Source organism: Scleropages formosus, chromosome 4 (genome assembly GCF_900964775.1).
Source record: "Scleropages formosus chromosome 4, fSclFor1.1, whole genome shotgun sequence".
In the NCBI taxonomy this organism is placed as follows: domain Eukaryota; kingdom Metazoa; phylum Chordata; class Actinopteri; order Osteoglossiformes; family Osteoglossidae; genus Scleropages; species Scleropages formosus.
In genome coordinates, this window is record NC_041809.1 from 27,300,757 (window position 1) to 27,370,596 (window position 69,840).

The 69,840-nt window shown below is 42.4% G+C and overlaps 5 protein-coding genes, 2 non-coding genes and 1 pseudogene across 9 annotated transcripts; 7 read left to right on the forward strand and 1 right to left on the reverse strand.

The window, feature by feature from the left end:
• Window positions 1-1,992: 1,992 nt before the first annotated feature.
• LOC108921231 (beta-crystallin A1-like) lies at window positions 1,993-5,340 on the reverse strand. Its single transcript, XM_018730582.2, has 6 exons — window positions 5,296-5,340; window positions 4,164-4,241; window positions 3,856-3,974; window positions 3,171-3,312; window positions 2,741-2,883; window positions 1,993-2,140 (listed from the first exon to the last, which is right to left on the reverse strand). The coding sequence occupies exons 2-6, from the start codon at window positions 4,215-4,217 to the stop codon at window positions 1,993-1,995; spliced, it is 606 nt and encodes a 201-aa protein (XP_018586098.1). The 5' UTR covers window positions 4,218-4,241; window positions 5,296-5,340.
• A 2,839-nt stretch (window positions 5,341-8,179) lies between these two features.
• LOC108921219 (beta-crystallin B1-like) lies at window positions 8,180-12,726 on the forward strand. Its single transcript, XM_018730569.2, has 5 exons — window positions 8,180-8,248; window positions 8,749-8,867; window positions 10,148-10,280; window positions 10,991-11,133; window positions 11,505-12,726. Exons 1-5 carry the CDS (start codon window positions 8,180-8,182, stop codon window positions 11,671-11,673), a joined length of 633 nt encoding a protein of 210 aa, XP_018586085.1. The 3' UTR covers window positions 11,674-12,726.
• A 1,720-nt stretch (window positions 12,727-14,446) lies between these two features.
• LOC108921162 (protein unc-119 homolog A-like) lies at window positions 14,447-30,871 on the forward strand. Its single transcript, XM_018730495.2, has 5 exons — window positions 14,447-15,257; window positions 26,446-26,559; window positions 26,962-27,061; window positions 27,649-27,821; window positions 28,209-30,871. The coding sequence occupies exons 1-5, from the start codon at window positions 14,948-14,950 to the stop codon at window positions 28,319-28,321; spliced, it is 810 nt and encodes a 269-aa protein (XP_018586011.2). The 5' UTR covers window positions 14,447-14,947; the 3' UTR covers window positions 28,322-30,871.
• trnas-uga (transfer RNA serine (anticodon UGA)) lies at window positions 26,680-26,761 on the forward strand. Its single transcript has one exon. It is a non-coding gene; the product is annotated as a tRNA-Ser (tRNA).
• Window positions 30,872-36,710: 5,839 nt separating the features above from the next.
• LOC108921180 (vitronectin-like) lies at window positions 36,711-41,986 on the forward strand. The gene is made up of 8 exons (XM_018730530.2): window positions 36,711-36,912; window positions 38,213-38,332; window positions 38,708-38,893; window positions 39,160-39,299; window positions 40,025-40,181; window positions 40,732-40,884; window positions 41,045-41,359; window positions 41,509-41,986. Exons 1-8 carry the CDS (start codon window positions 36,849-36,851, stop codon window positions 41,628-41,630), a joined length of 1,257 nt encoding a protein of 418 aa, XP_018586046.2. The 5' UTR covers window positions 36,711-36,848; the 3' UTR covers window positions 41,631-41,986.
• A 3,809-nt stretch (window positions 41,987-45,795) lies between these two features.
• On the forward strand, window positions 45,796-45,877 carry trnas-uga (transfer RNA serine (anticodon UGA)). Its single transcript has one exon. It is a non-coding gene; the product is annotated as a tRNA-Ser (tRNA).
• A 1,878-nt stretch (window positions 45,878-47,755) lies between these two features.
• On the forward strand, window positions 47,756-66,182 carry LOC108921163 (serine/threonine-protein kinase ULK2-like). Of its 3 annotated transcripts, none has more exons than XM_018730496.2 (24): window positions 47,756-48,871; window positions 49,350-49,442; window positions 49,621-49,662; window positions 51,846-51,878; window positions 52,659-52,695; window positions 53,068-53,241; window positions 53,369-53,442; window positions 53,876-53,977; window positions 54,109-54,167; window positions 54,284-54,366; window positions 54,579-54,629; window positions 54,909-54,985; window positions 56,060-56,201; window positions 56,634-56,814; window positions 58,103-58,248; window positions 58,535-58,758; window positions 58,885-59,039; window positions 59,201-59,310; window positions 60,036-60,172; window positions 60,506-60,663; window positions 61,663-61,781; window positions 62,259-62,416; window positions 65,617-65,752; window positions 65,940-66,182. In XM_018730496.2, exons 1-24 carry the CDS (start codon window positions 48,749-48,751, stop codon window positions 65,978-65,980), a joined length of 2,655 nt encoding a protein of 884 aa, XP_018586012.2. In that variant the 5' UTR covers window positions 47,756-48,748; the 3' UTR covers window positions 65,981-66,182. The 3 variants fall into 3 exon arrangements, with proteins under 3 accessions (XP_018586012.2, XP_018586013.2, XP_018586014.1); XM_018730497.2 differs by having other exon boundaries at window positions 60,509-60,663; XM_018730498.2 differs by lacking the exons at window positions 62,259-62,416; window positions 65,617-65,752; window positions 65,940-66,182 and having other exon boundaries at window positions 61,667-61,766.
• Window positions 66,183-69,529: 3,347 nt separating this feature from the next.
• Window positions 69,530-69,840, forward strand: part of LOC114910409 (uncharacterized) — a 23,390-nt pseudogene continuing 23,079 nt past the window's right edge.

Genomic DNA, 69,840 nt, shown 5'->3' on the forward strand with positions numbered 1-69,840 from the left:
CCCATAGTGTGTGAGTGACAGAGAGTGTGTTCCACTGATGTATGGATGAGTGACCTATTCAATATTGTGAGTAGTGTTTCTAGCAGTGTAAGTCACCACAGTGAATAAGGTGTGTGGGCTGATAACACTATAGAGCTCATTGGAAGTTGCTTTGCAGAAAAGTATCTGCTAAATGAAGTAATGTAAATATGTAATTAGACTCCATATACTGTATATGAATAATGTGTAGCTTGTGAACTGGTGTGTAGAATAGGTGAGAATGAAGCTACAGTGCTGCTTGAAAGTATGTGAACCCTATAGGGATGACTATTATTCTTGTCTGAAATGTTAAAATAAACATAGAATTAATAAATGATTGTGATTTACACAGCTGATTCTACTTACCTGCTTGGTTTAACCAACAGAACCTGGGGTTTCCTTATTTTTGCGCCGGCACTATTTCAGTTTTTCGACTAAACACGTGATTTCCTCTAAAGCAACATATGAAATTGGTCATTACACACCTGTCGTGTAAGATTAGAAAGACTGCTTCTCATTAAATAACAATTTTGTGTTAAAACTAAGGGACTAGGGAAAAGGAGGAGAGATGGAGGCTGTCAGTCTGAACTCCAAGTCTCCCAGTAGTGGCAGAAGCAGTTTTTGCCTTTCTTTAGACAGCTACCATGCTGAAAGTTGTGCTTTATTCAGACGAAAAGTGTCCAGTGTGGTGAACCATACCATCCATGATAAAGCAGCCCTTCTGAGTTGTCACTGGGTTCAAGGGCTGCCCTGATGACACTAACATCTCTCTTTGTGCACCTTTGCATTTTACCCTGTATACATTTTTCTCTCTGTGTGTTTACACAACATTTTTTACATATAAGCTCCAAACATATTTAATACCAGCCACTCTACCATGCATTATTTTGGTACTCTTTTGATCAGATATTTTCTCACTGGTTATCTTGACTGGTTGCCACGGAGATAACAAGCTTGCAGGCAATAGACAGTATTGCAAAATAACATTTCACTCTCTGAAATATTGCACTTGCCGAAATACCCGTGCTAATGTATAATCATTTACTCGTGTGAAAATCTACTACAGTACACAATACATATTATATTCTGGGGATATACATTCTTGTTAAAATTAGCACTTAGTCTTCAGTCTAACATTTCTGAGTTAGTTTTTTCTCTTTTGTGGGGAAAAAATTTCTAAATTATCTGACATTTCTCTTGAACATATAGAAGTTGATGTAGTAAATCAAATATCCATGAGCACATGGCCATCTGATCCAATGAAGTTTTAATCTCATGTTTAATTTCTTAAAATAGCTGCAGACTATGTGGCTTAATGAGTGATAATCAAACAGGAAGATTTCATTTTAGGAGGGGCTGTTATTCACTGAAACCTTTCTGCAAGCTCAGACTGTTACAATTAAACAGCAGAAACCTAGTTAACGTATTTGTTATGAATCATGAAGCAGTCATATGGAATACTCAGTCACACCAAGCAGTAATTACCCTAAACTCTTTGGCTTTCTGACAGCGACACAAAGTGAAATTGAAAAGGCCACTTGTGAACGAAACACTGGAAATGACTGCCCTTCCACCGTCACTTGCACTTCATTTGCTCAATAGGCCGCTGCACAAAACATTTAGGTGTAAAATTATGAGCTATGAAAATTGCTGCCATTGCCTTTGACTAACAAAGTTTTTTGTGGTCATCAGTGAAACTCACCTAATGTGGCAGATCTGGCAATCTTTAAAATGGACACAAACAGGCTCAAGTTATAATTGTTCTTTTTATTTTTGAGCTCGTTACTATTCATCATTCATACAAATGGTTTGTAATGCTGGTGGTGAGGAGTAGAGTCTTAGCCGTCTCACTTTCCCTGGTGATGTGGAGCCACCAGACTTTCAGCCACTGGCGATTAGAGCAGACCAGTGGAATGGGTTGGGGGAAGGATGGAGGAACAAAAGGTGGAGGGAGAGAGAGAGATGTTGGTCAGCTCACTGCTGGATCCTGCGGATGGACTGGATCTGGCAGGTTTGGGAATGGGAGCCAAACTCCCTGTAGTGCTTGTACTCTCCACCATGACGATCACACTCCATGATGTACTGGTATCCGCGGTAGCCAGGGTATTGATAGCACACCCAGCTGTTGAGAGAGACAACACAACAGAGAATCAATCACACTCGCAACCAGTCTTATTCTCACTCAATGACTTGAGTGAACTGTTTGCCCTTGTCAGGGTTGCAGCAGTCTGGAGCTTCGCTGAAGCACTGGGCACTAGGCAAGGAGGGGTACCCCCTCGACAGGATGCACACATTCACACTCTATGGGCAATTTCGAGTCACCAGTTAACCTGAAACAGACGTCCTTGGACTGTGGGAGGAGGCCGGAGTACCCAAAGGAAACACATACAGACATGGGGAGAAAAAGGAAACTCCACGCAGACTGAGCTGTAATCGAACCCGTGTCTGAACAACCCAGGTGCTATAAGGCAGCAGCAGTATTTGCTGAGCCGCCATGCTGCCCTCCAGTCTTTTACATCACATAATTTTTCATCCGCTAAACTACATAATAAGGCTGTGTTTAAGGTGAGGGTTTTTTTATCAGCAACTCTACTGCCAATTTATAAAGGCTGACATAGGTGACAAGAGTGATCCAGAAGTTATCACACGGTTTTTAACAAACTTTCATGAGCCACTCTCAGTACAACTACTTTTCTTTTCACATGTGAAGGCAGCTACTTACGCTCCACTCTGGACCTGCATGGAACCGATTTCATTGTTGCACCAGCCCATGGCCTGCAGAGAGGGGTAGTCATCGCATATCTCAAACTGGCGTCCAATGAAGTTCTCCCTCTCAAAGAGAATGATTCTGCAGTCCTTGTGATTCTGCTCCAAAAATGGGGAAGAAAAGACACCAGTTGTCAAAATTCAACTGTCATGCATGACCAGCAGCACTAAAGATTTTTCCACAGTACATCTCATTACAATGAAACTGCAATAAAACTCATCCATATTGGTCCAAAGTGATCTGATTTAATTAAATCTGATGTGAATGAAGAATGTTTGAGTGACAAGTCTGCTGAGTCTGCTTTCTTCTGGGGTGGATTCATGGAAATCAGGCAACTCTCTTGCAACGACACATGACAAAAACAAGCTGGGTAGGGGATCCTCACAGCAGAGCAGATGGGCCTGAAGGACATCATCCTCTCAATGTGGTAGGCGTTGCTGCCACTCCAGGAGTCCCACCTTGGGTACTCACCCCTCTCCAGCACAAATTGCTGCCCACAGAAGCTGGTGTGCTCATAGCCCACCCAACTGTGGAGAGAGACAGGTAGTCCATTGAGATGGCTGTCGCATTCAGGCACAGCCAAACAATTTCCATTGGCAATGTCAAAGAAGTTGAGTGTGATTTGTAGTTAAAAAATCACATCCTTGACACACACACATTGTCTGAAACCGCTTGTCCCATGCAGGGTTGCGGGGAGCCGGAGCCTAACCCGGCAACACAGGGAGCAAGGCTGGAGGGGGAGGGGACACACCCAGGATGGGACACCAGTCCGTCACAAGGCACCCCAAGCGGGACTCGAACCCCAGACCCACCAGAGAACAGGACCTGGTCAAACCCACTTGCACCACCGTGCCTCCCCCCTCACAGCCTCCAGCAATTGGAAAATTTGAAAGTGAGTTTTTTATATACTGTACATCTACATGCTGTGCAGTTCTCAAAATATATACAAAAAACATAGGAGCTGCTCTGATTACAATATAGTGTTGCATTATTTAGCTGATACCTTCGTCCAAGTTAGCAAGTTAGGTTCTCACGTAAATGTGCCCATCATAAAGTTTTGGTGTACTTACGCTCCACACTCGACCTTGACGGAACGGATGTTGTCCATGCCACATTCCATGATGTTCTGGCAGGCAGCGGTGAACTCCATGCGCCTGCCCTGGAAGTGCTCCTGATCATAGACGGTGATCTAGAGCAGCACACAAGAGAAAAGGACCATAAAGGCCAGTCAGAGTCAGACGCACCTTTAATGTGTATAAGGGAGGGGGCGTGTTCCCACATGTGTATTTTATTAGAGACTGTCTGTGCGAGTGTCTTGTGCACATAGAGTGTAGGCACTATGAGAGACAGGCTTATGCATGGTGTAGGGATGGCTCACCTTAAATGGCCCCATAGGCATGGGGTTCATGGTTGTGGGGTTGGTCTGAGCCATATTGTTGAATATTTGTTGATTGACCTGCGCACAACATCAGAAGAGGGGTAGATAGGGTTACAAATACACACACACACACACACACACACACACACACACACACACACACACACACACACATTCTCTGAACCGCTTGTCCCATACGGGGTCGCGGGGAACCGGAGTCTAACCCGGCAACTCAGGGCGTAAGGCTGGAGGGGGAGGGGACACACCCAGGACGGGACGCCAGTCCGTCGCAAGGCACCCCAAGCGGGACTCAAACCCCAGACCCACCGAAGAGCAGGACCTGGTCGAACCCACTGCACCACCGCACCCCCTTTGTGTTACAAATACACTATAACTGAAATCTGATTTCCACTTTTTGGTATGTGAATACATCACAGAATAAATTTCACATTCCACATAATTTTACTGGCAATGCTTTTATTAATATCCCTCAGCTTTGCATCCAGGCTGAACTGTCAGCCACTGTTTGTTTGTGTTTGTGCTTCTCTAATTTTGGCTCCAAGAAGTCAGACCACATGGTGTCTTGCTCGTGTCTCATCGCCCTGTTTACAAACACACATAGAGCCACGTGACCTTTCCTGACCTTGTAAAAATAGCAGGGAATAAGCCATACCCCTTTGAAGGTGCTTCTTAGACACAGGCTGTGACAGGCAGCTAAAGCACCGAAAGGCTATTAACCTCCAGCTGTTTGAACTATGGGATGTGGCCGGATTCGGCAGTAGCGACTACCACACAGCGGCCAATGCCCCACCACAGGTCAGAGCACAACACTGGAGATACACTGCACTCCATATCAAAGCACTACTCTCCATGGAGTATGCCAGTGGGTATATATATTTTCCTTTCTGCGTCATTGATTGAACATATATATTATACATATACATTTGCTTCATCCAGACTATGCTTACTTCTCCTTTTCTTCCTGAGCTGCCATAGTGTTAATTACACCGAGGTTGCTGAGTACCTGAGTGGCTGCTGCAGCGGAAACCTCAATCACATTCTTGCTATTGAAGCTCCCACTAGAAACAGAAGTAGGCAAAGGGGAAATGTGAAGTGAAGCCGCAGGGCTTACCTGACCTACCCAAAAAAACTGTGCGCGTCGAGGAGTTCCACGAAGCGGTCTCCAGCACGAGGGACTGCAGGCCTATTTATAGTGGGCCCAGGCCTGCCTGGCTGGAGTCAGCACATTGCTGCAGGTCCATTGTTCCTCTGAGCCTCAGGCTTTACAGTAGGCCCCCTGCGCAAGAGAAAGGGACCCACAGGACACCGTCACAGAGACATGAGAGTGGGGATGTGTAATATAATGGGGACACAGTGTATGTTTCAGGTGTATCAGCTTCTGGATAGATGAGATTTATGTTTTTTATGTACTGTTTCACGTACTTACAAGTTAGGGATGTACGACTTGTGGCATATTTTGTAAACAAAAGGGACACTATTATGTCAGTAATCAGATTACATTACAGAAAAAAATGTTACAAGTTTGCAAGAACAAGTATGTATTTTCAAAATTTATTGACATATTGCACATACACATACGCACTGATTCTCATTTCAAAACAGTACATAAAGATGTGTTGACATGAACCTCTCTACTGTGATATCTGCCTCGTGTTTCTCAACACAATAAGTAAGCTGTTATGCTTTCAGTGACATCATATTAATTGCAAACAAAGAACATTGTTCGTTTTTTCCTCTTTAGAAAAACGTGACGAGTTCTGATCAATGACCAGGAGGCACAAAATTCAGGGCGGCAGGAAGTGTATCACTGGAAAGTAGTTCTTCGGTCAAACATGACAGTCAACGTGGATCGGGTGGATGCTAAAAAAAAAAGGAGGGTGTTTATTGCATGAAAAAGGGGTGTATTCCCCGACTTTCTGTCCATGTTCTGTAACCTTTAATGATCTCAACATATAATCACGTTTTGGTTTAAATGTCAAGAAAGTTGTTCTGGGAATGTATTCTTGAGCAAGGCATTTCATCTAAATTGATTCTACCTAGCGGCTAAATATCAAATACATTCTGTAAACGTAGGATGACTTCTCGCCCATTTTTCTATGCGTTGCCTACTTGGTACCACTGTGATCAGACTAAGTCTGGTCTTGTCCTGCCAACAGGTATTTCAGCTATCTTCATTACAGTAGTGTCCATCATTCCAACATCTGTCCAGTCTCCAGCTATTGCAGAACTTAAGCCAAATTATACATATTCTAGTTAGCTTCTCCCTGGGGGGTGTGGTGGTGCAGCAGGCTTGGCCAGGTCCTGCTGTCTAGTGGGTCGGGGGTTTGAGTCCTGCATGGGGTGCCTTGTGACGGACTGGCATCTTGTCCTGGGTCCCCCTTCCCCTTCCAGCCCTGCGCCCTGTGTTGCCAGATTAGGCTCCGGTTCGCCGCAACCCTGCTCGGGTCAAACGGTTTCAGACTCTGTGTGTGTTGCTGTGTAGCTCGGTAGTAGTTAATATCTTCCAGTACTAAACTTGGCATTCAATTACTTCAGACATTTAATTTCAGGACAGATGTTAGGAGTATAGGTGCAGAGAGAAGTAGCGAAAAGAATTGTAGAATTCTATAAAAATGTTACGAAATGGACTGGGGCTCTATCCAGCGTGTATCCTTGACAAGTGGTTACAGAGAGTGTGTGAGACTGAGTATAAAATTGGTAGCGCTAGGGAGATTGTAAAACATTGTTTGGCGCACGCTCCAGTGAAGGGAAGTACAACACTGAGACAGCACTCGTGCAAGAGAATGCATTTTAAAATGTTTAACTTCCATCTTTTCCACACTAACCTATACTCACTTGAGCCAATTCAGGATACACACATATCTTAAAAGAAGATGAACCAGATGCCATCAGTTCTGGGAAATGAATCATAAACCTACTGATCACAAGCTGAGTACATTACTAGGTAGACGGAACACGGAGTCTAATGTGAAAGGTCATACATAGTCCTCTTTGTGGGGAGATCGCACTGTGAGAGGATTTTCGCTGCTCAGTCACCGAGACACTTACTGCATAGGAGCTGCTGCCACTGACATACAGTGCTTGTTGATACTGGTCGTTCTGTGTAATATTATGAAGAAGCGCCACATGGCATCGTGGTTAAGACCTGATGAAATGGAGGCAAGCTGTAAGATTTACGGAGTATACTGTAGTGTTTTAAAGTGTAGACCTCTGGAGCAATCCTACTGAAGGACCAGGGCTTTAAACAACTGCAAAACAGGACCGCAAACCAGAGACCAGACACATGTGTGGGTTAATGCGCAGCCACAATGCATCCCAGCTCACACAACAGGTCCACAATGAGTGCACTCACACAATGAATGTGCCGAGGACCGCTCCTGAGCTCAGCACATTGCACAAGGGGTCTGTAGGTCTGCCCTGCCGGGTGGAACAGGGGGCTTTCTGCTGATCTGGGTGGCAGCTCACCGGAGGTCAACAACAAAGAGATGCACAGAGTCAGCGAGCCTGTGAGACAGGCACCCTCATTCCCTCCCATCTCCACCACCCCTCACAAAAAAGTTCTCACTACTACCCAATGATGATGTGGATGGACTGCAGGTCAGGGGGTGGGTTATATATGTATATATATGGCCAAACCAAGGTGGGATTCTGTACTCCTTTTGGACCCTCCCACCCCTTCCTTCTGCACCTCTTACACTTATTGGAGAATTCCCCAAGGTAAGAGTGGGAGGTTGAAAGGGGATGGGGGGGGGGGGTCAAGGGTACAGTTGTATAGGTGGATGAACTAATTGAATAATCTGATGTATTATCTATATCTAGTTTGTGAGGCCATGACAGTCTGAACCAGCATACGTCCCTTCTCTGTAGAGTCTTTGCCTGCTGAAAACGAGACAAAAACACAGAAGGGAAGGCAAACAACAGTAAATGGAACAGTGCTTCAAAAAAAAAGCATACATGTTCCTAAAAAGTATGACTTGCTTTGTCTTACAGAGACCATGGCTCACTCCGGAGCTCAAGGGAGCATAGGAAGCCACCCTCCCCCCACGTACATGCGCAACTACAAAGTAGGTCTGGACACAGCTGCACTGCGTTGTCAAAGCAAAGCTTTTCCACATAGCAATGTCACACCTGTCTGCTCAGACATAACACAGAAAAATGACCAAATATGACCAAATATATAGTAAATAAATACAAATTTATCACTCTGGAGCAGATTTTAACCTGCTGGATTATTCACCATTGATATGGCGAATGGCCTACATAAATATATTCCTTCAAATATGTGGAATATAGTCATGTTGCAACGTATATCACATTTTATATTGAATAATTACGGAGATACGCAGGAGGTATAACAAGCCGTATTTGCACTGTATTCTTTTGGTTCCCAATGTATCTCCTCGCTTGTTATCTCCAACCGATCCATGTACTTGTTCTCGTCTACCACCAGTACACCTGATAGAGCTCATTCAGAAATTATCAGTGGGTTACCTTTTGTCCCTCACATGTCCTCTAAACGTTTGCGTTAATGATCTTTGTCCCCCCCGTCTCTGTGCTGGTCAAGATCTGCTTCTTTGAGTATGAGAACTTCCAGGGCCGCTGCATAGAGCTGAACGGAGAGTGTCGGAACCTCGGCGAGCGTGGGCTGGACAGGGTGCGCTCCATCCGTGTGGAATGTGGAGTGTAAGTTATTGTAACTTCTATATTTCCCAAACAAATAACAGCAAAACGTGACACACTTAACTGTGGTCATGCATTTTAGACATCTTTACAGGGATGTTGCCACATCTGCGCTCCACTGCCTCCTGTGGTCTGTGTTTTCATTATTGAGGAGTCTGATGAATACACCCCATTCTCATTGGCAGCTGAGCCACACAGCTGCACACAAAGCAGGTTAACTTTTAATCAATGCCGAATAAATAAATATTTTATTAATAACAATAAAGCAGCTAGAGCACCGACGTATATGTTGCGCTGAAAGGTGCATCACAATGTCTTTCTGTATGAGCAGGGAGCTGCTCTCTCATTTTGAAAGTTACAATTATTTTTCAGGAAGTTATGAAAACAGAGTATGCTGCAGATACTTATATTATCTTGGTATTGCAACATAGCTAAAAAAAAGGAGAATTTTGTCCTTATTTTGTCCCATTTGCAACTGCATGATTCTTTTATCTCTGGTGGAAATCTATGAAATGCTGACAAGGACCAAAGTAAAATTCTTGAATCTCAACTTTGTTGCTTCTCAACAAAGTTAAGGATCTGTGGTATGAGTTCATACTAACAGTGCTTGCCTGAGGGACTGTGAGATTGAGAAATGGTTTGCGGCACAGCGATTGTGACATTTCGGCCACTTCAAAACATCTGTCTGCTGGCTATGAGTTACACTTCAGGTGATGTCTCCACCTACAGGATCCTTATGATTTACAGTGATCTGAGATGTGTTTTTTATTTAACAAATTTAAATTTAACATTTAATATTCAAATTTACACAAGGTAACTGCATAAAATGCAGAAACGATAGTCAATTAGATTACATTATTTACCTTTATTTTTCCAGATAAAGATTTTAAACATTCAATACCAAAGTTTAAAAGTGAACATTAAAATTAATCCACAACAACCATGAAATTTATATGAATAATAAAACACATGAAAGATTTGAAAATTAATACAGATATTGTTTAAAATATTTTGTATATCTAGCCATGTTGTTCAAACATACTAGAAATTTACAGAAATATTTCTTTTCTAGTTTCAGAAATTGTTGTACACTTGTATACTTTTTGTTATGGCCATGAAGTTTGACTCTGATTAACCTTTGAGCAGTAGCAACTGGCCAGTGGCATGTTTTACACAGCAGAGGATGGGTATGTAGAATTTCTTGTTAGATACTGTTGTTTTATGCATCCAGAAGTGTGTGGATTTTGATTGTTGGTGAAGGGTTGATGCTCTGTTTTGTGCAGCTGGATGGGCTACGAATTCCAGAATATGAAGGGGGAGATGTTCATGCTGGAAAAGGGCGAGTACCCCCGATGGGACTGTTGGTCCAACAGCTACCGGAGTGACTGTTTCATGTCTGTCAGGCCTGTGCGAATGGTGAGTTCTGACAAAGTGAGCTGCTCTACATTACCTTTGCTTTAGCATTTGCCGAAAGTCCCTTAAAGTGAAGATCCACTGCCTGTTAAACTGTTTATTTGTTAAAATTTTATCAAAATTGATAACTAACTATTTACAAATTATTATACTATATTTTGTTTAGGTGTGGCTAAATTATAGGCACAGGTGGCGCAGTGGGTTGGACTAGGTCCTGCTCTCCAGTGGGTCTGGGGTTCGAGTCCCGCTTGGGGTGGCTTGCAACAGACTGGTGTCCTGTGCTGGGTGTATCCCTCCCCTTCCAGCCTTACACCCTGTGTTGCCGGGTTAGGCTCCGGCTCCCTGCAACCCTGAATAGGACAAGTGGTTCAGACAATGTGTGTGTAAATTATGGGCTACAATTACAAGAGACCCAGAAACACCTAAAGTGGGAACAAACAAAGGCTACATTTTAAATAAACTGGGGACAGCTGGTAGCATAGTGGTTAGAGCTGCTGCTGCCTATGGACCCAATGGTTACAGGTTCAAATCTCACCTCTCACTGTAGTACCCTTGAGCAAGGTACTTACCCTTAATTGCTCCAGTAAAAAACACATAAAAAATTATTATAGGTAGATTAACAGTGTAAGTTACCTTGGAGAAAAGCATCAGGTAAATAAACAAAAACTAAGCAGAGAACTTAAAACAGACCCTTTCCCTGCCATCAAAAACAGGACCCCCATGATCACAGAATCTGCCTGTTTGAAGGCATGAATTTTGATGGCCGAAAGATGGAGGTCTGTGATGAGGACATACCTAGCCTGTGGTCCTATGGATTCCATGACCGGGTAGCTAGCATCCAGGTCACCGGAGGAACGTAAGTACTGTCCAGCATGACCACAGAGTCCTCCCACTGGCTAGTGATATGCCTTTCAGAGAAGGCTCAGGGGAATAACAACAAATTACCATCTGTAAATTTAAATGAAACATGCAGAAACTTCAAACAAATGAACTGAGACTTTTTTGCAAAAGGAAACTTATAAACATGTTAAAGTGAAAACATTATACATTTTGTAATATATGCAGTATTTTGGGAGATATATAGTTTTTTTCTTACTATAAATTTATACTATGATATACTCTAAATTGGATACATTGGGCTTCAGGGCACTGATTACAAGTTTCAGTACTTGATGCAGCAGAGGATGTCTCTCATACTACTCCTCTCTCTACTTACCTTGTCTCTAGGTGGGTAGGGTACCAGTATCCAGGTTACCGTGGATACCAGTATGTATTTGAATGTGGAGCTTACAAACACTGGAATGAGTGGGGTGCTCAACACCCCCAGATCCAGTCCATCCGCCGTGTGAGAGACATGATGACACACCGTCGTGGCTGCTTTGAGTTTACTGCATAGAAGACAACAAGATTCCCACCTGGAATGGAGGCCAACATTTCCATGGACCTCCAAGGCACCAGCTGCTGAACCGTGCTGATGGTGAGGCTACCTGTGGATGACTGGCTGTAGCCCCAGCAGAAAAAATAATTTGTATTTATTATTCATTTAGACACACTTTTTGAGTCAGGGAATGTATTTGCTCCTAGGCATACCATATTTAAAATGTGAAATGTGTTCATTTTATAGTTTTTTTTAGTTTTTGCCTGCGTATATGCACCATTTTTTAAACAATAAGCAGCATCACTCAAAGGGGCATATTCATTTAGATACTTTTTCCTGCAGTTTTAACAAACACTAATGAAAAAATAACATAGATTTCCAAACAATCAATAAAAAACACAGCTTCATCTGTTCCCATGACAGCCCCATAGTGTGCACAATCCTCCACAGAGGGCACTGTTTCCTGAACACACTTTCAAGGGAAATCACTTCAGACACAAACTGTGTACAATCAAGGGTCATGTGAGGCCTCCTTGGCCTCCCCGAGGCCTGCCTGCCTGTCAGTCCAGTCCACACACCATGGTGACTGAAATGAAGAGGACAAAAAGGAGGGATGGTCCAGGGTGTTCGGTAACCAAGAGCCTCATGGCTGCTGTGTCCTTGCTAAGTTCCTACATGTAAAAACTTTGGGAAGTAGCATTTACCTTTGTGACTGGCTGTTCACAAAGAGCCCTGTTTCACTGTAACTTTCTCAGGGATCCTAATATCTAGAAAGCAAACGGGTGTAAAGTTTAATCTTTTTATTAATTTAGTAAAAGTACAAATAAACATGAAAAAACAACTGTGATGGTAGGTAGAAACAACTTTTCCTCATTGTCATTATTATTTCTTTTGTAGCTGATTATGTGAACTATGATTTAGATGTGTTGTTTCTGAGTAAAAGTCAGACATCACTGACTGGGAGAAACCAAGGATTTCAGATTAGCCCTACTATAAGTACAATCATAATGGTACAAGTACTACCTGCTTAATACAACTCACCCTTGGACAAACTTTTATATAATGTCTCTAAACATGGAATGACACTAACTCAACACCACACACTTCTGACACACGTGAATGCTTCACACTGCCAAACCAAAATTTTTTGCTGACTTTATAATTTCTCCCAAAGATCAGCTTTCAGTTCAAGTTTATAACAGAGGTGACTGGTTACCGAAATGGTACAAAATGTTATACTGTACTTACATAATGCAAGTGACAGGAATCTGGATGTGGGAATTTGAAGTATGAGCAAAGTATAACCTGACCAAAATTTCCCACATCCAGATTCCTTCCAGAACAAACAAAGTCTCTTCAGCCTGGCCAATATTAGTTCACTTATACGATTCTGACCTGGGAATTATCGACAAATTGACATATTTTCCATTTTTCATGGTAGTACAACAGTGACAGTGAATCGAATGGACAGAGGAAAGTGACTGGTGCAGTAAGTAACCTAAGAATTTCTTAAAAATCCAGAAACCGTAATAGTGCATTTAACTGATTTCGGATTCGGGGGACAAAATTGTCGGTACTTCGCCGTTATTTCCGAAGACTTGGTCCTTCGGTATATCTCCGTAACAGTCTGGTGGATCTTTGGTGGATGCCGCCGGTCGGTTAGCGCACTGCAGCAGTCGAGCTACCGACGGAAGTGCATAGACCGTTTATTATTACTAATCAAACAGGCTGGTGTTGTGCTCTTTTTTTTACTCGTCTGTCTCTCTCGCCAGCACTGACAATAACACGGAAGAGGAGTAAAAATGACTGAGTAGACCATAAGTTACGTTTTTTCTTCTTAAAAGATGGTCGGTAATTTATTAGTTTTATTTTTATCTTCTGTGTATGGATCCGGAACCCACCTCTGCTCTGTTCCTCACTTGACAACCGCGCGAGTGGTGGGTCATGTTCGAGCACCTTGCACGCATGCATACATACCCATCCGGCGGTCCATCCATCCAATGTTAATAACTAGTTGTTCTGAGCAGGGTGACAGTCAGTGGACATGAGTTTATCCCGGAGGCACCGGGCGCAAGGCTGGAGGGGAGCGGGGTATACACCCTGGACGGGACGCCAGTCCATCGTAGGGTCGTACACAGACAGAGTCAGTCACCCATTCACACTACGGGCAATTACTATACTGATACATGTGCATGTTTCATATACAGTCTGTTTTCATGTGTATGGCGACAGCTGTGCGGTTTTCCATGTAAATAAGGGTGACGACGTGCTGCGTTCTTATTTAAGACTTTTAGCTTCACACAGACACTATTCTGCGGACATCTGGCAGATTTAACGGACATTGATTGGAATTTCGGAAAGCCAATGAGTCCGTTAAACCATGAAGGATACACTGTAGCGAGCACTTTTCAGATGACAGAGACGACGGATCCCACTGCACTGCAGCCCATCGTTTCCTCTTCTCACTTTTGCGTGCTTGATTCACGTGGCCGTTAAGGTGTTTCCATTAAAGCTGATCCTAGTACTGACAGGGGGACTCAACGGAGGTATGGAAAAGCAACAGTCGAAAAGGTTCAAAGAGCTCCTTAGACCGCTTTGAGCAGGTATCTCGCAGATGTGAAAACACAGGCAAAGCGAGCAACACTCAGCAGATTAAAGATACAGAGACGAGACGAAGCCGCATCTCTGTGCGACAGAAACCACACCAGGGGACAAATTGTGCAAAGTGCGCGAACCACAATTTTTTTGAAGCAACTTTGGTCGCGTTTCCTGTGAAGCTAGCAGAACGGGTCGTACCACAGCTCCACGAGGGGTGATGAGATATCGGGCCAACAGCAAATTCACAGTTTTCATGCCTGGGGGTCGCCAGCTTCATTCAGGGAACCTTGTGGGATTCATGTAGGAACGCGGGGGAGTCTGTACTGAGCTGCGCGTCTCCTCAGACCGGCGCGTGTCGGTGATCGCGCGGCTCTCCTCGGGGGGGACTAACCGAGAGGGCGAATCAATGTGAGTGCCGGGCAGCGGCGCGCGGAGTGCCGATAGTTCGCGCCCCTGCCGCCAGTCGCGAGCCGTCGACTGCCGCTGCCGGCGCACTTCGCGGGACGTGCGGGGCAAGAACGAGGAGTCTCCGTCCGTGCAGACGCGGGACTCAAGCGAACACAGGAAGAACAGCGGATTTAAATTAAGTAAGCGGGAGAACTGTTGTTGAGCCTTCGAGCGAGCGAGGGAGGGAGAGAGGCCGGCGTTTTGTACCTAGACTGGGGGGAGGAGGAGGAGGAGGAGGAGGAGGAGGATGAGCTATTCCTGTAACAGCGCAGGGGCTGTGTGCAGCAGCAGCAGCAGCCAGGATCCGTCCACCCCTCGGACACCGCGCGCCAATAATCCTGGCAGCGTTAGCGGCGGAAACTCCAGCACTTCCAACAAGAGCACCTGTTCCCGCGGCAGCCCGGCGAAACCGAGCCCCGAAGCCCCAGCGGCCATGAAGGTGAAGAAGGGCTGTAACTCGACGGATGTGGGGGTCCCGGCCACTACAGAGGAGGAACTGCTCACCAAATCCATCATCACTCCCGAGGATGTACTGGGGCTGCAGAAGATCACGGAAAGTAAGTTAGACATGAACTGAAAATCCCGCGTCTGAATTTGCGTGTGTACTTGACGTGACCGGGCTTCGTCTCTCACGCTGGGGTGTGAAAGCGGTTCCCGGTTCGGGCGAACTGCCGCTCTCCCCCCCGGTACTGCGTTTAACGAGATACACCGTCGAAAGAGCAGCGTTGCGTCGCTTGCGGTTCACTCCTCGTCAGCCGTGGTGTTTGCGAGGCTGTCAGGACAGGAGCTACCGCTTTTGCGAGTACAGACAGAACTGGAGTTACACACTTATTCAGCTTTCATCGCGTAATAAATAAACTCGCAGTATCTAAAATGTGCGGATAATACGTGAACGTAACTGGTTAAATACATAATAATACTTAAAATTAACAGTTCGTGCAAGAAAAAAATCGCGAAATAATCTGATTTGAAATTAGGCTCTGTGTTTTTAACGGTTTCTTCCTGTGGAACGTGACACTTGTGTGAAGTCCTGAGGCAGTTCTGTTATTAATACACACACACAGTGCTTAAGGATTAAATTTTGTGCGTTGTAAAGGTTTGTCTCGATGTTTCTCGTTTCTCTCTCTCTACTTTTCTGCCTCATATAGACCACTAAAAGCATTAGTAATGCAAGAATAAATGAAAATGTTAAGTGACCGCTGACGAGGCCTGTTCCAGTCAGTCAGTGTGTCACCTGGAAGGTGTGTATGGATGAGGCCTGGACAGAGGTCCGTCTGTCCATACTGTGTGACACGAAGGAAACTCACACAGGACTCCCTAGAAGGAAGTTTTTTGGGATACACTGTTCCAGTGTGTTGGAAATGAGACCCAGGAGGTGTGTAAAACTGCCTCATGCAAGTGAACGCCTTGTATTTTTACCCTTAACACACCTGACACTCATCCGGATGGGGTTAAGCGAGAGGAGGTGGACAGGTGAGGAAGAAGCAGGTTGCACTATTTCAGCACAGTTCTCTAGTGATGGATCCACATTGTCCTCAAAGAAGTGACAGGGACGGCCTCCGAGACTTTCGCCGACCATCCAGCTTCCCCTTTGGATCTTCTGTGAAGGAAGCGTGACGCTGGCATTTTAACGTCGCCCACAGCACGGTCCTTCTCTTTTCTTAGACATCTGTCATGCTAGCATCTGATGGAATAGTGGGTAGGGAACCGAACGTGAGCAAAGTACCATGGTTAAGTAGAACGGCTTTGTCATCATTCAGCGGCGCCTGTGCCGTTGCCACCTTCTCTATTGGATGGCTTCACGGGATGTTTCCAGTGGCATCTCAGCCGTGTTCCAAATACAAAGCCTTTCTGGGCACTTTGATGCATTTGTTCTGGGAACGTGATAATATGCAAGCTTACTGGATTGGGGTTCATGCATCCATTCAGGAAACCTTTAACAAAAAGTTTTTGTCCTTATCCTGCTTGTTGTCAAAGCACAACCCAAATTCCTTTTTTGATGATTTTATGGAATGTATTTTCATTATTGTTACATACTTGGCAAGGAAATGTTTTTTAATGCGGTGGTCTATACCTGAAGTTTCTTCTTTAAATGTGTGGCTTGAAAATTTAACATTTGATTTGCATGACAATTCAAAGGAATACTGGAGTATCTGGACACCCTTCTGGAGCGTAGACAGTGCTATATGAGCATACCTCTGATACATTGTGACCTTTAACTGGTAGATGTTGCCCTATGTACATGGACATGTTTGCTGTTTCTTGGAATTCTGTCTCTGCCTGTATGTTGCTGTGACCCAGTGCTGTTGATAAAACTGTTTTATGAGAAAAAATAAATACTATTAATCTTTATTTAGCTGATGCCTATGTCCAATTCAATTTACGCTGTTGGTTTTGTACAAACAGCTGCCTTCAGTTACTGTGTGTATCCATTCATACAGCTGGGTATTTTTAGTGTATCAGTTCAGAGTAAGGACCTTGATCAAGTGTGCTACAGAGGGGATTCACACAGTGAACTTCAGCTTGCGAAGTGATGCTGTAATTGCTGTTGTGCTCCTACTCTGCATAGGTAACAATTTTAGCACATATGTTTCCTTTGAAAACTTTCCCTGTATAATTTGGAGCTATGGCCTGTCGTGCACATGCTATATCCTGAAGAGTTTTGCAGTTTTGTTCCTCTTTAATTGATTTGACCAGAATGGATTTGTACTACTTTATTCCGCAAGTGTCTTTGGAACACACTATTCTTGCACATGTAACATTATTGTCTCCTGCAGTGTGAGAGGAAGCGTACAGCAGTGTAACAGGTGCACATGGGGTTCCCACGTGGCTTGTTCCAAACGGACTCCTTGTTGTCATTAGTTAGGAGATCGCCATACATTCCCAGTGATTTGGAAGACTCCTTTTCCTGTTTTACACAGGAAAAATGACAGTGCTATTAGAATGCTGCCTTAGCTATTCAGTGACTGGAACTGTTGCCTTTATTAAAATCAAGTTTCAGGTGCATGCAGAGTCTTAGGTGTCCTGTCCTGCTTTACTTACTTTTTGAAATTAAGAAGTGGTTCTTTATTCCTGATAAAATCCGCAGAGATGCGAAAATTGTCATTGGATCTTTGTGCTTACATCGAGTTACTGTAGATCTCAGTCAGATGGGACAGCCACTTGACAGGAGCCAGGCCATTTAGCCAGAAATCCACAGCCTTACTTGTGCAGCGTGAGCAGAAGATAGAAACCAGATATAGACAGTAAATCAAAGAACTAAGACAGATTAAGACTATAGCCAAGCCAGGAGCAGAGAAGTGAGGACTTTGTCTGGGTAAGCCTACCCAAAAGCCTTGGCCCCAAGCAAGGCAAAGTGGAAACGGTAATAATCTTCATCTTTTTCCCAAGCATCTGTAACTGTATTCCACAAATGCCCCATATCAGTTATGATGATCTTGTAGATCATATAAACAGTGAGAATGACTGTTTGGTAAATTGAAGTAGTGAAGATGTTGATCACAATGGGTTGGTTTTGGGGAAAGAGAAACACCTCTTTTCTTCCTTATTGTTTAAGAGTTGAGTCAGTGTGTTAGTAATGGTGTGTGAGGGTATCTTGTATGTCAGTCAACCAGCCCTAGTTTCTCTGCATGTGGTTGTCAGTGTGGCAGCCATAGGGGCAGCTGTGGTTGTAATTGAAATTGATTTCTGTGTTCTGTTTTGCCATTTGCCAGTTGCCACTCCTGGAGCCCAGTTAGGACTCTAAAATGTGGAGTATGCATTGGTGTCAAGTTCATTGATGCTGGGGATGCATGTGCTTTGTATATTTTCCATGGGGCCAATTAAAAGTATGATGATTAACAAGTTAAATATTTTTGTTTTATATTTTGATGTTAGCTAATATACTGGCTTTTTTGCATATAGATGTGTGCTTTGTGTGTACTACAGTTTGTTGTGGTTTTGTAGTTTCACATAGTATGGCAGCTACTTGTTACACCTATTGGTTAAATTTAATTTTATACCTGCATGTCATGCAGGCTTAGCTCATTTTAACCAGTAAAGTGAAGACAGGCCATTAAATGCTTCTTACATAGGTTAAATATTATATCTTGTAAAAAGTCTTAAATCCTATCTTAAATACATCCTTTATTATAAAAGGCATGTGCAACATACATAGTCTGTAAATAGTTACATGTGCCCCCTTTAAAATACTAGATGCTGTAGTCCATTATCATTTTACTGCAGCTGACTGTTTGTTTGTTGGCATTCTGTTAATAACCTATTTTTTATGTCTTACATGTCCACACATTTTGTTTCAGTATATAGATTTATAAGTTGCTTTAAAATGAAACTATGAGCTGTTTGTATATACATGCACTGTAAATATTAGCACTTTATTATGCATTTGTTTGGGAGCCACTTCTGTCCAAAGCAAATTTTGTGAGGCTTGTGTCCTGCAGTATATTTACATATTGCTAACATCTCAGTAACTGGTTCTTCTGGCCAGTCAGGTTGTTACACAAGGACACATTTACAGTTTGAGTATGGTTTCTATGGTCATGAAATTGTTTTCCAGCCCTTTGTTCATTTACTCTGGCAATTTGCTGTATACTGCTACATACTGAGTTATAGGACCATGTCTTTTTTTGAGTCTGCCACATTTCATAAAAAGAGTTCCTCCACAATGAATTAGAGAAGAGAAGCAATATTTTACTTAGTTTAGACAAATACAGTAGGGCATTGAGTAGCATAGTGGTTAGAGGTATCCCTGGCCCTGCTACAGTATCCTTCAGAAAGGTACTTACCCTGAATTGCTCCAGTAAAAATTACCCAGCTGTATAAATAGGTCGATCACTCTAAGTAGGTTAACGTTGTAAATCACTTTGGAGAAAATCATCAGCTAAATGAATAAATAACTTAATTTTCGGCATTGATAAAAACACTCAAGAGTGTTTAATAAAGGGCAATTAGACCACTATCCAGGGAAAATGACTGAGCAAGACAATTTATAAGATGAGATTTACTGTTCTTATTTATTTACTTTGAATGGGATTTGGAAGCTGTAATGCTGTCTGTTTGCAATAAAAAGATATCACGTTGAGATTAAACATGTTACAATGTAGGCCTAGAAAGGCCTGTATGTCTGTAAAAGCCTTGGTAATGCCATTCACCCCTGTTATGGTAATTCTAAAATTTGAGATGGTTAAGAGAAGGGCTACTGGAGTCTGACTGTAATGTGTGTCCATTCATAAACATACACCTCTTCAAAAGAACTGAACTGTGGGATTTCTGCCTGGCAATCCTGTTGAAAGGAGAGGTGAAAGGTAGAAGTGACAGCACCACATATACAGACTACTGTTCTGAAACACAGTTGCCTGTGTAACCCCAGAGACCCCCAGTCTCAAGCCACAAGGGGACAAATCCCAAAACCCTGCTGGGGGCAAGAGTAAGCACTCATTTAGACCAAGCACAAATGTGATTGTTGAAAGCCTCCTTAACTACAGACAAATGTTGCACCCTTCAGAAATGTCCTTGACTTTGTTTTCATAAATAATCTCTATAAAAGGATAAAAAGCATACATTTGGCTATGGAAGAGATTTAGGATCAAACATCTGGCAAGCAGATGATTAGGAGTCTTGAGAATAATCTTTTTTGGAGACAGTCTTCAGAGAGATGTGCAACCCCCACTCCCTTCACCCAAACTTAATGTCTTGTTTTAGAACTGCTATATCTTCACCTGTAACTCCCTCTGCATAATCTGGATTAGCATCTATAAACAGACGCCACTATTATCACATGAAAGTTTTCCGGATGTGTAGGCTGGGTGCTAGGTTTTTTGTGATGTATTTGTTGTTTTTATCGATTTTTGTTACTGCTGCTGATGAAGTTACTGAGGTTGTTGCTACTGCTGTTACCTGAAAGTAAACCATGGAGCAGAAGTGAAATCAGACAAAGTGGTTCTGCTAAGAAGGAACTGATACTCTCTCCCTCGAACACAAGTCACTGGTAAAATTTACATTACCAGTAGCTTTATGTTGCTGCCTTCAAGTTGTTCCAGACTAGTTATCCTGTGTCTTTGTGTTCTGTTTAATAAGGTCCTTTAAATAGGCAGGGTCTATTTATGGTCATTACCAGTGCTCTATATGCCCTGATAAACAACATCTTGTCTTATACCTTAGAAAATAACAATTGTCCTTATCATTCAAGCTTTTAACTGAGATCTGATATCTTGTAGCTTATGTCAGTGCCTCTCAAAAATATTATGTTCTCTTAAAAATTCCATGTGCCACATATGATGACTGATTGATTAAACTGCAGCATGGACTGAATAACAGGTTTGTGGTTGTACCGGAACCTGGCCCCCTCAGCTTCCATACACTCTAGCATTGGTTAATATCATCCGTTGAAGAAGAGAAGCAGGAAATGTTCTAGAACCGAATTAAATGCTGGTTGCTAGGTAACAGTGTTAGCGCAGCTGCTCCAGGGTGTGAGGGTGCCAGATTGGCGGAAGCACTCAGAGCCATGGGCCTTCCCTGAGCATCCTGGAAGGCTTGGCTCAGTCCCTGCAGTCCTCTGCCAGAGGCACTTTGTCTGCCTACAAGGTACAAGATGCCTGTTTCTAGGCTTGCTGAGAAGGTCCAAGGAACAGTGGCACTGTTGGCAATGACAAGATCTGAGGTGTCAGGGCTGTCTAATGGGTAGCGAAGTGTGTGTCCTCTCATGGTGAGGTCATCCAGCGGAGCCTGGACAACATGAATATTCAATAGCAGCCTGTCCACTCACATTAAGTTCAAGAACAAATAACCGTCAGTGTTTGTTGAGTGGCTCTAAGTACAACCCATTCAAGTCAAAATACATTCTAGGTCGGTTTGCTTGTGAATAGTAATGAGAAATCATCACCATGTTTCGAAAGAAAAAAGTGTGCAGGATTTTGCAAGAGACAATGTTTCCCTTTGCCTGTTATTCATTGGATTCTGAATCAGGTCAGGCTGAAACAGGTCAGACAGTTTATTTTAACAAAGGTTTTACATTCATACATGTCAGTTAAAATGATCGCCAACAATGCAGTTGCTGGCATATGTGTGTAAAGGGCATATTCATAAACTGATCAGGATGGTTTAAATACAACAAAGTGCAGGAGGTAAATAATCAACTCTGCTTTACCCATGAGAAAAGTACTAAACTTGTAAAATTGCCGGTGGTTATGAGAATTTTTCCTAACTTGTGGTTGCAGTGAAAAAATATCAGAAGACAACTCTCAATAACAAATGGTAAACTGAGACCTGTTGCATTAGTGAGACAAGTGTCATTCATAGGTCACTTGTGAGGATAGCCTGATGCTGACCTACTGGAATGAGAAAATGGGGGGGAAAGCAATGTGTCAACGCCATATTGCTAGCAGCACTGTAACGAACAGGTGTTCTTTTAAAGTCTGGATTTTTGAAAATGAAGTCCACGGCGCTGACTTTAGTATTGCATTACATCCACGGAATCAAAAGAAACGTCTGCTTGCATGGCTTATAATTTTAACACGCATTTGCATATAGGATGGTACATACCATGTTTGAGAGTATAACTGGAATTCCCATCTTGGGAAACATGACCGCAGATTTTTTTTTATTTAAAAGTCCACGTTGTGGACCAGTCAGCCTATCTGCTTTGACCACGTTCATAGTATTTAAATGCTGGTGGGAGCAAAACGACTGCCATAAAAGTTGAACTGCTGTTGTATCTTCACAGAGAAGAGCCTTGTTCTCCCTGGAGCCATGGCACTTTATAAATCAGCTACTGTTTACATTTCATTCAAAGGATCTATTTTTAACACAGCTCTTAATGGATTCTGCAAAACCTGAGGTTAACAGCTGCACAGTGGATTCTTTTGTTCACTTGGTTTGTAGGGCCTGTCTTTAGCCAATGATCCTTGTTGGAAGTCTTATTGACAATGATAATTTATTTCCAACAAATCAGTAATAACTGACATTTCATATAAAGGAGTAGGAGATCTAGTGTCGTTTCCTGTAATCATGTGTGATGACTCATGTGTGTGGAGGTTTCTGTCGGAGGCATGGTGAGAGATGCAGAAGTGTTTGCATTGTATGCATGACTGTGCATGTGTCAATGTGTGTGTCAGTGGGCCTTTGTGCAAGTGTATGTGTTAGTGTTAGTGTCTGTTTGGTGTATGGTTGTGTATGCCTGACCACATATATGAGGTGTGTGTGCACGCCAGTGCAATGTGCATGTAGTTTACTGCTCATCATCTTTCACTTCTCTTTCCTGTTGATGTGGTCAGGCTGCAGATGGCCTGGTTTAAATAATCCAGAGGATGTTGTCTACTATCCCACTTTATTCGGAGGAAATAGTTCTGCCTATTTGCCAGTGGCATTCTATCTCCTTTGCACACTTAGGAAGATTCCTGGTATTTGCTTTTTTATAATAGTTACTGTTGGGTTTTCAAGCATTGGAGAAGCCCCAGTTTTGTTCTCTGATTGTACATCTCCCTTGAAATGAATTTTCAGCTTTGAGATTTTCACCATAGGTGAAAGCTTGGAAGAGGCTCATGACAACAGCATTTATTGGTCCAGTGAAGCTATGTGGTATGAATCCTACTGAAAACTAATACACAAATGAGGAAGATAATAAATAAGGAACATCAGTTTAAATGCAGTCTGCAAGATGAGAAGGAAGGAAGAGGAGATGTATCTATGTATGGTTCCTACCATGAACTGTCTAATTTGACTCAGCCTTTGACTGCTTCTTTAGAATGAATACAAGCCTTCTCTCCTGCTGGAAAAAGAAGGAGCAATCTGACTGTGTTCATTATTGCCAAAAACTGCAGTTCACTTAGGTTGCATAGTGTCATATTTAAAGAACCGTTAATCTAGCACAGAGAGAGAAGGCAGTGTCCTGCTAGAGGACATGAACCTCTGACAAGGTAGTTTCCTGTTCAACTCATGTGAAAGGCAAGGCCACTTGAACCATGACCAAAGACAACTGGGCAAGGAAGACCAATGTTTTTACTACATCCACTAAAACTGAAAGAGACACGGGGTCTTTCCCAGCCTGCTGGGAATGTTACTGATAAACTGGGCACCTGGAGGCCAGATTATTTTCACATCTTATTCACACCTTTTCTCCACCGACCATGTGCCTGGGGATGATCTCATTTTAGTGTTGCATCATGGAATCCCTGCTGGACAGCTTATTGCCACCGTAGAACACAGCATTGCCTCAGACTATCCGCACTGGGCAGTGAATGCACGATGAATGGACAGAACTGTGCTCACAAGCAACCTGTTGTTCTGAAACCCTTAATTACACTAAAGCAGCTTTAGTCATGGCTTAAGGTTGCTATTCTTGTCCAATGCAGAAATCCTGCTTGCACACAGCATCTCACTAACTTGATATACTGAGCACTGCACTTGTTTCTACTCAGTATAGTGAAGCAACTGTCCTGCTTTTTATAGCCTTCCCCCATATTATGAAGGTAATCTGCTCCTGAGAAACCCTTAGTAAGGTGAATTGTCATTATTTAAAGATGTAATTACCTTGGGTTTCAACTGTAATTTTTTTATGCGTTACTGAGCTTGAACTCATGGTAAAAGCACATTTAGTTTTAACTTATGATCGGGGCTCCATGTATAACATTTTAGTTTCAAATTTGTCAGAATGACAGCTGTTGGATCTCTGCAAAGAATGTCTACATCACAGCCTTTATACAAACCTCCATAGACAGAACAGACTGGAAAAAATCAGGTGGTTTGTCAAGATGTAGGGAGCAGAGGAACTTAGCTGTCTGAAGATCAGTTAACTAGACCATGTGGCAGTCATGTGAGAACGGCAACACGGTGCAAGGCTGAAGAGGGAGGGGACACATCCCGGATGGGATGCCAGTCCATCGCAAGGCACCCCAAGCAGGACTCGAAAGCCAGACCCACCACAAAGCAGGCCCCGACCAAACCCGCTGTGCCTCCACGCCCCACTGCTTTACTAAATATCTACCTGTGTATATATGAATCAACACAACACATAATGTCTGAGTGACAGAGAGAGTGTGCTCCACTGATAGCGAGTGCTGCTGTTCCATAGCACCTGGGTGGTGTGAGAGGATGTGGGTTTGAGCCCCGCTTAGTCTGTGTGGAGTTTGCATGTTCTCCCTGTGTCTTCGTGGGTTTCCTCCCACAGTCCAAAGACATGCTGTTCAGGTTCATCCATAGTGTGTGAGTGACAGAGTGTGTGTTCCACTGATGTATGGATGAATGACCCATTGTAAGTAGTGTATCTTGCAGCGTAAGTCTCCTTGGTGAATAAGGTGTGTGGGCTGATAACACTACATAGAGTTCATTGGAAGTCCCTTTGGAGAAAAGCGTCTGCTAAATAAATGTAACACAAATCTGGCAGCAACTAAAAGCTGTGAAAATCTCATCCGCAGGCATTAAAAGCACCATTTTAGCAAGTTATCAAGGCAAATAATAGATTTTGTTTCAAGGTTAATCCAAGTAAACTGTCAAATAAAATGTGTGAGAGTTGGACTGAGATGCTTTATATTAATGAGCTTGTCAGTGAAAATTGACAAATGGAGGCGTGAAACCCTTGTGCCAGCGTGAATTGACACTGACAGAAAGAGGAAGCCTTGCTCATGAATGCAACCATCAGCATTCTGATAATTTAAGAAATGGAAGCAGCAATTGCAACTACTTGTCTGTTGTGTGGGTACTTCCCCACATGTTCACGCCTAATGTTTGCAAATGAGTAAAATACCAGGAAAGGGACAGAAATGCTACAGAAAGAAAGCAGCATGCACATTTCCAGCTGTAGCAGAAAGTACATTTCCTGTGCAGAGATCATGCTGGCACAGTGAGAAATGTTTGACATTTGCTCAGCCCTTCTTTTTTGTATAGGTGTAGTGCTTATAAATGCCCCCCACTGAAACAGCAATTGCTGCCTGCTACTTGTGAAGGATATCTGCTTCAGCACCTTGTGTTTGAAAGTATTATGATATCTCACAGCTCATTTCCTGCCTCTTCAAGAAGATAGCATTACTTTGGAGGTATGACACTGCTGGACGAACTGAGCCCATAAGCTTGTACCTCGTTCCCAAGGATGTTAACTGTGTTGGGGTGTGTGTGGTTCAGAACATCCTATCCACTCTGCACTGTTAGAAAAGGGCTCTCCAAACCTTTTTGTTACGGCTAATCCCCTTATCTGAAGGCCGTCCATGCTTGTAACACTAAGGCTTGGTAAGCCTCTTTGGTGTAATCCAGTCAGGAGTTGGGGACAGAATGGGGGGTCAACTTCAGGATGGGGAACATGCATGTGCCACCCATAAAACTCATGTGATGCAGTAGAACAGGAGGAGTATAGTGCCTAAGAGGGCTTCATCAAAACAAAATGGCAAAGTTCAAAGCCCAGTTCAAGCTCTGCACTTTTACTTTTTGAGGAAATACTTTAATTTTTTTGAGTAAAAATGTAGATAAGTGTAAGTCAGTACTATTTAATAATATGTTCGGTTGTCAGACTGAACAATGGCATTTGCTCATCTGCCTGAATGTTTTTGTAGCCTTCATTATCAACATCTTGTTTTTTTTTTTTACTGGGTTATTGTTTGTTGAACATGTTTTAAATCCTGATGCATACAAAAAGAGAGACAAAGAAGGTTGCGGGATGGTAGTGAAGGAAAAAGTTGTGAAGGTGATGTCCTCGCACTGGGAAGACGTGAGATTGACACGCAATTAAACTTCCAATCCTTTGTCCTTTTTTACTTTCAGATTACTTGTGTGGTCCAGATGAGAACATTTACAGCATTGACTTTACAAGATTCAAGATTCGGGACATGGAGACAGGCACGGTGCTGTTTGAAATCACGAAGCCCCCATCCTCTGGTGAGAAGGAGGTCACCCAATTCTGGGTGACCAGAACAACACGTAGAGTAGTATCAGTTTATGAGAAGATGGTGAGGAACAGGATTCTGTTTACTGTGGTGTGTTAAAAGAATAATTCGGGCTGCGATGGCCGAGTGGTTAAGGCATTGGACTTGAAATCCAGTGGGGTTTCCCTGCGCAGGTTCGAATCCTGCTCGTAGCAGAGACAATTTTAAGCGTTTCGCACTATATTCTCTGAGATGTACATCGCGTTGAAGAAAAGTGTCTGCTAAATGAATAAATGTAAATGTAATTACACCAAGGCTTTAAGTCAGAGCAAGGTAAGAGTGGAATTTGCAGTACGGTTAGGAGATATGTGGAAGCGCAGGTTGCCGAAACTTTTCTATTTCGTGTGTTCCCCAGAGAAAGTGGGGGAGAAGAAGGACTTGGACCCTAATGCTGGACGCTTTGTACGCTACCAGTTCACCCCTGCCTTTTTGCGGCTACGTCAAGTTGGAGCCACGTAAGTGCAGATCACCGCAGCTGTTCATAATATTCCCATTGCAGGGGAATGCCATTGAGAATAGAAAACTGATGAATTAATCCAGTACTGAGTGGGGATGGATTTATGTGGAGTGTAGAGTATGTATGTGTGTGTGTTTAAATGTGAGCTTGAAGCTTGGGACAAACTTCATCAGCTACTGCAAACTCAGCAGGTGGACTGGTTTTTATTTGTTTACCATATATAGTGTAAACACTATAATATGTGTATGTATGTTCAGATCTCAGGCAGCCTTTGTGAAACTGATAAGCAAATAATTCAATATATACATATATTCAAGTTATTTCATATATACACAGGCAGCATAGAAGTCTGCAAATTCTTTGTACTTTTTGTCATTGGGAAAGTGAATAAATGATGGTTGGGCACACATTAAGAATTTAAACTAGGAAAATTGTTTAAAAAAAAAAGAAAAAAGCAGCCTTACTCATAGATAAACAGGTGTTGAATAGATGTGAGCAAAGTAGGGAGGACCATGTCAGGACTGGGAGGGGTAGTATGACTGGAATACTGATATTTTCTTTACCCCCTCCCTTTCCTCTTTGCAGGGTGGAGTTCACAGTGGGCGACAGGCCTATCAACAACTTCCGCATGATTGAGAGGCATTACTTCCGTGAACAGCTCCTGAAGAGCTTTGACTTTGAATTTGGCTTCTGCATTCCCAACAGCAAGAATACCTGCGAGCACATCTATGAGTTCCCACCACTCTCTGAGGAACTCAGTAAGTACTGTCCATGTCACCAAGACATGCTACTTGAAGAGTGTACAATCACTAATCATTAATTCACTTTTGATTTCTTTTTTCTGAAATAAGAAATTACAGATAAAATTTGAGTATATATTTAACTTAATAAAACTATTAGTTTTTCATTCTTCTGTACATAAAGTGAAGTATAGGTACCCTATGAAACTGGACTGTTCACCAACAGAAAGCCGAGAACGTAAAATTGAGAGGCAGCAGAAAGCAGTTAGTGTTGGCTTCATATTTTACCTATCTTTTTCAGATATAGATTTTTTTGGAACAAGTGCTGAAAGGTGACATGTATGAATAGCCTTCCCAGCATAGCATTGTTTCCTGGCTGACATGTTCTCTCTGTTGTCCCCACAGTGCGAGAAATGATCCTTCACCCATATGAGACCCAGTCTGACAGCTTCTACTTTGTGGACAACAAGCTGGTGATGCACAATAAGGCAGATTATTCGTACAGCGGTGGGCCTTAGGACTCTAGCAGCCATGTATGGATGGAAGGACGGACAGACAGACAGACAGACAGGCATGCAGGCAGGCAGGCCAAGGACAGGAGACTAGAAGATGCTGCATGTTCTGGCTTTGCTGTAACTTGCACCTGGTCCCCCATATTCCAGCTTTCTATATGCAGGAATAGTTTCCCATCACACACATGCATTCGTTTGGCAGGCACTGTAGTCTTATGAATTTTAGAGGTTACAGGTTACGGCACACTGATCCACTTACACAGTTCAGAGAGACAACTTTAAGGTTAAGGGTTCTTTTCCAAGCAAACAGCAGCTGTACTCCTGGGATCAAAATCTTCAGTGTTTCTTTTCAACACCAATCCAATTCTTTAACCTGGCTGCTACAGCTGGTCACCTGTTTGTAATGCATACAAGTCTCCTTTGCCTGTGTGCATTTGTGTGTCTCTGCTTATTAAGCCAGGGACCTTGTGGGCACATTGTGCACTGCTCTCGATTCATTTGTTTGCTCATGTATAAATGTGTGTGTGTGCGCACACATACTGTACCTGGACCAGCCACAGCCTCGCTAGATTCTGCTCAACAAATACATGTACTCTCCATGGTGCGATTTACAAGTGATGTCTTGTTCAGTGCTACAGCCGTGATTTAACACATTCAAGTGAAGGTCCAACTACAAGATTACTGCCAGATTAGCCCCCAGTACTCTAGTGGGGAATTTGAACCTCCAGGTCATAGTTGCTCTTGGAAAATATGGCTATATCACTATCAGACAAATTCACCAGCTGGTGGTGCTGTGATACTCTGAGCAACAAAACAGCAGCAAAGTGTATGCTGACTGTAGGTGTCTGAACCTAAACCTTGGGTTAGCAACTGTTACCTTGTGTTGGACAGCCCTTCCCATAGAGTAAAGTTCATTCAGAAGCTTGACTTGGCTTCTCTTCATATTGCATGAAAACTCCCTGTTTGTTTCATCTGCTGGCCAGGTTGCTATTTCTTTAAACAGATGCATTTGACTGATTTGTTTCCGATGACCTGCTAAGGAAGAGGAAAGCGGTCTGAGCTTACCATGTGATTCATGGTCTGGTGTCCTGGGGTTGTCTGTCTTTCTGTTTCTATTTGTTTATATGTTTGTTTACAAATAAGCTTGTATGTGTGTATGCAAATGTGGGTATAGGTTTTTACACATGGTTTGTGTGCAACCATGTGTATTTCTGTGTGTGTGTGTGTTGACGAAGTGGATATTATCACATGACATTCAGCTGTTTCTGGAACACTTGAATACCCACAAGGTGTGTAGGCAGTTCATGGGAGAACCCACCTTTACAGTAATGAATACCGAGCATATGATTTTATTTGCTTTCATTGCTGAAAAGTTAACTTGTTTTAGTGAGTATCTCCTGGGAGGAGCTTACACCACATTTAAACATAGTAAATTATATAAGAACCTGGTTAAAAATCTCATATTTTAATTGGACTGTCTGATATGGTCATACAGATTTATCACGATACTATTTTTGATAATTTTTGAATATAGAAATTTATATAAATTTGAAGAATTTAAAAATTGATAACATGGAAAAATGTGTTTTTATTTCAGTAAGGTTGAGCAGCATTAACAGACAGATAAAATTCACTGGATTATTTTGACAGATTTATTTATGTTAAACTTATTGGATGTTTCTTTTGAGAAGTTCTTTAAATTACTTCAGAGGTTTGGATTATTTGTCCACCTGTTGCCTACAAGCTTGTCACAAACCTGCAACCAAGCCAGTCATTGATAATGTTTCCATTATTTGTATATGTTCGAATTTTTAGATCTTGCAGTATTCCTCAGGAGAAATCCATATCCATTATTCCACCCTGGGTTTTCTGTTGAAACCAAAAGGTTGGGCTGGGATTTATTTACTCTACATCGTTTTTTTTTTTTTTTGGTGAAGGGACAACATACTGCAAAATTAGGAGCACAGCACACAAGGGTAACCAAACGAATGACTCACATAGCACTAGTAGGGCAGTGCACATCCTGTTGAGATACAATGATATACCTAGTGCAGTTATGTTGCTGCTAGAATTTAAAGGGAACAGCTGTGACATTGTACTGTGTACTCGGGTGTTAAGCTTGTGTGATGAAACATACTTGACAGAAAGAATGCTGGACAGGAATCTTCTCACCTCTTCGGAATATAGAATTATAGTCATTCAGTATGTTAATAAACTGTGCACTCTTTTTTTTTCTTTTTTTTTTTTTAAACTTAAAGGAATTACTGTTTAAGATTTTGTAATCACTGTTAAATATGAAACTTCTTGTAGAGCAAACAACACTTGTTAACATTCCAGAATCTTCTGTTGATTGTTCAGGTACATATGTAATTGGGAGGAAAGTCTCATTGTTTTCTAAGGGTATGTAGTCATATATTCATAATCCACTGTAGGGGACATAAATCTGAATAATTTGTTTGAAACAAAAAGGAAGTTGATACCTTAGAGATTAAAAAAATGCAGACCTCTGACTTAGTCTAAGAGCTTTATTTATGAAAATATGATTATTGTAAAATGACTTTAAAATAATATGTAAAGTTTTGGACAGCTCAAATGACAGTCGGGTTTAATATAAATATCTGATTTTTTTGAACTACTGACTTGTCTTGAGTCTCTAATTAGCCTTATATTGTTCACAAAAACATGCAGAAAATGTTATTTTGTGTCAAAGTTAAAATTGGTAAAGTACTGCAATTAAAAGAGCACATTTACATTGCACAGTACAGATCCAACCCAACTGGACACCCTCTGATCCTATTGCAGAGCCTTGACACCCTGTCTACAAAGATCATGAAGAGGAGTAGAGACAAAACATAACCTTGGCAAAGTCTGATGCCCTCACAAAATATTTAAATTAATACCAGGAATACAACACAACTCACTGTGCTCATATGAGGACACATGCATGAGCATCCCAGGTAACCCATATCCTCTGGAGTACCTCCCATAGAATGCTAAGGAGGATGTCCTCCTAGCAGTGTTGGAAGCTCTCCGGTCAGCTACAGTTGCCTCCCTTTCCTTGGTCCTCATTCTCCTTGACCTCTCTACCACATTTGACACTGTCTGCTATTGAATCCTGCTTTGCCCGGTAGAACAACTTGGAATCAAAGGATCAGCACAGAAATTTTTTAATGCCTGCAGGGAAATTCACACACAGCCTCTTAATGTAACACCTAACAACAGATATACTATAACATGTAACAAAATGCACCATTTTCCCAAGACTTGTACCATCTTACCTATGGGATATATCTGCCATGTGGTTTGGCATGGCTTCCTGTCCTTGCAGTTTCCCTTAACTGGTGTGCTGCAGGGATCAGTGTTGGGCCAATTACTCTTCTCCATCCACACAGAATCCCTTGGCTCTATCATTGCCTCATGTGTTTTCCTACCACTGTTATGCTGACAATACCTAACTCTTCAGTTTCCCCAGCTGTCATAGATATATCCTCTCATGTAGCAGCTTGTCCATGTCTCCAAGGAGGTCCATCCATCTATTGGGAACTATCAATCACATTACTCTGTAATTTCATCTTCTTCATCAGTCAAGAGCCTCAGAGTAACAACTGACTGAAATTTCTGCTTCTCCCAACACACTAAAGCCATAACCAGTCCTGTCAATACTTCCTGTAAAAAACACCTGGAGTATCTGCACATATCTCAACACACTCTACACCTCCTGGTCCAAGCAATTGTGATATCCCATCTGATCTACTGCAACTCTGTTCTGTGTGGTCTTGCTCTGTTGCTATTATAGCTCCATAAACTTGCATCATATTATCTTATGATTTCCTGAGTATTTCTTCTAAGTTCTCTTGACAGCTACTTGTTTTGCACACTGGCAAAAACAGTGATAACGGACAAACTATACTAAAAGAATTATTGTCCTCCATAACTCTTTGTCTGTTGAGAAATGCATTTGTGTTTACTCAAGAGTTCTATGTTGTTTTAGAGAAAACTTCTGCTAAATGAAAATGTAAATCTCCCTACCTGTATTCCATGTAACACTAAAAAGGGACATGGACACTGCTACCACCACACTGTCCATTGCTTTTAATATTTCTGGCTGAAACTCATCCACACTGCTCCCTTACCATAATGCAACCATTCTGACATCAGCGACAGTGATGGATTTCTATCCACTGCAGATGTCAGACACTGTCTCCTAGTAGAAGTGATTGAGGAGTTCTTCTCAGAGGAGGTCACGATAGGAGGTCTTCCCTGCCTTTGATAGTACCATCATCTTCCTGTTCCAAAGCACCAAATCATTTCCAAATTATTTGCCAGAATAAGGAATGACAGTCTTTCTTAATGGCTTCTCCAAACTGCTCCCATGCCTGAGCTTAAGCTTCAATTGCTGTTGCTGCATTCCTCTTTGCCTGCTGGTGCCTGTTATCCAAATCAAGAGGTGCCCTAGGGATGCTGGTGTGGAAGACACTAAGTGCCCTCAGACTACAGTTTTCAAGGGTCAATATGGTCAAATATGGTCTGCTTGGACACAATTATTCTTGGCCTCACTTGGAACAAGGAAATTCTCTAGGAGGGGAGAATTAAATTCATGTCACTCTGAGCTGTTTACTAATCATTCCCAGAAAACCCTCACAGAGTGCACGGTCTTCCAGGTCTGTCCATTTGGTACACCATAGGTTGAATCCAAATCAGGTCCAAATAGTTATCAGTTGACAGCCGTTTCGGTGCAGGCGGGAGTGTCATAGTGAAGGGTCTGAATACTTATATAAAATAAGTTTTTCAGTTTTTTATTTTTAATGATTTTGCAAAAAAATTCCAAAATGTGTTTTGCCTTTGTCATGGTGGGGTCCTGGGTGTCAATTGACAGGAAAAATCTATTCAGTTCATTTCAAAACGTACAACATAAAGTGTAGCAAAGTGGAGGAGTTTGAATACTTTTTGAAGATGCTGTACGGCATCAATTAGGGTATGTAGCTTGATTAAGGGAACTACAACAGTACAGGAGTATGATGCTTGTATGTGTTGAAATCAGATTACAAGTTCATGTCCTTAACTACTACACTACATACAAGCCTTGTAATCCACCTAGTCCTTCAAAATGTACATCTTAAATTATTCTGATCACAGTATGCCACACCATTATGAATAAAGGTGTGCCTGTCCTACAAAAGGCTACAAGTGAATGATTATGTTATGAATGCACTGTACTGCCACCATGTGGAAACAACTGCATTATACTGTATACCAGTACCTCACAAATTTTTACATTGAAATGTTTCCCCATTTATTTATTCGTTTTAAATTGTACTTTCTGCATTATTCTGTTTTCTGTTTTTTTTTTTTAAAAAAAAAAATGTGTTGCAGAGCAAAAAGACCTGAATTTCTGCCTAAACCTCTTGTCTTGTGTTTCTACTCAACAGGCCATAGTAGGAAGTGATCAAGTCTTGTAGGAATCAGGGTTCAGATCCTTTGATCTTCTTGTAGGCCATAACCAAAGCACTAAAATTGATATAAGCAGCTATAGGAAGCCAAGTGAGATGTAACTGACACACAAATCATGTGCAGAGGAAATCTTCCAGAGATTATGAAAAAGACCGAAACAATGGCAGATCTTTCTGAGATGTATGTGATGCAGATATTCAGAGGACATTTAAAGTGGGTGCATGGTGCATGGTGCATGAGGGATGGGATTAGGACTTATTCATTCACCTGACCGTTGAAGATAAGGTCAGGAGTGGTGCTAGTGAGGGTCCCATGGATGATAGACAGCTACAAAACGGAGACACAAGATTAGAGCAATGACCACTCACAGCATCTTTTGCTGTGTTAATTATGTGTCCCGGCAAAAAGTGCTCAGCAATATGACACATTACTTCCACTATGCTCTTGTGCAGATACTGCCCTTAAGTAGAGAAAATGTACTCAAAAACTTTTCATTCATTACAGAAATGTGAAATTAATTAATATATGTTAATATGACATTTAGGGGGGTGCGGTGGCGCAGTGGGTTGGACCACAGTCCTGCGGTCTGGTGGGTCTGGGGTTTGAGTCCCGCTTGGGGTGCCTTGCGGCGGACTGGCATCCCGTCCTGGGTGTGTCCCTTCCCCCTCCGGCCTTACGCCCTGTGTTGCCGGGTAGGCTCCGGTTCCCCGTGACCCTGTATGGGACAAGCGGTTCTGAAAAAAAAAAAAAAAAAATATGACATTTAGAAAATAGCACATTTTTTTAACTTTTCTTAGGAAAAATTCAATGTTGAGAGAAACATTCCAGTTCTCAGCAGGTTATAAGATAAACGAACCCTTGGCTGACAGTGTACAGAATTAGCCAAACAAAAGACTGTTTCACAGCAAGTTGGGGTTAACATAAAGAATAGGTTTATGGACGTACACTGCTTGTATAAGAGCTAAAGGTGTATCACAAGGAGACTACGTAATCAACGTTACAATTCTACATGTTGACACAAAAGACATCTTAGGAATTATCAAAAAAGTTTATTGGAACAGTTCATAATCAGTTCAAATAATAATGGTCAATAACAGAAAATAAGCAACAAAGTTTATGTACACCAACATTTTAGAAACTTTTTAATGGAGATATAATTGATGAAGAAAAAATTAGTGGGTATTTATTAGTGGGTCAGGGTATGTTTACTCAAGGTGGCAAACAGGCTGCAATGGTGCTTAACACACATCCATGTTGCACTTTGGAGAAAATTGTGCTTTTTGAACTTTGGAATTGGATTGAAGCCTATCACAAAGTACCCACACTACAGAATAATAAAGCAGAAGGCCTGACAGTCTGTGACAGGGTCCACTGACTGAAATTCCACCTTCATGCTGCCGTCCTGAGTGGCTGTGATCATGGACTGTCCATCTGCATGAGTTCTATACCCACTATTGATTTAGCAGTAAAGTCGACCAGCTATTGTTTACTACAGGCAACGACCGAAACTACAGAAAGCTGTAACTTTACACAGAATCACCCAGAATGCCCTAAAAGGTCCTAGTACAACATACGTTATAGAAAATAGAGTTTCCCAGACCTGTGCAGTAGAGAGAAAAACTGATCCATATGTATAGTTTATAGGGATCCTTCCCAAGGCAGCCATCTAGCCCAAGACTTCATCCATCCATCCATCCATCCATCCATCCAAGACAATTTCCTGTGAACTATGATAAGACCTGAGGGGGCCGGCCGGCTGTCATACAAGCACCCCATGCTGACTGAAGCTGATGACCACCTGGCATGATGGACGAGATCTGCCTTTGTGAACTGGGAAATCAAGTTAACACTCAGCAACAATGTTATTATTATTTGTAAATTGACTTGAAAGAGGCCTACTTTTTTAATCTATAATGCCCAGGAGGGGTGGGCAGTCACTGGCACTTGGACTCCCAAATTTTTTTCTCCCTTGACTTTCAGTTGAGAGTTTTTTCCTCTCCTCTGTGGCCAGTAGGTATATTTATAGCTTTATAAAAGCATTGATAATGTATTGCTCTAGTATAAAGTCAACTGTCTTATTTGATTCTTTGTCTTATGCCTTTGTTCAGTGCTCTGTGTCACTGTGTGAGAAGAGCACTCTATAAAAATACATTGAATTGAATTCAATTTATGAACACAAAAATGATAAAGCATTAAATCTGTTAACCTAAGTTATTCACATTATGACTATGGTTGATTAAAAGAGTCTAAAACATTAGACATTCGTTTTCTCTTCGCCTTTCCAAGAGTGCACCTGAGCAGAAGCCCACGGGGCCAATTGGATGTGGAGAAAATAAAGTTTCCAACCAGATGGCAGCGGGCGACACTCCTCCTGGTGTCCAAATGGTGGGAAATCTCCCTGGTTGCGAGAGAGACAGAGCAGCACCGTGGACAGCGTCTTTGCTCACCGCAGAGTGCAGTAAAGCTATACCAAGCAAAGGGCAATTAGAGACAATTGGACACAAATATTCAGATTGGCTTGGATTATTCTCACTCGTTCTGAGTGAACTCTGTACAAGACTGCATATTTGGTGCTACCGGCATCACTGCGCGACACAACATTTTATTGAGAAAAATGTTTTCCAGCTTCGTAGTTCAGGGTTTACATTAGGGACATAGTTTTACATAAATGGTAGCATAGTGGTTAGAGCAGCTACCTTTAGATCCAGAGGTTGCTGGTTTGAGCCTCACCTCCAGCTGTAGTACCCTTAATCAAGGTACTTACCCTAAATTGCCTCAGTAAAAATTAACCAGCTTCATAATAGACACAGAGGGCAAGGGATTTTTTTTTTGTAAATAAAGACAAAGTGGCTCTTAAAGTGCGCACACTCCACAGCCAGTTTAATGATTACTAATGTCAATGTGGAAGGCTGGTTAAGTAAACAGGAGGAGGTCAGTGGCTCCAGGAGCAATTGATCCGGCCACAGTTGGTCCTCTGCGTGTCCCACTCCCGCTCCCACTCCAAATCTTGCCCCGTTTTAGGAGCTCGGAGCGCTCGGAGCCCAGTCCCACTCCACGATCACGACTATCCCAGGAGGGAGGCATGAAGCCGTTGTTGGTGCTGCTGGTAGCGGTGGTGGTGGTCGGCATGGTGCTCGCTGCAGAAGGTAGGGACACAAGCCAGGGCATGCTCGTAAAACAGCGCCCTTCTACCTCAACTCCCTAGAGTCAAGAATGTATTATGAAGCGTTGCCTCGCGATGTTGTAGTTTGACACTAGTAGCTCCCAAGACTAGTAACCGCTGACCACGATATCAGACACCATACAGTCAGCCTGCATCTTTGTCCTGCGCGCCCTACTTTCCGAACATGTCTGTTTCATCACTCCTCCCTACAGTTTACAGTGCCTTTGGAAGTTTGTGCAAAGAAGAAACGTATTGTAACAATCCGCATTACTGCGAGTTCGAGCGGGGAATGCTTTTATTGTGAAAAGTTGCATTTTGGGTAAGTTGTAAATAAAGTTTTCAACCACTGGGGGGAATTCCAAGGAATATAACGGGATGACTGTCTTGAGCAATATGCGAAAAAAAGCCTTTGGGTGCTAAGCAGGCCAGGAAGGTTGGCTTGAGGCACAGGTCCTTAAGGAAATGCGGTTCTCAAACTGGGAGCGTTATTTTCGTGTGCTGGTGTTCAAATAAACATTCATTATGAACACTACCTGTGCGTCCTTCTTCGCCCCATCCAAATCCAGAGCGCCGCGTGCCACAGTATGAATTCTTAAAATACAGGAGGTTGAGTTTGAAGCGTTTTATGGAACAGGTGGTGGATTTGCGGGTTGAGGCAGAAAATGAACGGAGGTGTTACCTTAAACCATCAACAGAAATAACTTATAGCTAATCAAGAGCAAAGCAAACAGCAGAAGTAAGTATGTGTAAATAACTCAAGGGACCAAAGGGTAACTTTTGGTTCAATGGGTAATCTTTTATTAACCTTTTCCTAAACCCACATGAGAGGCTGCTGTGAGTCCAATGACACTTACAGTTACAGTCAATAGTGAACAACCGACAGGGGTGGCCTGTAACTGCATTCTCAAGTCAGTAGGTCAAAAGTAGGAATGATTGCTTTCATTAATACCTTGTCAAAATGTTCCCCTAAATTGCCTGCTACTCTCTCTATAAGGTGTCATTTCTTGAGTCACTACACTGTCCCTTCCCCCTACTGTGGTGTTACCCATGAGGTGTAAGAATACTATTTTAAATTCACTGACAGTGATAAAATCATATCTTTTTTCTCCTAATGGTTTCACTCAGATGGATTTGCAGTGTGTGTTGCCACTAAAGGGACATGAATTTGTGCTGGCCTATGATAGCAGAAGGTTGGACAGATGTAATCTTAGTTAATTTGAGAATGATGCCAGACAGCAGTGGTCAATTAACATCTTGGCTGTCTTTGCCATGTCATTCCACAGAGTCTTGTGTTGGACGCTGTGAGAACGGCTTCAATCCTGCGCTGAAATGCCAGTGTGATGACATGTGCAAATACTACAGCAGCTGCTGCTTGGATTATGATACTATCTGTGGTAAAAAGGGTAAGTTCCATGAAATGGAAAGTTGATTCATGTCACTCCTGTAACAAAGCCATATAACTGTCTATGTTGTATATTGTGCCATATATTCTACAAATAGAAGTGATAATATACTACATTTGCCAAGGACTTAACACAGTAGGTATGTGTTTAAACCCTCTCTCTGGATGGGAGGTCATAGTTTAAATTCTGTCATGGAATATCTCCAAACCAGCTGCTATAATGCCATAAATGCCTTCCTAATTACCTGCCCTGAGCTGTAGGGCACATAGGTGATATACAGTGTGAAATTTTCCTACAGCATTTCAGTGTTCCGTGTTACTTTGAGAATAAAGGGTAAAACTGTGGAGGAAGTAATGATGAAGTTCACATCTACAGCACGTGGTGACACATTTGCTAATGAAGATGACGGTGACCTCTTCAATATGACCACACCATCGACGATTGTTACCCCAACCACCCACAGCTCCACAAGGACCCCGGACCCAGATGCAGTGACATGCAGTGGCCGACCGTTCGATGCATTTATGCAGCTCAAGAATGGCTCTATTTATGCCTTCAGGGGTGAGACTGGTGCAGCAAAACAAGCCATGACATATCTTTATATAATAAATTCAGAACGGAGTTATATTTGGGAGGTGGGGAACAGTACAGATCACTATCACATGGCAACAACTTTTCAGCCATTGCTATTAACCCAAGGTAATTCAGTAAAACACCTATTATTACAGATAAAACACTAGCAAAGCCATCTTACTTTTACAGTGGGTAAAGACAGGTGACTCAAACAATAGGAAGACATGCACACATGTTTACGTTCTGCTCTGCAGGAAAGTACTTTTTTGAACTCGATGAGCATGCAGTGGTGCCTGGCTACTCAAAACTCATAGAGGACATGTGGGGCATTCCCGGTCCCATCGATGCTGCCTTCACTCGTATCAACTGCCAGGGCAAGACTTACATCTTCAAGGTGCTCACATTCTTTGAGTCAAAGCGTGATACCCGAGGATCCCATTGTTTAAATATGCGAGAGTATTCTGCTCATTAATAAAGAGCTTTTGCAGTTTGACCTTCTGAATGAGGACTCTGACACACATGTTCTCTTTGGTCAGATGCTCTCTTTCCTAATATCCTGGAAGTGACAGGGTATACACATCTGTATAGGCCGGTATACCCTACTGTACATATGCTTCCATGCCACTCTTAAATGGGTGGCACAGCGAGTAGCGCTGCTGTTTCACAGCACCTGAGTGGTGTGAGAAGATGTGGGTTTGAGCCCCACTTAGTCTGTGTGGAGTTCGCATGTTCTCCCTGTGTCTGCATGGGTTTCCTCCCACAGTCCAAAGACATGCTGTTCAGGTTCATCCATAATGTGTGAGTGACAGAGAGAGTGTGTTCCACTGATATATGGATGAGTGACCCATTGTAAGTAGTGTATCTAGCAGTGTAAGTCACCTTGGTGAATAAGGTGTGTGGGCTGGTAACACTACATAGAGCTTGTTGGAAGTCACTTTGGAGAAAAGTATCTGCTAAATAAACATGAATGCAGGCTTCACAGAACATTGTGCTTAAATATATGATATACATTAACAAGAGCTTTACATTACCTGTAAACATGGGTTTTGGAAGTTTAAAAATGTGTCCACTTTATAAAAGAAAACAACACGTGACACTGGTTGCTTTCTTGTATTCCAGGGTAACAAGTACTGGCGGTTTGAGGGTAATGTCCTTGATGAGGACTACCCTCGGGATATAGGGGAGGGATTTGAAGATATTCCAGATGATGTTGATGCTGCATTTGCGATCCCAGCACTTGGCCACCGTGGCAAAGAGAAGGTCTATTTTTTCAAAGGTACTTTTAAAAAAAAAATAAAAAAAAAATGCATCACGCCTCATCTAGCAGTCACTGGGCTGTTGGGCCAAAGACTGCCTGGAAGTGATAGGACTATGATGTGACCAGGTCCCTGCCTCAGCAGGGAAACTGCTCTTGAAATGCTGAACGCAGCATTTAACGTAAACCTACTTGAGCGAAGAACCTCAGTGCAGCAAGTGGTAGGGAACGAACTAGGTTTGCTTGAGACTTAAGTCTGCAGCTATGTCTCCATCTCTTAATGTATAAATTGTACTTTTGCTGAGATGTATGTCGCTTTGGACAAAAGCATCTGATAAATGAATATATGTAAATTTCTCTTATTTAGGTCAACCTTCCTACCTGAAGAAAGCTGTAAAAAGTACATTGTGTACAATTCTGCAAATTGCAGAATTAAATGAAGTGCAGATTTCTAAAGCCATAGTACCTGTTAGCTTGTTTTGTCTTGAGAACTGTTTTAGATTTTGAAATTGCATAAAGAGTCAGTTTAACAGGTCATTTTGAAAAAAGTGACATGTTATTTGTCTACTAGGTGAACACTATTACCAGTATGAATTCAAGAACCAGCCATCCCATGCAGAGTGTGTCAAGATGACCCAGGCATCCCCATCAGTCCTCTTCACTCGCTACACTGATCTGTACTGTGAGCCATGGGAGGATCTGCTCACTGTGCTACTTGGAGGCTGTAAGACCTCTTTGAATTGTGCCCGTTTTGTGTCTTAATTGTCAAAAATTTGTATTAAAAAGCAGCAGCTATTAAAGCTGCAAGGTCAGTTAACCTAATACCTGAATTGCCATGAAGGAAAGTAAGTCTTCTCACTGCCTGAACTGACACCCCCTTGCAGCTAAGGGTCACCAGCACAGCCCCCGCTTTATTAACAGAGACTGGGAGGGCATCCAACCCCCAGTGGATGCAGTCATGGCAGGGCGGATCCACATAAGCACTGCCTCCACCCCAGCTCTTGCCCCTTCCCGATTTTCTCGAAGCCGGTCCAGCAGAAGACGCCATAAGAATCGTAGGAGAGGCAAGAAGAACCAAAGGAAACAGCTGTACAGCGATCTCTACAGAGAGCTGTATGATTACTTTGAAGACATTTTTCCAGATTATGAAATGGAGGCAAAGAGCATGCCTGTCCAAAAGATCTACTTCTTCAAGAAAGGTACTTTCATATCACATTTGACATATTTGGACAGGGTTTAGTGTTGCATTACATCAGTGTGGAATAAAGATATAAACTAAGTACGACACCTATGTCTGCTAGGGAAAACTAAAGGTGGGGCATAACTGCTTTCTATTTTTTCTTCCCAGATAAATATTACAGAGTGGACTTACAGACCAAGACAGTGGACTCTACTAATCCTCCTTACCCAAGACCCATCGCCAAGTACTGGCTAGGTTGTAAGGATGAACCAGAGCATGAGAAGGAATAACACCCTGTACCCTAAGAGCAGCCATCAAGTCCGGAGCTCACAACAAGTCAGTCAGTCTTAAGTAGAGGAACACAATCTGAAATATACATCAACTTCCCAATTGGTCCCATTAAGGAATAGTTCAAAAAGTTAGTTCTATAATGGAAGGAATAAATATGGGAAAAATTAAAGGTAAGCTGATGTTACATGAATTCTCACATAAATATAAAGCCAGCAGATTATCCAAAAATCAGAATCAACTTTCCATGAAAGCATTTGTTAATATAAGCATCTAAACAATGTACAATTGTGCTTTAACCCTTGCATGTATCCTGGGCACTATATTTTATGTAATAAAAGGACATGTGTTAATGTTAGTGCTATGCCTCTGAGGCATTGGGAGGGGAACCTACAAGCACAGTAAAACAATGCAATAGTGCTTTGCTTCCTCCAATGCAGATCCATAATATGGAATATTATGAAACTATTGTGGCTGGGGTCAAAGCATAGGTCCATAAAGATGTGCCATAGTTATTCATACTCTAAAGGAGAACTAAGCAGGCAAGGTTGTGTGTGCTGCAAGTAGAATCAGGTTGTTTAATCACACCATCCCAAAATTGGCAAACAATGTGTTTAAAGGCAATGTTTTAATGCACAATTTAGCTGACTGAGGTTTTGAACACTGCAAACACCTGTGAAGAGGAATGTTTCTAGGCCACAGGTTTAAACACACCTACATCATTTAATCCAAGAGGCTATAATACTGCAATTTCAAATCTTGTCCTACACTTAAGTTACCTTGGCATGAAGGGTTGTTTTCTAAAGCTGACAGGAAGATCATAGTTGCAAACTTTTTCAGTCTTATTACACAATTACTACAAACATTCACCAGCTACTCATGTAACTAAGATATTTAATGAACATGAACTAGATCTACTTATTGTAGAAGACCTCAAACAAAGCATGCTTAAGTGTTACTATTTCATTTGCACTTTGAAAGTGGCAGTGCTAGAAGTTTAAAAGCCACGTAACATTACATACCAGCTATTAAATAGATTTATATTAGTGTATTTAATTCTAATCAAATAATCATTTGTAAGCTATGTAATTGTCACCACAGCAGAGAACTATCTGTTAAATTAAAATTTTCATAGATATAGAGGAATAGATCTACCATATCATCATAGATCTCTGCTTGTGAGCTTCCCCAGCAGCTCTGGTGTCGAGCCTGCAGTGGCTTGCTCATATTTGGCACAGTCTCAGTCATGCTGCAGTGCACAGCAATGGGATCTCTCCGTTGCTCTCCCCAGGTAGCATGGTCATCCACACTCACCTGCATGTAAGGACTAGCACTGTTAGCATTGCAACTGGGGATGTAGCATGGAGGTAAGGCACTCTACAAGTGACAGAAGCCACTGCTGCCATGCCACACCTCATCCACAAGCTCTGGCTGCAATACAAGACTGTCAGAAGCACAGTTACATGCACCTCACACTGCAGCAGACACTCTGGCCAGAAGCTGTAGGGCACACCAGAAGGATCAGATGAGCTGAAAGTGTAGCTCTGTAGTTGAACAGGAGCAGGCTTTTCCCTTTTTAAGTAGCAAGCACGCTGGTTTTGAAACCAGACCTAAGAAGGTAATACCAGAAAATTGCAGCTTGACATGCATCCGATTCATAGAGTACTTACTTACACACTTGCTGAAAATAAACCGAATCTGTAGACACCTGGATTCTGGACTCGGGGACTCCCATGAGTGTTGCCAACGACTCCATCTTGAAATCTGGGTAAGGTGTGATCGCAAAGACCCTCTTCAGACCACCCAGCTGGTCTTTGCTGAAGACTGTACGCTTCCAGGTCTCCTTTGGTACTCCTTGCAGAAAGTCTTATCCCTGAAGAAGAAAAAAAAAAAAAAACCATACATGAATAAGTCATTTTAGGTATCTATATCAATGTATGGATGAATAACCCATTGTCAGTGTATCTAGCAGTGCAAGTCACCTTGGTGATTAAGGGGTATGGGCTGATAACAGTATGGTATCTGTTGGAAGTCACTTTAGAGAAAAACATCTGCTAAATAAATGCAGAACTGAAGGGAAAATTGATAAAATACACTATGGGATAACACTGCAGGGGGGCTTATTTTTGAACATTGACACAGGGGAGAATCCATTTTTTACAAAGCATAGCACCAAATTAGTAATTATCTGGCATAAGAAAGTCAATGTCCTTGGGTGGTACTTAAGGCCTAACCTCAGACACTTAAAGGATGTGCATGTTTAATACTGCAAATCACTCCTAACCAGCATGCAAAGCTGGTACATACAGTACCTACCACAATAGCATAAAAGCTGTTACTGTGGTAACAAGGCAGTTTGACACACTGGAATCTGAACATTACGTGCCAAGCCTATCCAATCAACATGTTCCATGCTGAAGTTACTGATCACTAGAACCATCAAAATAGAGCCATAAACACTGGAATTGAGTTGAATCTGAGCTAACATATTTACAGCGTAGAAACATTTTACTGCATTCACTAATGGCTAGGTGCAGAAACAGGTCATGCTCGTTTAGCAAATGAACTTTTGAAAATATTAAAGTTAAACCAAAATGTTTTTGGAAAAAAACTGAACATTTAATACACTAGGTAAAGTTATTGTTTTAACCTGTAAAAGTTTTTAATAGTTACAGGGACAGCTGGTAACATGGTGGTTAGGGCTGCTGTCTTGTTATCTAAAGGTCACAGGTTTGAGCCCCACCTCCAGCTGTAGTAGCCTTGAGCAAGGAACTTACCCTGAATTACTCTAGTTCAAAAAAAAAAAAAAAAAATTATCCAGCTGTATAAATGGGTAAATAATTGTAAGCTTATAACTGATTGTTACCTTAACATTGTAAGTCACTTTGGAGAAAAGATGTAGCCTACTTTTAACAGGTATGGAAAATGAAAAGATTAGTTCTGCTACCAGTATACCCCAGCAAAACTAAAGCATCAATTCCAAAAGTTACTCTGAATAATTACAATCTGTCCAGAGCTTTACATGTAACAGTAAGTGTTACATTACTACTTATAGTACAGAGAGTCACATAGCAAAAACTGAGCTACAAACTCTAGGCCTATCATATCTCTTTGGCTTTCAAGACCATGCTTCTTCCATCCTTCACACAAGTTTTTTTTTTTTTTTTTATGTTTTTAAAAAACCCAGCAACAAAGTCACCCAGAAATCTTGTAACATGTCATAGCCTTCACATTTTTAAAGCCATACCTTTGTGTGAATGGCTCATTTCTGAATCAGCAGAGCGCTGTGTGAAAAGATCAAGAAAACCAGCCATTGCGAACAAATTTCCTCAAAGCTGTATTAATCGGAACCCTCACAACACCCTACCTCTTGGTATGAGAAGCATTTCAGAGCAACGCTCATCTCGTCCGGTTTTAAGACTTCCAACTCCGCATGTCCTTACATCATGGCCCCTCCCTGTCCAGTGTTAATTACCTGGCGCTCCGCACCTTCGCGCCGCTTGCTGTAAAGTGCGCTCTGCTCACTAGTTGTTGAGACCGGTTCATCTGATTTAGCAGTAATCATGATAGCTCGTACTAACCGGGTTAATTCAACAGCACACCCAGTTCTAAACCCCTCCAGGAGATACTCACGCCTGCAGATACTTGGTTGGTGTGTGTGTGTGGTACATCCACACTGAGGAGTTCTTCTCATCCATCCATCCGTGCAAACGCATAACGGTTCTTTATTTCAGTCAGGGACCTTTAATCATGGCTCTACGTGGACACGTTTGTGTATCTATTGCTTAGGTAATAAAAAATACGCTCTTGAGATTTCGTTAAACGTCATCAGCAAGAGAGCACTTTTTTTTTTGCCTCTGTCGTGTATGTAACATGTAACACACACACATTTTCTGAACCGCTTGTCCCATACGGGGTCGCGGGGAACCGGAGCCTACCCGGCAACACAGGGCGTAAGGCAGGAGGGGGAGGGGACACACCCAGGACGGGACGCCAGTTCGCCGCAAGGCACCCCAAGCGGGACTTGACCCCCAGACCCACCGGAGAGCAGGACCTGGTCCAACCCACTGCGCCACCGCACCCCCTGCAGTTCCAATAGTATTTGTCAAATTGAATTATATACTTTAGAAGTAAACTTGTGATTTTTACACGTAACTACAAGAGCGGGCTACGATGGCCGAGTGGTTAAGGCGTTGGACTTGAAATCCAATGGGGTTTCCCCGCGCAGGTTCGAATCCTGCTCGTAGCGGAGAGAATTTTCAGTTCTACAATATTAAAATAAATACAACGAATACTGCGCTTAGACCTTCCTTCTTCAAGAGTACTTAGAGGTTAACAGGTGACATAATGTTACACTGTCAAAGTTCCGTCTTCGCAACTTACTCCGACTTCGCAACCTTCCTGTAGTGTAAGTATTTCCCGGAGTTGTATAAAAAGAGAGAATCATTGGAAGCAGGTAGTATACAAAAAATAACGTTACTGTACCAGTGTAAGTGATGTATTGTAGGAGTACCTTTTTAATGGAACATGCGGGTTACTGGTCCAGGTCATAAACCGCGAACCCTAACCCGTTGCCTTCAGTATAAATGTGTTATATGAGGGTGTATCATCAGCTTCAAGGTCTAGTTCCTATTTTTAGAAATATGCTGTACTAAAAAGAGTAAATCTGTAGGTATTTGGAAAAAAAGGCTTCAGAGATCATTAAGCACAATATCTTCTGTAAGTATTTTATTTCTTTAAGTGTTACAATACAGTACTTCATGTGAATCCCTCTATGGGGCATTTGTATTACTAATAAAATGCAATTAGACTGCCAGACATGATCTTATTTAATGATTGTGGTGATGTCGGTTACACTGAGATCATATGAATTATCCGATTTTATTTTACTTTCATTTAAATTTATTTACTATTCACTTCCTAGATTTTTACCAAAAAAAACCTCGGCATTTTAATTTCATGTCTAAACAGAAGACACATAATGCAAAAAGGATATTCAAAAATTATCGTAAAATTGATTCACATACCTGAAATTATTAAAAATTGCGTTCCAAAGCTTAGATTATAATATAAAAAAAACTTTGGAATATTAAATCATATTTTAATACTATCAAAACTAATAATTATCTAACAATGGAGGTTGCTTAGTAAAAAAAAAAATCTACTAATAAAGTATAATTAACATTGTTACATATTTCAGTAGGGGGGGTGCGGTGGCGCAGTGGGTTGGACCGGGTCCTGCTCTCGGGTGGGTCTGGGGTTCGAGTCCCGCTTGGGGTGCCTTGCGATGGACTGGCGTCCCGTCCTAGGTGTGTCCCCTCCCCCTCCGGCCCTACGCCCTGTGTTGCCGGGTAGGCTCCGGTTCCCCGCAACCCCGTCTGGGACAAGCGGTTCTGAAAAAATGAAAAACATATTTCAGTACTACGTATGTGCTTCGTATCGACACTTGACAGCTATAGTCATATTTATCTTAATGTACACCTACTGCAGGTAATACACGGGGGTCACCGATGAAAGAATAGTACTAGGACTTTAATTTAAACGTTTCTTTATGATGTTGCGTTTTCCCTTGTTTTCCCGGGTTTCTCGTGAGTTTGAATTACAAAAAAAAAAAATTCCTTGATTCAGCGCGTATTTACCCGTACCTTGAGCGTCGTTCTAGTAAACGCTGTTTTATATCAGCTGAAACGTTTTTTCCCCCATTGAAACAAAGAGACACTGCATTTTACTGCAGCTGATCAGGGGTCCTACAGCACTGGTTTGACTGGACCTAAGCACGCGACACGCACGAGGACGCTCTTGCTGCCCCATAAAGCAACAGGACCCTTTCAGAAAACTGAATCTATTTATAATGGGTTTCCTGTTTGACAGCGTCACGTGAATGTACGAACTTTAATTCAGTGTGTTCAAATTCCAGCTGTCAGCTATTTCAAAGGATTCAACTGTACAAAAAATTGTACATACTCGCGACAGAATTTGACTATACATGATGTAAATGTGCGTGTGGGAGAAATGAGACCGTATGTCGGAACTAATTCCTATGGCGGAAGAAGCCTCCGCGGCATTATTTATATAAAAGGACTAGCTGAGGAGGCTGCCGCTGAATGTTCCTCCGCGGATTGCGGGTTGGAGCGTGGTGCACCTTACAGCCGATATAGTGGTGATCGCGGTGAAAAAGCGACCTTTACAAATGTTTTAGCAACAAATTATTTTTCTCCATATTATTTTTTTCAGTAATTTAAGGCCTCATCTGGGAACGATTGATAGCATTAACTGGCCGAGTGCAATATGTCCGTTGGTTAAAGTCATCTTGTGAAGACCTTCAGACAGACCAGCAACGGATCCGGATTTCTGTTGTCGCTGTTCAAGATCGTCACGAAACGTAACGGGATGAAAACCAAATGTTTCCATCAGCTGATCCGAAGATCTTCAGTGAAATGGGATGCGCTGTGTCATGTAGTTTCAGCGCTGTTTACAATAAGGTAGCTTGCTTATTCACTTTCCCACATTTGCTGTGGAAAAGGCGCCAAGTCCGCGAGAAATGAACGCGGGTGTTGCACGAGCTCATTATCTGATCACCTGTGAGGAGCATTTGCCTCAGACACCGTTTCCGGACACAAGAAGAAGAAGAAGAGACTTCAGATATTTGCCAATCGCGTAGCTCCTTCAGTTTTAATATACTCACTGTCGCCGCGAATTGCTGCTGATGGGATTCTGGGTCACGGACTGACCCACTGACTGAGAATTAATTCCAGGATTTTTACGAAACCGTCCACTCAGACATAAATCGGGCATCGATCGAGTGCACGATGTAATATTTTTTTAGCTGACGATGACTTTTTGTTTTGGAATATGCTGTACGAAGAGATGTGGGATGGATGATGAAGAATCTGTTTATTGCTTCATTTTTCAGTAGTCAGGAGTAGCGCACGGACAGGGCCGGCGCATTAGTGAGCTCAGAGCTGTGAAGTTACATATATCTAGCTGAGAAGGTCCTATGTTACCTCAGTCCACAATATTGATAGTTTGCTTTCCAGGACTGTTCAGCCATAATGTGTAACGACTTCGTCTGCTCCTCTTGAAGAGGGGAAGAAAAAAAAAAAAAACTTGCTCCGTTTGTATGACAGTGACACCCGGTTTTTTCCTTCCCGAAATGGAGACGGTTGGTGATTTTGAGTATAATAAAAAAGACCTGGTGGGACATGGAGCGTACGCTGTTGTGTTCAAGGGACGTCACAAGAAGGTAAAACGTCCCATTATTAACTCAGTCTGTGTAACATTCACTACACGATCGTACTGTTATTTTTCCAGTCTTGTTCACAGCAGCGAGGTCATCATGTCCTACACGAGGACATGGGCATGGGTGCAACATCCATGTCCTTGTGTAGAACATGATCACCTCGCTGCTGTGAACAAGGCTGGGAAAAATTGCTTGTGGAGTCAAGTCGTTGGCAGTAAATGGTACAGACAGGTGTTAAACACAGCAGTATTTAACATTTACTGTGATACACACTTGCAGCAAGATTGCTGAGCTGGCAGGTTTCACCAGCAGTGATACCAAAACTCAACCTTGTGACTTGCTCTTATTCTTGATGTTATTCTGTGAATGAAACTTACAGAAAGAGTAAGATGGTGAATGCGCAAAAAAAAGATTCCATCATCTTTGTCGATTTATTAAAATACCTCCCCCCCCCCTTTTAACAGTGATTTATTTCTTGCAGAAAACCAGTTGGGAAGTGGCCATAAAAAGCATCTGCAAGAAGAATCTGTCCAAATCTCATTTCCTCTTAGGGAAGGAGATCAAAATACTGAAGGTAAACAAGAATTTTGTTCTTGCTGAATTCTGGTGTTTACACACTGTGAAAAACTATACTATTACTATAGTATGATAGTATGCTAATGTATAGTATTCATACTATTACTGCTTTTAAATAAATGTAAAATTTAAAAGTTTTGGCTTTACATTAATATATCACCTTTTTTCCTCCAAAGGAACTTTACCATGAAAACATTGTGGCTCTCTATGACTTTCGAGTAAGTTTTTATCTTCCTTCAGTATGCTGTTAGTATGACAAGCAGGATTTAGCTTTATCATGTGATTTTTTTTTTTTTTTCTTTTCTTTTCTCTGTTTCAGCTGTGCTTAAGCCTAACTGAGAAGTGTGTTGCTAGATGAAGGTGGTTTGCTTAGCAATTTTCTGTTAAAAATAAATTGATAAATTAGCTTTGACTCATTGTATGTATCCAGTTCTGTATTAAATTTACACTGGTGGCTTTACATGAATCTGTTTTTATCCCAACTATGTCTTTAGATGCTCCATAGTGGGGGTGGGGAAATACTTGGTCCTCATATAACAGGGTTTCACTCCATTGAAAAAGAGCTACAACAGCTTTTGACAATATGAGGTTTGATGGAGGTCGGAAGGCCAGACAGGAGGGAGTTGCAGTAGTCCAGGCAGGATCTCTACCAGAACATGCTTAGAGTTTGTTGTTTGATAAGAGTGAATCGTATGGATGCTTGGTGCAGGATGCATCTGCTGGAGCGAATTATAGCATCGTTGTTTTGAGAGAAGCAGAGGTGTGAGTAGATTGATCCAAGGAGTAACAATTATCCAAGCAAGAAGATTCAAGAGGCAGGCATGAGGATTTTATAACAATTTTGGTCATAACATTCTTATGCAAAAAATACCTCTTGTTTTGGTATTTTGATTAATTTTAAGTGATGTACTTCTAGTCAAGGAACTTTTTTTTTTTTTTTTTTTCCCCTCATGAAACCTGCTGTCAGAAGGAATTTGCCTAACAGGGTAATCTCACTGAATAAATTAATTCTTTTATGTGAGCAATGGGTGTATTTTTAGAATGTTTTATCTGTGAGACTCACTCGGGTCATACCCAGTGCTGAAGTAACAGCTAGGTAGAGAAACTTATGACCATCCCTAAACTAAATGCAAGGATGAGTATCCCTGACCTAGGGGTTTAGAAGTCTGTTTTTTAAGGGCCAGTGTTGTCATTTCCTAAGATGACATCCCTACGTGCACAGGATGGAGTAAGGCAGACTTTAATATAGCTCCACATAATGGAGTTAGACAATCAGCATGTTCTGGTATGACTCCCAGTCCCAGGGTATCAAGTGTCTCTAGAATGATGGACTCAGCAATATGCTAAAGAGGCCAGGCTACCCATTTGCACTGGCCAAGACTTACTTGCTGTTTCCCTTGTGAGGAACTAGCAATGAGGAGCTTGATCTTGTCTGGGACCTGCCAGCCCAACTCAGAGTAACTTCCAGTGTCATGTTTCTTTGCTCTGATGAAATCTGCAGCACTGGCTTGTTTGGGAAATTCAGTAAAGGAAAGGGAGGACGTTTGCAAGCTGAGCTGTGTGTACATTCTTGTGTGGTAACTCGAAGTTTCTTCCCTTAAAGGTGATTTCTTCACCAGTGGGCCAACTGCTTTGGTTTGGCTACAGCATGATTAGATAACTGAGTGTGGAATTTAACCTGCAACCACCAGGAACAGACATGTGTCTATTTTACAGAAATGTAGCCAGTATGTTGTGAGAGAACGGGCTAGTAAAACAGGCCCTTCTCATGCTTACTGCGACCACTGATACTCACCATAACAATGCATCGCATCATCTGGATAATGCCTACATTTTCTGATTCAGCTAAATTGCTAGAAGGTTTAGTTAACCATCGTGCATCAAAGTGGAAAAAATCAGAGAGGTAGGGTCTCGTTAATAAACATTGGAAAGCATGTACATGGCAGATCTGTAAATAATTTCTATGGGTGAAGTGCTTGTAACTGTGAAAGCAATTAGTAATGGTGTTGTGCCTATTCAGTTTTGAGTCTACAGTTAGCCATTGTGATAACATTTAACTTCAAAGGGGAAAAAAAAACAGAGGAAAGAATGATACATTTTACACTTTTTCATTTAGCAGACACTTTTCTCCAAAGTGACATACATCTCAGAGAACAGTACAGAGTGCATTACATCAACATAAGGAGAGATTTGGATGCAGACACGTGATTCTTGAATATAATCCAGTTTTTCCACGTTCCACCATACAGTATGAACCAGTACACATCACACTGCATAGAAGAGTAACTGCATAAAGGCATACAAGGGTGTGCCTCAGAAGTGGAACATCATGGTGATCTCTGCTGCATGATGATGACTAGATGTGACATAACATTCTTGTCCTCTTCTGCTGTTCTCATAGGAAACGTCCTCGTCTGTGTTCTTGGTGATGGAGGTAATGTGATTTATAGTAGTGGGTTTGTATTGTTTAGAAGGGAGAACCTATTAATGTGTGTCTGCTCATATGCTAGATATTGATTTCTGTAACAGGTCAGACAAGGCTACAGGCTCCACATGCAACTGCTTTCCTCTTTAAAGACTTAGAGAGACACACATGCTATATATACGATACCCTGTTTGACAGAGAGAGATTTATATGGTCAGTGGTACAGTACATGTTTTGAAACGGATAATTTCTTTAATATGTATTATATAAAGGGCAAGTGTTGTGAGCACAGAGTTTTGTAGAAGAACAGAAGGAAACATCATAACAATGTATGTGGTTCTCTGAGCAATGCAGGGTCATTACAGGTTTTGAAAAAAACAAAATATCTATGGTTCCCAGGGTAATGCATGAATCTTCAGTTCCTATTTCCTGCTGCTCAACCATGAGAAGAGTCCCAGCCTTATGAGACATTAAAATATTTATTCAGATTTGTAGCAGCAGGAGAGGAGCAGGAAGACAGAATGGAACAAATAAGATACTAGAACTGAGTAATTGAAAGATTCAGAGGTATAGTGTAGAGGAGATTCTGTGGCCTTAGCCTCAGCACCTGTTATCCACAGAAAAAAAAAAAACATAACAAATTTTCTATTTGCTTTTAAATCAGGTCTCCATAGTAGCATCACATTGTCACAATCACAAATAAGCAGCACACACCTTATGCAAGACAGTTACCTTTTTATCCTTACATTTACTGTTTGCTCATCAAAGCCCTTTTCTATACTTTTACAGTACTGCAATGGAGGTGACTTGGCAGACTACTTGCAAGGCAAGCCACTTGTGTATCTTTCATAAGAGCTCTGTTTATTTGGAGTTAACTATTAGGTATCACCAAAACAAAATCTGAAGTTTTTGTTTTTAGGCTAGTTTCTGGAGCTACGTGTTCAAAATGTGATGACTTTGTTGGCTTAGATCAAACTGAATTTGTATTGGTTGTGGCAAGGCAAATTTTTTTTGTTCTTGGAAGAACAATTCAGCATCTCATTTTAGTGGAAGTGTCTTCATGAATGGTTTTCTTCCTAATGCACGTAATTGTTTGTGGATTGGCAAAGGGTGTGGATGAGCGGGTGGATGAGAGTGACTGGTTCAGACTGACCTAGGCAAAATTGTGAATTTTTATTATCTGTGACCCTTTTTGCAGCTAATGGACCCTTGAGGGAGGATGTATTGCGGGGGCTTCTGAAGCAGATTGCTGCTGCCATGCAGGTGCTGCACAGCAAGGGCATTGTCCACCGTGACATCAAGCCTCAGAATATCCTGCTGTCTCACAAGATCAGCAGGAGGTCCAGCCCTGGAGGAATTTGCGTCAAAATAGGTAAGTTCATTCTATCCAGCCTTGCTGCTGATGCCTGACTATTAGTACAGCCCTGCTGTGGGACTGTTTGTTGTAACCTGTCAGGTTACTGTTCCTTTGATTATTAACTATCCTCTTATTACTTCAGGTGACTTTGGGTTTGCACGACACCTTCAAAGTAACATGATGGCAGCCACGCTCTGCGGATCCCCGATGTATATGGTGAGTGTGTGTTTTACATCTGCCGGTGGTTGTAGATGTGTCTAATCTCTTCATATGTATAATCAGGGTGTCAAGTCTAGTGAAGTGTGATAAGTCGACTTCATTCCACAACTGTTCTGCTTCAAAGACTTGATACGGAGAAACTAAACAGTGCTGCACAAATTATCGTGTATGGTACAATAACCACCAAATCATTCTAACTCCAGATGTGGTACAGTTTGTAAAGCTGAGACTGCATTTTTATTTTTTTTTTTAAAAAAAAAAAAAATCTTTTTAAAGCTCGTCATGAAACATCATCCAATGAGCAATGCGATTCAACAAGTATGACCATTTTACAGCTCATCCCTTTGAAAGCCTTTCATTGTTGCTTTTATAATGAACAGAACTTCTCTGTTGTCTTTCTATGTTTCATATGCCCCCTGCTCTGGACTAGGCTCCAGAGGTAATTATGTCCCAGAGCTATGGTGCCAAAGCAGATTTGTGGAGTATTGGGGCTGTGGTGTACCAGTGCCTAGTGGGCAAGCCACCCTTTCAGGTAGGCAGAACCTGAAGTATCCATTATTAGTTTCCATTAGCATTAAAGTACAGTTAATAAAGATGTATTCATCACCAGTAGATTAGGGAAAATGGGCCCTTTGCTCATCATGCTTTGTGGGCCTCTTGCAGGCCAGCAGCCCCCAGGAACTGAGGCTCTTTTATGAGAAGAGCAGGATCTTGGTGCCAGAGTAAGATGCGAAGTGTTACAGAATTAGTTGTTTTGTTGGTTACTGCATTCTGTTTGGAAATCATTAGTGTTTGTACCGAATCTGTTTTTGATTTTCTCTGTGTGTGGGTTTCTCAGCATACCACCTGGCACATCGGCACATTTGACCGACCTACTGCTAGGCCTGCTGCGGAAGGATCAGAAATACCGTATGGATTTTGGTTAGTCAATAGGTTACATAGTCAGTAAACCACACCATAAACCAAACAATTAAACCTATGGTTACCATAACAGAGAGAGACTGAGCAACAACATGGTCAAATCTGCCAAGCAGTGACAGTATCATACAACCAGTCTAAATGATTATTAATGCTGACATGCAAGGAACTATTAATGGAATCTCTGAGTAAAATCATTTTACTTTACTATGCAGATGCATTCTTCAGCCATCCCTTTCTGATATCAGCAGCAGTTGTCAGAAAATGTGAGTACAAAGATGCTCTAAATGTAGGAGTGTTTACCGATGTATTTATGGAAGCATTTGAAAAAGTAGGCTGCAGAGGACTCAAAGGACAGTGGACAGTGTGCAGAGAAAGCACATCACAATTACATATTTGTTTAAAGGCAGCCATGGCACACTGCCGTAGCACCCCACCAAGGCACCACAGGTTGACTGACATTAAGCCACTACTCATACTTGAGCCTTGATGTGCATGAAGGGGTTATAATGGTTGCTCTGTACAAAGGATGCATTTCCCTGCAGGCTCCCCATTGCCCATGGCTAGCTGCACTGGGTTTGCCCTGGGCTGGTCTCCCTCGTGCCGCAACAGCTCCACAAAGGTAATGATCTCATGTCACCTCCCTCTACCCTCTATCCCTAACATCATCTTCCACTATGGTGGACCTTGCTTCTGGAAATAGCTGCCTAGTCTTCCTTCAGAAATCCATTCATGTCATAACAACAGTGCTAATTTACAGTATGCTTGATGATCTTAACTGTATTCAGTAAAGAGTTGGTGTTCTCAAACCATCATTTACAGTTTATGCTATATAATATTGTTGCTTATTTGATTCCTTTGTCAAAGACATCTTACAGTCATAAGTTTAGTACAATATAAAGTGCTTACAAGGTTACCTGCTGGCAATTTGATGACAGTCTAAGGTTTAGAAAAAAAGATCAGATCTGGACTAGCCACAATAGCCAGAATCAATAACAAAGGGAAACTGACTGAGTACAGTGAAATATGCTAAAAAGCTCACTGAATGATACAAACTGAAAGATGCTAGATATTTTTAGAGCAATGTGTGAACAGATAGTTCTTCAAAAGTTGGCATACTGGCAGCAGTCATGATGTTAAGTGGAAACTCATTCCACAGTTTAGGAGCAATGATCGATGTGTACGGCTGATTATAGTCTATAATGTTCTTAACTGGGTTGTTCACAATTTAATTTTAGGTACAATGTCTGGGCTCAAATTGAACTGCACTAGCAATATCTTTTAGTCATAACTGTGGTCTGTTTAAGTCCCTTGTAAGCATTGGTATATATTAAATGTGCCTCTTAGACCACATGTTGAATACATCACATCAAAATATTTTTGAGGGCTTAATACTAAGATCGAGGGGGTGCGGTGGTGCAGTGGGTTGGACCACAGTCCTGCTCTCCGGTGGGTCTGGGGTTCGAGTCCCGCTTGGGGTGCCTTGCGACGGACTGGCGTCCCGTCCTGGGTGTGTCCCCTCCCCCTCCAGCCTTACGCCCCGAGTTGCTGGGTTAGGCTCCGGTTCCCCGTGACCCCGTATGGGGCAAGCGGTTCTGAAAATGTGTGTGTGTGTGTGTGTGTGTGTGTAATACTAAGATCATGTCATGTCTTCCACCTGACTGATTCACTAAGAGTCTTCTCCCTGATTGCTCAGTCTGTGGTGGAACCACTTATTCTTCTGGAGCTGGCAGAGGAACCGGATTCAACTACAACCAAACAGACCCAGATGATCATGGAGTCAGGAGCCTTGAACAGAGATGTTTCTGTGGTGTCTACCCTGTCCAGTAACAGTAGATGTATGTCAGGTCCCACCAGCCCAATATATCCATTTTGCTCCCACATTCTAAATTCAGTATATATACACGGTAGTTAGTTACACAAGAGTGTGCAGTACATACACAAAACACACATGCTGTACAAAATTCACAGCATCTATGTACAGTATTTTATAACCAATTTAAAGCTGTAACAAATCGGGTAGTGTAATGGTTAGGTACATGGACTTGTAATTTGAAGGTTGCCAGATCGAGTGCCATGCCCTATGCCTACTGAGACAACTTTGAATAAAGTATTTGCACTTAAATGCTCCAGTAGAATACTGTAGTCACTTTAAACAAGTGTTAAAGTAGTGCAGCAATGAACTAAGCAATGTAGTAGTAGTAATGTCTCTTGATTTTTAAACTGTTATCCAGTGATTTCTTCATGGTCTTCTCTTTTTCACCTTGTAGATGTTCTTCCAGTGGGATCAATCAGCCAAAGAACATCCAACGATTCCTGTCTACTGAAAGCAGCTGGCCAAGGATCATCCAGCACATTTCACCCTAGAGTGACTGGCCAGATGCCCTTCAGCAAGTGTCGGCCAACAAGACTGAATTGTCATCAGTCCAGTGAATGCTTCCTGATTGGAAGGTAGGTGGATGTCCCTGGCAGTGCACACCCTCCTGTAGCAACCAATGTGCCTCTCTTCACTATGTTTGCTTACTCCCTTAGGTTGCTGGGAAGCACAACTGCATACTCACCCCTGTCAGATCAGCTGCCACCCCGTGTTCCAGCTGCAGGTGGCAGCAGGGTCCTCCTCTGTCAGCATGTGCTCGTCTTCGGTTTACCACACCACGCTCTGTGCCTTTGACCAAAAATGGGAAGTACCTTAAAGGTGCGGGAAAGAACTTTGGCACAAGGAAAAAAATAAATAAATCCTGGTCGTAAACAAAATGCCTTAACATTGTAAGTCGCTTTAGAGAAAAGCGTCAGCTAAATGAATAAATGCAAAATGCTGACTTGCTGAATGTGGCACACAGCTATCATGCAGCAAAGCCAAAGAGGAATCCAAAGCAAAATCTGAAAACAAAATAATCCCAGCCTTTTACAATCTTTTTTTCCTCTCTTTGTCTGTGTCTTGTGTGTGACAATAGTGCACATTTGTGATTTTGACCGAGACTGACATCAGAGCCATTGCCTCTTATTCACAGACTTATGTGAGAGACCCTCATGTTCTTCATGGAATTCCGTTGTGCCATTTCTCTCTTTAAAACTATTTAAGGTCTGTGTTGCTAGCCTGGTTTATAAAAAAAAAAAAAAGGTGCTTTTTGTTCTGTTGGTTACACAGTGCTCAAGACCAGTTCTGTAATAGAGGATTTTAATGCTGATTGAGAACCTGCATGCACAGAGTTATACAAAAAAGACTTACAAATCAGGTTTATCTGTATAGCTTTGTCAAGGTCACATTCTTAGTGTTATAAAGTGAACTGTGTGTATACCCTTCGAGAGCAGAGTCCTATACGTAGCCTTACAGGACTGACATGCATAACACCGCAAAAAAAAAATTTCACAGTAGCATTTGTTTTTTTTTTTTTTTTTTTTTTTTTCTCTCTCTCTGAAATGTTTCCTATAATGGTTGAGTAAGGAGGTTTCCTGCAGGATTGTGTGGTGTGCTGATACATTGGAAGAACTGTATCTGCTGAAAACTTGAATTCTTGGAATTGGGTATGCAGGTGTGGGCTGGAATATATAAGTACTATGTCTACTGGCTTGTCTTTTCTTCTGTCCATGTTTGTTACAGTGAGCCGATTTGGATGGATTTTTTTGTATGGCTTGCATTTTTTTCTTTGCGCATGTGGGTCTGTCTTATTTACATATACTATGTGTGTACACACGCACGCACTTGTATTTATATATATATATGTCTGTGTTTCCTCAGGACCAGTACCCTTCGGCGATCCAGCACCAGTCCCGTGGCCTTCCCAAGGGTATGTTTGGGGTCGTCATGCTCCACAGATGTGGTTCGGCCTGTCAGTCTTCACCAATGCACAGATCCCTGTCGACCATACTCTCCCTTGCTTCATGGTAAGGCTTGTTTGCTGGTTAATGTGTTTTTATATTTATTGGTTTCTGTCTTCAGGACCATCTGTGTGAAAGTCCTCTGAGGTTAGTGTATTTTGTAGATGTGATGTATACTGTTCCTGTTTGTCTCTTTCCTGTGTGTGAGTCCAGGCTGGGTTACTCTTGTGCTCTGGCAGCTAGTTTATTTTGTGAAGCTGCATTTATTGTGCTGTTGGTATTTTAAACATTTGTAAAAGAGGCATGCTGTGAGCCTACATTTTTCCATGCATGTACTTCTTGTTTGTGACAGGCCCCCAATCCCAGGTGCATAGGGCTTTTTCCCAGACTGAATGTCTGACCAGGCGAAAGCTCTTCAAACAGTTCTCAGACCCCTTGCACACAACCGGTTCAGTGGGACAGTGCGGATGCCCCTTTGGAAAGAATTCTCGCCCCAGCAGCTTGGGTGCCTCCCCTCAGTTCTTTGATTGGCTGCTGAAAACCCCTTTACCCACCATCATTGACTCTCCAACCAAGGTAGCTTCTCATCACGCCAAGTATTGTAAGCTACTTCTGGGGAAATCCTTGTTACGCTTTTCTTTTTTGAATGACTGACTCAGAGATCCGATGCTTGACAGCCACTTCTCCGTTGGTCTTGCACAGAACTTGGATCCATTGGAGGTCCACAAGTACCCTGCATCTTGCTGCCAACTTGGCCCACCTCCCAGGAGTCGTAGTGTCTTTTGCCATCAGGGGCATGTACCAGTCCTCCGTGCCCGCTATCCTAGTCGTGGGGCCACCAGGAGCTATTTTGGCAGGTGGAGCAAAAAATTGAATTTCTTAAATTTTTCTTCATTCGTCATCAGTCAGTTGATAGGATTTAGATTTTTCTGCTAAAAACCAGAAATGTGGTAAATTAACATGGTGTCATTACAATGTAATGCAGTACATAATTTCAGTCTGATTGCATTTCCTTTAGATCTGTCAGTGCTGGGCGACTCTCGGAAGGATCTATAATACCAGGCTTACAGAGACGGACCCTACACTGCAGCACTGACTGTATCAATGCAGAGAAGCTGTGGAACACAGGTAGGCCTGTTGCACCTAGACTTCAGTGTCATCTGTTTTTTCCACCACCCCATGTCTGGCCTTGCTTATTTCAAGGAAATTTTAAGCATCGGGGGGAGGCTGTAAAATGTGACGTATCTGAATAGCTCAGATAAGTGCTTATTAATATCTTAGATTGTTGATAATTAGTTTAAAAACATAATTCAGAAAACTTGTATATGTATAGCATGTTTAAATACAATGTCACTACGCAGCAAGCTCAGGGGCCTAGTGTTTCCCAGTTGCTCTACTGTAGCAGCTAGGGACATATTTACACTTTCTGTTGGTGTTTCAGCTGGCATCACAGTGGCACAGTGAATAGCACTGTTGTCTCACAGTGCTTGGATGGTGCTAAACAATGTGCATTGAATCCCTGCTCAGTCTGTATGGCGTTTGCATGTTCTTCCCACATTCATGTAGGTTTCCTCCTGGTGCTCTGCTTTCCCCCACCTTCAAAAGATGTATTTCCGTTTAACTGGTGACTGTAAATTGCCCATGGAATGTGTGAGAGAATGTGTTATATTCCTCTGGTATGCAGGTGAGAGCCAGAGATTGACTCTGGATAGTGATGAGTGATTGACTGGGTTATGTGTAGAGTATCACCTTGAGTAAAAAAAAAAAATTCAGATAAATGCTATGTAGTATTCATTGTGATTTGCGAAGGAGAAAGGTGTCTGCTAAATAACTAAATGTAAATGTCTTCACAGCAACCAGAAGGGGTATGGTTGGCCAGAGGGGCTCTACAACCCTTCCACAGGGTGTCGCCATCAGTAGCCCCACACCCAGCCTGGAGAATCTCATTGCCTTCACAGCTCCTGAACTGCCTGAGGAGACTCTCATGGAGGTAAAAGGAAGCAGTGCTCCCTGGTGTCTCACATTTTCTCCTTGTCTCATGTTAGTCAACCATCATCTGGAAGTTCATATTGTGTTTTTCACCCTAATGAAATTTTGATAGTCATAACTTATACTTGCGAAAATTAACTTTGAATGAAATATAAGAAGTCCTGGAGAGGAATAGAACTTTGACTTGTTTTGCACCTTGGGGTTATGTGTGCTGTGGGATTTTATACTATGTTTTAATTATGTTCTTATGAATGCAAAGAGCTGTGAGGCTGTGTCTATTGTTGTGTTTATCTGTATTTGCACGGATTTGTACAGATTTATCTTCTGGTTATAGCAGGAACATGCCGATATTCTGGCTCACCTGCGCACAATGCTTTCATTCACTGATGCTGTAATGGAGATGGCTACATTGCGGGTGAGCAGCACAGAGTTCTACAGTCCCCAGGACAGCATGGTCGTCCACCAGGTTGGGCAGCTCAGCCAACAGTGGGGGTGAGTGGGAGGAGTACAACTATATTATGAGGTTGCCCCATCATCAAGATTTTCATTTATAATCATCAGCCCTGCCATCATAACCATATAAAATCATTTTATCCAAGAACAGAATTGTACTTGGCCCTCAGTTATGAAATGTATATGAAAATATATACTTTTTTTAATGGAATTGCACTATAATTCAGTTTGTTGGTATTTTTACCCATTATGTTGTCTGTAACCTTTGCTATCGTGTTACTCCCACCAGTGGCAGGTTTTTAAAAGGAAAAATGCAGTCCCAGTGCAATGCAGTTTGAGCAGCTTTTCCTTGCACACTAGAACAAAACAGTTCAGCGATGGAAGCAATGTAAAAGGTGTCCGTATTATTTCAGTCAGTAGTTTTCACAGAAGCCAGTCACCAGGCTTAGCAGTTTTTGCATGCCTTTGAGATTCTCGGCAAGCTGATATAAGGAGAGTCTGGGTGGAGTTTGCATGTTTTCCCCGTGTCTGCGTGGGTTTCCTCCCACAGTACAAAGACATGCTGTTCGGGTTCACCCATAGTGTGTGAGTGACAGTGTGTTCCACTGATATATGGATGAGTGACCCATGTGGACATGGGGCAAAGATGGAACAAGACTTAAACTCCATGGCCTGTGATTGGCCAGTGCTACTTGCTGTGTTGCTCGCCGTCTGTATTTTGTCAAATTATAGATAATGTGCTCATGTGGGTTAACATTAATATGGTCATGCTCGTCAGCTCAAAGAAACCGCTTGCCAGGGGTAATACTGTACCAAAAAAGATGGGTTGTCAGTCCTTTCAAGACAAACACAAGTAGTAATACAAATGTTATTAATGTAGCTTTTATAAATTTTTTTTAATGTATTTTCTGTATGCGCATATGGAAGATGTATAATGCATACTACACAACCTACATTGTGTGTTCCATATTTCCACGTTTTACTGATTTGATCACGACTGAGAATTCTTTAAGGTCTTTATTTTGTCACCTTCTGCAGACAGGTGGAGCAACTGATCCTGTACATGAAGGTAGCTCAGCTCCAGGAGTCTGCACTGCACCTGGCCAAGGCTCAGATTAAGTCAGCAAAGCTACACCCTTCTACTGCAGTCAAACAGGGTAGGTTCAGCTGTGACGGTGGGTTCCATCGTTTGTTCTAATGTGTGCGTTGAAGGCTTAGCAGAATCGGACTGTCAGAGTTCTGTCAACTTTGTTACATGTTTTGTTTGTCAGCAGAAACTTTTTATTTCTCCTAATCAGGTCTAGCAGATTTCATTCCTGAACTTAGTGGGTGGATGTAGTTAGCTTGAATTATTGCCTTCGGTATAAGTATCAAAATGTTTTTCACAAGTTGAACACCTGCTCCCAGAATTTCAGCATTCTGTCTACTTTCTTCAAACTGAATCTCTGTCTTAAGTTTGCTCATCTACAACAAAGGATAGCTGCAATCTCAGTGCTGTTTATATGGGCTCACCACCACCCCCTTATAGTCATTTCAGCTAAATGCCACATGAGTTCATGGTAATGATTTGTCAGCAGGATTATGGTTTCCTTGGGTTTTCTGACATGCCTGCTTTGATAATTCTTTCTTCTCAGTGGTGAAGACACTGAACAACAACTACAAGGCAAGTGTTGCCTCCTGTCGCCATCTTACAGAGTGCCTCCACCGCTTCTTCTCTGACAAACAGCGCTTTGCAGACCAGGTCAGCATTGTGACTGCGGAGAAGCTCATCTATGAATATGCAGTGGAAATGGTGAGCCTTCAGAAACAGTTGACAGGCAATCACAGATAAGAAATGTTACTAAAACTGCCTTTCCTCATAGCATTGCTGTGGAAATATGTATGTGCCTTTGATTTCTGTAAAACTCACCCCAAAGGCTTCCCAAATGAAAGGTTTTCACTAGCATCTATTGAGTCAAATGTTTTATGGTTATTTTTTTCAATTGATGTAAGCAATCAGTACTAGACTCTGTCCATCCATCTTCTGTCCCGCTTGTCCTAAAAGGGTCGCGGTGGCAGCAGGGAGAGCAGAGAGGCCCAGCCGCCCCTGTCCCCCGCAACTTCCTCCAGCTCAACCTGGGGGATCCCCAGCCGTTCCCAGGCCAACTGGGAATATAATCCAGTTATATAAATGTATAATCCCTCCAGCGGGTCCTAGGCTGACCTCGGGGCCTCGTCCCAGTTGGCCGTGCCTGGTATACCTCCAAAGGGAGGCGCCCAGGGGGCATCCTTATCAGATGCCCGAACCACCTCAACTGGCTCCTCTCAATGTGAAGGAGTAGCGGCTCTACTCCGAGTTCCTTCCGGATGTCCGAACTCCTCACCCTGTCATGGAGAGTGAGTCCCAGCACCCCGCGGAGAAAACTCATTTCGGCCGCTTGTATCCGCGATCTTATTCTTTTGGTCATCACCCAGAGTTGATGACCATAGGTGAGGGTAGGGACGTAGATCGACCGGTAAATGGAGAGCTTTGCCTTATGGCTCAGCTTCCCCTTCATCACTACAGTTCGGTATAGCAACCGCATTACTGCTGCCGCTGCTCCCAGTCTGTGGCTGATCTCACGCTCCCTTCTTCCCTCACTCGTGAACAAGACCCCAAGATACTTGAACTCCTCCACCTGGGGCAAAAACTCTCCCCTTACCTGGATGGGGCATACCATCCTTTTCCATGAGAGAACCATGGACTCAGACTTTGAGGTGCTGATCCTCATTCCCACTGTTTCACACTCGGCTGCAAACCGTTCCAGTGCGTGCTGGAGGCAGCCATGCGACGGTGCCAAAAGGACATCATTATCTGAAAAAAACAGAGATGTCACCTTCCGACTCCCATACAGAATGCCCTCCTGACCTCGACTGTGCCTTGATATCCTGTCCACGAAAACCACAAACAGGAGTGGAGACAAGGCACAACCTTGACAGAGTCCCACACCCACACTGAACAGGCCTGACTTAGTGCAGAGTATGCGGACACAGCTTTCGCTCCGTATGTACAAGGACCGAAGGGCCCGCAGTATTGGCCCCGGTACCCCATACTCTCGAAGCACCTCCCACAGAATTTCCCGGGGAACACAGTGATAGGCCTTCTCCAAGTCCACAAAACACATGTAGACTGGACTAGCAAATTTCCATGCCCCTTCAATGATCTGTGAGAGGGAAAAAGCTGGTCCACTGTTCCACAGCCAGGGCGGAATCCGTATTGTTCCTCTTCAATCTGAGGTTCAACTATCAGCCAGAGCCTCCTCTCCAGCACCCCAGCATAGACTTTCCCAGGGAGGCTGAGAAGTGTGATGCCCTGATAGTTAGCATGCACTCTCCGGTCCCTTTCTTAAAGATAGGGATCACCACCCCAGTTTGCCAATCCAAGGGCACTGTCCCCGAGGTCCATGCAACATTGCAGAGGCGTGTCAACCATGACAGCCCTGCAACATCCAGGGCCTTAAGCATTTCCAGGCGGATCTCATCCACCCCCGGTGCTTTGCCACTGTGGAGCTTCTGCAGCCGCAGCCGCTGCTGCCTTTTCGCCTGCCGGTACCTGTCTGCTGAGTCAGGAGTCCCCAGAGCCAACCAGGCCCTAAAGGCCTCCTCCTTGAGCTTGACAGCTTCCCTCACCACCGGTGTCCACCAGCGGGTTCTCGGGTTGCAGCCCTGGCTGGCACCAACAAGCTTTTGGCCACAGCTGTGCTTGGCTGCTTCCACAATGGAGGTTTTGAACAGGGTCCATTCAGACTCCATGTCCCCTACCTCCTCCGGGACATAAGAGAAGCTCTCCAGGAGGTGTGAGTTAAAATCATTCCAGACAAGGTCCTCTGACAGTCGTTCTCAGCACACCCTCATTAAATGTCTGGGCCTACCGGGTCTGTCCATCAGTTTTCCCCGCCACCTGATCCAACTCACCACCAGATGGTGATCAGTTGACAGTTCAGCACCTCTCTTCACCCGAGTGTCCAGAACATGTGGCCTCAAGTCAGAAGAAACGACTACAAAGTCGATCATTGACCTTTGGCCCAAGGAGCTCTGGTACCAAGTACACTTATGAACATTCTTGTGTTCAAACATGGTGTTATGGACAAACCATGACTAGCACAGAAGTCCAATAACATTTCATCATTCGGGTTCAGATCGGGCAGGCCGTTCTTCCCAATCACCCCCCGCCATATTTCCCAGTCATTGCCAACGTGAGCGTTGAAGTCTCCCAGCAGGACTATGGAGTCTGTAGGTGGGGCCCTGTCCAGAACCCTTCCCACCTTCTCCAAGAAGGCCGAATACTCTGAACTGCTGTTTGGTGCATAAACACACACAACAGTCAAAGTTTTCCTCTCTGCGACCCTAAGTCGCATTGAGGGGACCCTCTCATCCACTGGGGCAAGCTCCAACTGTATGGCAGCTAGCCAGGGGCTTGTGAGTATCCTCACATCCGCCCGGCGCCTCTCACCTTGTGCAACTCCTGAGTAGGAGAGAAACCACCCTTTATCGAGGAGTTTGGTTCCAGAGTCAACACTGTGAGTGGAGGTGAGCCCAACTATATCTAGTTGCTATTTCTCAACCTCCCGCACCAGTTCCGGCTCCTTCCCCCGAAGTGAGGTGACATTCCACGTACCAAGAGCCAGTTTTTGTTACGAGGGGCCGTAACGCCATGCGCCACCCCACCCCTTCCCGCTGCCAGGTATACATAGCACCGGACCCCCATGCTGGACCTTGCAGGTGGTGGGCCCACATGGCCCCCTCCCCACGATGCCTTTTCAGGCTGAGCCCGGCCGAGCTATGTGGGCTGCCCGGCCACCAGGCGCTCGCCTACGAACACTACCCCCAGGCCTGGCTCCATGGGTAGGTCCCGGTGACCCTCTTGTTTACTTTTTTCTTGGTCAGTTGACAGCTGTCTGATAAATCAGTTCAGTCCTGTAATCAAGTAGAACCAATATGGTTGCTTTTTCTATGCCCTTGCCCTTTACCCAGGTAAAATCCACTGCATTGGATGAGATGTTCCATCAGGGGAAGGACGTTGGCAGCCGATACAACAAAGCCTCTGTGCTTCTGGAGGGCTTGTCCAAAATCCTCCCAGACCCCACAGATGTTGAAAATCTCAGCAAGTGTGAGTGGATCCTTCTTTCTCACTTTGTTGAGATGAGAGATTTTTTCAAAATAAACAGCTTATACTCTTTGAACTCTGACTTTGTAGTGTGTAGGTATATTTAACTGTTGAGCCATGTTGTGTATAGTGTATGCGCTCGCTGTATTGGCACATAATCATGCTGTCTATTTTTGTGTCTTTTGTGCAGTTAAAGCCAGTGTGGATCAGCGAATTGCTTCACTTACCTAGTGCTATGTGGGGCTATTTTGAAGGACAGCCACATGAAATGATGACCTACACCCTCATGGGTGGGACAACTTATTCCCTGGATTATGAAACCTTGGAGCCACAAGACCAGAACCATGAAGACCAATTTCAGACACTAAAAGCTATTTTTTCAAAAGTTTTGACAGCAAGCTGTCAGTCTCTGGACTTTTTTTTTTTTTTTTTTTTTTTTTTTTTTTTAAAGAGTTCATGAGTTTGCATTGTACAAGGTAGAGGCGGTATGGTGAAACATTTCATCCTTAATGACTGTAAAAGAAGTATGGCTATTCAGATATGTAAAACAAAAGAGGGCTAAAAATAAGAACTTTGGCAAATTATTAAATAGATATGTATACAACCCTGTAAGACAGAAGTTACATATAACTATTAAAAAGTTACTAGTGTGGATTTCATATTTAATTGCTTATGAATTGTCAATGGATAAAGCTAAAGTATTGGACAAATTTATTTTGTGTATTAAAGATCCAGGAATACATAGTATGAAGTAGTAGAATGTACATAAATGCATCTAATTTTAGACAAGCATAGAATATCAACAAATAGTATCAAAACTCCAGGAACTTATGTAGTCATACTAGTTTGCTGGTGCTGAAATAAAGGGCAGAAATTAATGATTTAGAGGTCTTCCCTTGCCCCTTAACCCTTCTTTGACTCAGATTTACTCTCAGCATCATAACTGACTGTAGCATCTAATGTATGTCAGAAACCTCAGGAAGAATTTGCCCAAGAGGGGCCTTTGAATCATAATTTTTTCCAGAACAGGTTGAAATAGCTCAAATTACTGTATTTCAGTAGATAAAATGTTTTAGTTAAATTATAATGAAACAGATTATTTATGAAGTAAATACACTTAACATTGATATTTATACTGTAAATATTTTGTACATAAGTTTCCAGTCAGTGTGAAAGGAAATGTAAGACATGCTGTAAGCATGTTTAAACCAGTTTTTTTTTCTCTTTTTTTTTTTGGTTTAAAAAAAAAAAAAGATTCTAATTCTCGTGTTACTGATTTCAAAGAAGACTGGTGCTATCACTGACATCTAGAAATTCTGCATAGGTCCTGCCCTGTGGCTGTTTTTACTGTCCCTTATGCCTTAGGCATTGTTTGTCAAAATAATCTTGATTATATTATTTCATTTCCAAAACCAATGTTAGTATTCCCATTTGCAGACATTCTTATCAGTTTTTACTGAGTTGTCTTGTGAGAATGGTATGTCCTTGTTTCTTCAGGTTAGACAATGTATCAAAAAAGGAGTAACAGTATAAGATTACTTTATTTGTAAAAATGTCCTGATATAGTGTGAGTGCTGAAAGATATCCAACACAAAATAGGCCAGTCCACAACTGATTAACTCTTGCCATTGTTTTCTTGTTTCATTTCCTCAATGTCACAGTACTGTCACACCCAATAAAATGTGGCAGTAATCCAGTTAAAAAATCATTGCATAAAAGCTGCTTGTGTTTTGAAAATGATTATTTTTTGACAGCTGCAGAGGTTTCCAGGTGTATTGACAAATGTAATAATGAACTCTTCTGTATGGTACCAATTCTTTTGAAAACTGAGGCAACTTTTGTTGTACCATGTGTGGGTATTTAAATCCAATTGGTCTGATGAAAATGTACCACTAGAAAAGGAATAATTTCAGCTGTATAGCCTATACCCAACTACTTGTCCAGGCCATGGTGACTTCCCATCTGGACTACTACAACTCTGTCCTGTGTGGCCTTCCTGCTACTGCCATTAAACCTCTGCAGCTGATACGGAACGCGGCTGCACGAGTTGTTTGATTTGCCGAAGCGTTCCCACGTATCTCCTCTACTCATTTCTCTGCACTGGCTTCCTATAGATCCGGGTCAAATTCAAGACCCAGATTCTTGTCTACAAATGCATCAATAGAACTGCTCACCGCTATTTACAGGACTTGATTAAGTGCTACACCCCAGCCAGACCCCTTAGCTCACCTATTGCTCGCTTGGTGGTCCCGTGCACGAAAGGTAAAGTTTGGAGGTTCTCAGTTCTGACTCCATTGTGGTGGAATGACCTTCCTCTCTCTCTTGTACTATGGAAACTCTGTCTACATTCAAGAAGGGTCTGAAAATTCACCTTTAACAGACCCATTTTGCCCAAGATCTCTCCAGCTCATGTATGGTGTAAATGTTCATGCACCGTAACTTCATGAGCATCCCCAGATAAGCCTTTATACAGCTGCTACTCTGCCACTGTATGTAATTGTGTATCTTATTATAAAAAAAAATTGATAGGAGGTTATCAGGATTCATCTATCCTGCATTTTATGCACCTACTCAAGTAATGAACATCAGTGCATCAAGTGGAAGGTAACAAACTAGTTTGAGTCACATGTCTGCAGCCACGTCTCTTTCTCAATGTAATGCACAAATTGTATTTTTGCTGAGATGTCACTTCGGACAAAGGCATCTGCTAAATGAATAAATGTAAATGTATGCAAAAGTGCACTGTGGACACTGTGTAATAACTGTAATGTGAAAATTCCTTTTGTAATCTGGCCATTTCTACAGTAGTGGCTCTGACCTGGGTGAAAACATGGATGAATGTAGGTAATGTTTCCATGCCACTGAAAGCTCATGACCTCTTTTTGCTGTGAATGTGTTATACAAGTAACCCAGTGGGTAAACTCGAGTTTCTTTTTGTGTAGTATGTTCCCCACTCTCACAGGCTTATACATACATAGACTGTTTACAGAGAAATAATATTCAGAGGCAAATGACTGCATTTCTCTCGCTTTAGTCCTTTTTTCCTCCACTAGAATTTTATCGCAGATGCGTGGAAGTCTCGATGCTTTTTGATCAGGGTTTCACACGTAAGCGTTACCTTTCATGGGTAAGGAAGATGACACAGAGGTGTTAACGTCTTCGCTGCAGGACAGTCTGTAGTGTGGAGCGAGGCGCTCGGGCTCAGTTTACCCTCGTATCAGAGGTCAGACAAAGTGCTGAGGGAAGGCCTAGGACTCCCTCCAGATTACACCCTAGACATACATTAACAATAATAGGTCTTTATTACACATAAAACTAAATGTGGCCCACACTCTGGCGAATTCATGGCCTACTAAAAACGTTCAAAGTTTCTTGATGTAAATTATATATGAAGCATTCTAAAGTTCTGACTGGTTTGCCTCAGATTACGTTCAAATAAATTCAAATATGTTCAATTTAATATTACGTGCTGCAGGTGCAGTCATAGCAGTCGACGTTGTTCGTTAAGATGGGAAATTTAGACATTTACTGTAACGTCCATTGCATGTATAACCGATATAAATTCACTTGACGTTGCATTTTATTTAACTCTAAGGCCATACTTCCCGGAATGTACCTCGAATGACACGAGCTCTAACCAACCGCGTCTGGCTGCGCGGGAAAATGGCCGCCCGAGTACAGTGACGAGCCCTCTCGTGAACGCCGGTTACTGCGCCTACAGCGGAATTGGTTCCGCCGCGAGCTACAGTCGCTCGGTGATTGGGCTGAATGCGAGAGCGCTGCGCCCCGTTGACTCACGAGCTGCTCTGTTCATCTGCTGAGGCTGCTGCTGAATACGGTATCGGAATCATAACCGCTCCTGAGGTAAGATGATACAGCGGAAAACCAAATACTGCCTCGTAAATCGAGGAAATGCGAAACGGGTTAATGCGACTCAAGGAACTGTTCATCATGTTGATTGTTGCATGAGGAACTACACGTGAGATTCATTGTCGTCTGTTTTTTTTTAAAGCTTATTTTTCTTTACAATGATATCCTTTGTATTCTCTGATGCGGTGTTTTGGCTTCGTTTATCTAACATCATAAGCCAG

What these genes read in the sequence shown, in the direction of transcription:
- LOC108921231 (XM_018730582.2), bottom strand. Translation starts at nt 4,217, where the DNA reads ATGGCTCAGACCAACCCCACAACCATGAACCCCATGCCTATGGGGCCA. An exon ending in GTCAAGGTCGAGTGTGGAGC is followed by an intron (nt 3,313 to 3,855) that starts GTAAGTACACCA and finishes CTCTCTCCACAG; the next exon opens with TTGGGTGGGCTATGAGCACA. An exon ending in ATGCAGGTCCAGAGTGGAGC is followed by an intron (nt 2,141 to 2,740) that starts GTAAGTAGCTGC and finishes CTCTCTCAACAG; the next exon opens with CTGGGTGTGCTATCAATACC.
- LOC108921219 (XM_018730569.2), top strand. Translation starts at nt 8,180, where the DNA reads ATGGCTCACTCCGGAGCTCAAGGGAGCATAGGAAGCCACCCTCCCCCC. An exon ending in ATCCGTGTGGAATGTGGAGT is followed by an intron (nt 8,868 to 10,147) that starts GTAAGTTATTGT and finishes TGTTTTGTGCAG; the next exon opens with CTGGATGGGCTACGAATTCC. An exon ending in ATCCAGGTCACCGGAGGAAC is followed by an intron (nt 11,134 to 11,504) that starts GTAAGTACTGTC and finishes CCTTGTCTCTAG; the next exon opens with GTGGGTAGGGTACCAGTATC.
- LOC108921162 (XM_018730495.2), top strand. Translation starts at nt 14,948, where the DNA reads ATGAGCTATTCCTGTAACAGCGCAGGGGCTGTGTGCAGCAGCAGCAGC. An exon ending in GCTGCAGAAGATCACGGAAA is followed by an intron (nt 15,258 to 26,445) that starts GTAAGTTAGACA and finishes TTTTACTTTCAG; the next exon opens with ATTACTTGTGTGGTCCAGAT. An exon ending in CACGAAGCCCCCATCCTCTG is followed by an intron (nt 26,560 to 26,961) that starts GTGAGAAGGAGG and finishes TGTGTTCCCCAG; the next exon opens with AGAAAGTGGGGGAGAAGAAG.
- LOC108921180 (XM_018730530.2), top strand. Translation starts at nt 36,849, where the DNA reads ATGAAGCCGTTGTTGGTGCTGCTGGTAGCGGTGGTGGTGGTCGGCATG. An exon ending in TACTATCTGTGGTAAAAAGG is followed by an intron (nt 38,333 to 38,707) that starts GTAAGTTCCATG and finishes TCACATCTACAG; the next exon opens with CACGTGGTGACACATTTGCT. An exon ending in GCAAGACTTACATCTTCAAG is followed by an intron (nt 39,300 to 40,024) that starts GTGCTCACATTC and finishes CTTGTATTCCAG; the next exon opens with GGTAACAAGTACTGGCGGTT.
- LOC108921163 (XM_018730496.2), top strand. Translation starts at nt 48,749, where the DNA reads ATGACAGTGACACCCGGTTTTTTCCTTCCCGAAATGGAGACGGTTGGT. An exon ending in GCCGCAACAGCTCCACAAAG is followed by an intron (nt 54,986 to 56,059) that starts GTAATGATCTCA and finishes CTGATTGCTCAG; the next exon opens with TCTGTGGTGGAACCACTTAT. An exon ending in TTCTACTGCAGTCAAACAGG is followed by an intron (nt 61,782 to 62,258) that starts GTAGGTTCAGCT and finishes CTTTCTTCTCAG; the next exon opens with TGGTGAAGACACTGAACAAC.